This window comes from Bos mutus, chromosome 1, assembly GCF_027580195.1.
Source record: "Bos mutus isolate GX-2022 chromosome 1, NWIPB_WYAK_1.1, whole genome shotgun sequence".
NCBI classification, from domain to species: Eukaryota; Metazoa; Chordata; class Mammalia; order Artiodactyla; family Bovidae; genus Bos; species Bos mutus.
Genome location: NC_091617.1, coordinates 133,519,098 through 133,589,551, shown reverse-complemented (window position 1 = coordinate 133,589,551; position 70,454 = coordinate 133,519,098). Strand labels below are relative to the sequence as shown.

The 70,454-nt window shown below is 50.4% G+C and overlaps 1 protein-coding gene across 1 annotated transcript; it reads right to left on the bottom strand.

Annotated features, from left to right (window-relative positions):
* Window positions 1-10,118: 10,118 nt before the first annotated feature.
* Window positions 10,119-57,123, bottom strand: KY (kyphoscoliosis peptidase). The gene is made up of 11 exons (XM_070375993.1): window positions 56,309-57,123; window positions 52,974-53,036; window positions 49,205-49,267; window positions 38,040-38,114; window positions 36,026-36,088; window positions 32,499-32,581; window positions 30,869-30,977; window positions 28,820-28,937; window positions 20,069-20,257; window positions 18,352-18,542; window positions 10,119-14,495 (listed from the first exon to the last, which is right to left on the bottom strand). The coding sequence occupies exons 1-11, from the start codon at window positions 56,616-56,618 to the stop codon at window positions 13,600-13,602; spliced, it is 2,160 nt and encodes a 719-aa protein (XP_070232094.1). The 5' UTR covers window positions 56,619-57,123; the 3' UTR covers window positions 10,119-13,599.
* Between the last annotated feature and the right edge of the window lie 13,331 nt (window positions 57,124-70,454).

Here is a 70,454-nt window from a genome sequence, read left to right as displayed (position 1 = left end):
CACAGCAGCCTGTTCATATTAGGCAGTGTTGTACCAACAGCAAAGGGTGGAGAAAGTTCTAGATGGATGATGTATTCAACTGCTGCCTCCTGCAAGAGCTACCGTTTGTGAACGAAGAAGGCATCATGGAGCTCTTTATTTTATTTTATTTTATATTATTCCCAAAAGGTGTAACTCCAACACATGGTTTAACACTACCACTCAATTCCCGTGTGTTCCCAGGTTATGTCATTCCTTAAATTCTCAAACTGTTTTCTAGAGATCTGAAAGTCCTCAAAGTGTTAATAAGTGTTCCTTAGACATGTACCAAAGCAGAATGGGAAAGGCTGCATAGCATCCGCTCAGTGCCGGGATGGAGTGAGGGAGCGGCCTCTCTTCCTCCTACCGGCTCTCCCTTCCCCTGATGGTCCCCCTCTACTTCCCAGGCCACTGGGGCTGGGGCCTTAGACACTTAAGGTCCTTAGCCTTTGCGTGCCAGGGACTTATCTGGCAGAGTGATGAAGCCTATGGATCCCTCAAAACAGTGATCAAGTCCACAAAATAAAATACATAGTGTTAAAAAGAAAACCAATTACATTGACATTCAGTTCTCAAAATCTACTAAGAGGTAAATTTGTGATAAGGTATGACATGGACCTCTTTATTAACTCATTAAATAACGAGATTGAGTGTCAGGTCCACTGCCCACTAGGTTTTGAGCAATGATGCACGAACACACTATTCTGAGTGTCTGCAACAATTGCTGTCAGACGTGAAAGTATCTTAATTTCTCTTGGAATAAAGCTGCAGGTACTGTTAACACTGCTGTAGTTTGTTGCTAAGATTCCTAATAGAATGGAAACTAACTTTCAATTAGAGCTTCAGTTGAGAAGAAGGACATCAAGCTTTTCCATCCAAGTTCATAGAAACTTCAGTTCTCTCCTTGGATCCCTTGGCTGGGAGTCCATGGACTCCAGGTTAAGCATTTAGAGGCTTAGAGTTCACTCATGCTTCACCTAGTCCCTGGTCAGTCTGGTTGTCTGTGAACATTCATTTGTGTGGTGGCGGCAATATTTGTGCTTAGCGTCACCTGTGATTCTAAGAACTCAGTCTTTAAATGGATGAAATCACACACTGACTTGTGCAAGGGGTGCCCTTTTTAGGAATCTTGGAGAGCTAGTGTCATGCACTCAACAGGTCAGATCATTCCACCCGAGTTATGGGGGACCCTGGGCCCTTGGCTGCCCTCAGAATTTAGGATAGCCAGGTCAAACCTGGGAGGGTCAGAGCGCCTGACCTGGGGCTACTTGGGGGAAAACTAGGTTTGGTCAAGCAGCCCATGCTCCCTGTAGGTGACAAGCCCAATGGGAGATCAGGGAGAAGCCGGACCACTCAGGTGTCTCCTCCAACAGAGCAGCAGAGGATGCCACCGTCTGCCGTGGACAAGGAGCCATGACACACAGGGGAGCTGGGGCTCTGTGCATGCAAGGAGAATTGTGTGGCCCAAGTGCAGCCACCTGGGGACTGTGGGGCAAGGGACAAGGGGAGGGTAGTTGGTGCAGGTGAGACACCTGGGACCCTGTGCTGCAGGGCTTGCACCTGGACAAAAGTCTCCTCAAACACCAAAATACAAAGAAGCTGTAAAGGACTAAAACTAAGAGCGTGCATGCTCAGTTGGGGCAAATTACTAACAGCAAAATACAGAAAGACCAAAACCCCACACAGCACCACCAAGGGATAGGCAGACCACCTAAACCACGCATCTGGCCCTGCCCTCACCCAACATTAGGATATAAGATCCAGCTGGCCCTAACCCCCAACCTGGGCACCCATCCCCGCCCCAACAAGCAAGGGGACTTATTCTCGCTCCACTCTCCTGCAGCAGGGGCCACAGTAAAGCCTTGCCTGAATGTCTCCTCTGGCCTCTGATCAATTTCTACTGATTAATGAGGCCAAGAGCTCTGGTTGGTAACAGAGAAGCCAGTTGGTGTTCCTGTGGGTCCCACTCTAGATGGCAGGCCTGAATCTGTCTTCACAAAATAATCCAGTTGTCTCTGAATCTCAAGACATTCATTTTGGACCCCTGGCCTAAAATTAAATCCTATAGACAAAGCAAACGTTTTATCCAGCAATGGTCAGATACTTGTACCTCTCTGTTGTGTCTGCTGCCTGTCATCCCAAGCCAGCAGCAAGATGAGTGCTCCAACAAGAAACAGAAGTTCCCTAAATTAGTGTTTCTCATAATTTAACAGTTGATCTAAAAACGTTTGATTGAATTCAAAAATCTCTCCATAATATTACTAGAAACTTCAACAATAAATCTGTCAGTTAAAGAAGAGGAATTGCAATTAGTTTTTAAATACATTTTGTGGTGTTGTAATCTTAAAATTGGAGAAGGAAATGGCAACCCACTCCAGTGTTCTTGCCTGGAGAATCCCAGGGACGGGGGAGCCTGGTGGGCTGCCGTCTATGGGGTCGAACAGAGTCGGACACGATTGAAGCGACTTAGCAGCAGTAGCAGCAGCAATCTTCAAATTAATGTTGTAAAGGAAATTATCACTATTTTGTAGTGAAAATAATAAGTTTCTCATCAAAGTGGACTAGAAAGAATTTAAAGACACTGTTAGCTAAAAACATCTTAGGAATTGTTTTTAACAAATTCCAGCATAAATCCTGATATAAAAAGTTAAGGTCATTAACCAACAAAAGCTTTTGCACAGCAAAGGAAACCATCAACCAACTGAAAAGTCGACCTACGGAAAGGGAGAAAATACTTTTAACTGATGTGACCAACAAGGAGTTAACTTCCAAAATATACAAATAACTCATACAATTCAATATCAAAAAAACAAACAACCCAATCAAAAAATGGACAAAGACCAAAAGAGACATTTCTCTTAAGACATACAGATGGCCAGCAGGCATGTGAAAAGATGCTCAACATTGCTAATCATTAGAGAAATGAAAATCAAAACCACAATATCCCATTTTGGTCAGATGGCTATCATCAAAAAGAATACAAATAATAAATACTGAAGAGGGTGTGGAGAAAAGGGATCCCGCAAATACTGCTGGTGGGAATGTAAGCTGGGTTGACCACTGTGGAGAATGTCTGAAGGTTCATTAAAAACTAAAATTAGAAGTACCATATGTTCCAGCAGTCCTACTCTTGGGCACATACCTGGAAGAAACAAAAACTCTAGCTCCAAAAGACCAATGAACACCCCAGTGTTCATCGCAGCACTATTTACAATTGCCAGGACATGGAGGCAACCTAAGTGTCCATCGACAGAGGAAGGGATAAAGAAGAGGTGGTACATATACACAATGGAATACTACTCAGCCCTTAAAAAATGAAATATTGCCATTTGCAGTAACATGGATGGACCCAGAGATTATCATACTAAGTGAGGCAAGTCAGACAGAGAAAGGCAAATATCATACAATATCACTTATATGTGGCATCTGAAAAATGAATATATCTATAAAACAAACAGACTCAAAGAAATAGAAAGCAAACTTATAGGAGGGATAAATTAAGAGTATAGAATTAACAGATACAAACTATTGCATGTAAAATAGATAAGAAACAAGAACTTACTGTGTAATATAGGGACCAGTATTCAATATTTTATATTAACATAATGAAACATAATCTGTAAAATATATAACTGAATTACTTTGCTTACACCTGAAACTAATACAATATTATAAATCAACTATATTTCAATAAAAATGTTAAGATCATGAAAGAAAGCTCAGGGCTTTCATTAAAAATTTTGAAATGATCATATTAGAAGTTTTATATAAGTTCAATGTCTTTCCTAATACTTGCATTTTATTTTTATCATCTTAATTACATATTGCAGGGAAAATCTAATGAGTTTTGTCTCCAATAGACACCCTTAAATCCTTTCCAGTTTACCCCAGAGGGTTGTGCACAGATTATTGTCTATGCTTTTCCTGGAAAGTCCTCCCTTAAATGAGCAGAAAGGACCTCGGTGGTGAGGGAAGGTCTGGAGCGGGTTAGGCAACCCTCCCTCCCCTTCCTTTATGCCTGAGCTAAAATATTTCTGCAGCTAAAATGTGTTTTGATTAATGGTTAAATGTATGTGGGCTACTCAGATGACAGTTCATCCATTTATTAATTCATTCATCAAATATTTAATCAAGCAAACTTCTCATCTTTGCAGCGTGAGCTCCTGCAATTCCCTGAGGATGCTGGTGACACGGACCCCAGCTCCCTTCTTGCTCCCAGAACCTCTGACAAGTGTGCTCAGAGGGTCTAGTAACACACCTGCGCCCTTAGCAATTTGCATCGTCAATGCGTAAAGACGGCCCCAGTGCCCAGGGCAATGGGCTGAGTGAAATGAGTCTGAGTGCGGAGAGGGAAGCCTCAAAGCCAGCTCTCCACTTAGCAGCTGTACACCCTTGGGCAGTTTCTTCATATGCAGAATGTAGACTCTGATACTCACTCAGCGAGGCTGTTGTGAGTTGTCGTGAGGCCAGGTGAGATGCTGAATAGGGAAGAGAATCAAAAAGCTGTAGCTGGGACCTCACAGGTAATACCCATCACTATAGAGGGCAGCTGTAGGAAAGCGTCCATTCAGGGGCGGGTGGCCTTAGGGTCTGGGAGACAGTGAGAGGCAGAGGCGTGGGGGCACCTGGGCAGTTGGCCTGTCCAAAGGGGACGCTGCAGCTCTCTTCCTTGTGGAGGTTTTCACAGGCTTCTCGGGAAAGGTTGTCAATCAGATTTTGATGGGATTTTTCACTTTTATTCATTTATTTAAAATACTATCTTATTTTTTAGATATTTATTTATTTGGCTGTGCTGAGTCTCAGTAGTGGGAGTCAGGATCTTTGCTGTGGCATTCAAGGTTTCTAGTTGCAGCATGTGGGATCTAGTTCCCTGACCAGGAATCAAACCTGGATCCCTGCATTGGGAGCTCAGAGTCTTAGCCACGGGACCACCAGAGAAGTCCTTTAAATGCTATTTTATTTTTTAAAATTTTTAAAGATTTTTTTGATGTGGACCATTTTAAAGTCTTTACTGAATTTTGTAACAACATTGCTTCTGTTTTATGTTTTGATTTTTTTGGTCATGAGGCATGTGGGATCCTAGCTCCTTGACCAGGGATGGAACTGGCACCCCCCCAGCCCCCCCCGCCCCCCCCGCATTGGAAAGTGAAGTCTTAACCACTGGATCCCCCCAGGGAAGTCCACTGATTTTTTAAATGTTGGAATCAACTAACACTGTACAGGCTGATCAGTAAGGTTTGCAAACTCTGCCTGCACCAGTATGGGGGTGATAAGGCTGACCTGGGGCCAGGGTCCGTCACCACAGCCAAGGCCCCCAGGACAGGAGGTGGGTAGGACCACAGGAGGACAGGCCACCTTCGTTTGTTTGCAGGACTCCGAGGGACACTGACGCCACGGCAGCTGGCTGGCTGCCACATGCTCCTTCCATCCCCTGAGAGAACAGAGATCATAGAACAGAGTGACTTCCATTAAGAGATAAAACCTCTAGAAGAAAACAGGAGAAAATCTTCATGATCTGGGTTTGGCAAAGATTCTTTTTCTTAGATGGTGATATGGATGGTTCATTTCCCCCTGTATTTAACAAATGCCAGCATTTCATCATATATGCTTTAAAACTTAACATAACAGATTGCTGAAAACTTCTGTGGCCCTTCTAATTTCACAACCATATCTTTGTGTTTGTACGCATCCACAAAGAACACACTGCATGATTTCAGGTAGTGTTTCTATGCACTAGGAAAAAACAGTAGAAAATGAACTTAAAAATTGATACCATTTACTGCATCATGAAAAATACATCCATGCATATCTAGAAATACATCTGATAAAAGATGCTCAGGGGTCTACAAAAGTTTACTAAATATTACTGAGAGAAAGTAAGAATTTCCACCCTTTTGTCTGAAGCAGGAGGTGGGGAAGGGAGAGTGGGGTTGGGTGCCTCAGATGGGTCTTGCACTGGGGGCTCAGGGCTTCTGCCACACAGTGGTCCTGGAATGTAACAGATATGTTCCCCAGCCAGTGTGCAGACTGGCCGACTGTTCTCAAGGCTCCTTTCAAAGGGGTGCTAATAATGTAATAGCTGCTTAGCTGAGCTCCTGGTCTCTGGAAGATTCTAGGAGAGGCAGGGTGGCCAACACTTGGAGACAGGATTTCTTATTAGGTCAGGGGCTGGTATGATTTTATGAGGGGCCTACGACCTTCAGATTCTTCAGGAAACAAACGACCTTCAGATTCTTCAGGAAACAACACGCAACACGTCAGTATCTTCGCCCGGGCTGGGGAAATCTGGTGTGGTGGTGATGACAGCTGAGCCTCACTGAGCGCCCCCTAGTGCTGGGACTTTGTTTGCTGCTGCTGCTGCTGCTAAGTCGCTTCAGTCGCCTCCGACTCTGTGCGACCCTATAGACGGCAGCCCACCTGGGTCCACCGTCCCTGGGATTCTCCAGGCAAGAACACTGGAGTGGGTTGCCATTTCCTTCTCCAATGCATGAAAGTGAAAAGTGAAAAGTGAAAGTGAAGTCGCTCAGTTGTGTCCGACTCTTAGCGACCCCACGGACTGCAGCCTACCAGGCTCCTCCATCAATGGGATTTTCCAGGCAAGAGTACTGGAGTTAGGTGCCATTGCCTTCTCCAGGGACTTTGTTTACTGTGCCCTTGTTCATTCATTCAAACCCTGTAAGAAGCTTCCGTGGTGGGTGTTATGATTACCCCCATTTTACTGCTGAGGACACTGAGATGGGAGGCTTGCTAACTTGCCAACAGCAGCGGTAGGGGGCCGAGCAGGGATGGAATCCCGGTGGCTGACTGCAGAGTTGGTGCCTTTAACTCTTGTACCATTCAGATGTCATCCATGGGTCTGGGCTGCAGGGCTCCCCCAGCCTTGGGAGCTCTGCTGGAAGGGGTCTCTGGGGAGCCCCCAGTCAAGCCAGGGTTTACAGAGAGAAACGAAGGCTCCAATCCTGCATTTGTGGCTCTTGACCCCACATGACAGCTTACAGTCATCAGCGACCAGCGGCTAAGAGGTCACCTTTCCAGGAAGAAGCCCATTGGCTTCTTTTTAAAATGGACTTTGAACACTATTGCTGAGCTCTAAAAATGTCAAGTGAAGCTTTAACAGAGGCGATTTCCTCATGGGATCAGATTCTCTCTGTTGTTTCTCCTGGGAGGTGGGGAAGGGGTCTAGTGCAGATGAAACGGACGTGAAAAGTTCATGGTATCCACATTCACCCCAGTCTTGAGGGCGGGATGACCACACAGTATGGAGTCGGGGGCAGCCTCCAAATGCCTGCGGTATCTTGGCTACATTTAATTTTTGGTAATATGATGAAATGATCAATGTTAACTTTCAGATTCCGCTTGGTGTTCACATACACACTAATACATATATTAATACATATTGGCAGTGTTTGTTCACTGGACAATTTGTCATCCCGCAGTCATTTCTTCTACGTACACTTTCCTCCTCCATCAGCACTCTGTCCATATGGGAGCTGCCAGGGGCCCCTCACTCCTGACATCTGTTCTCCATTAATCACGTGCACCAGTTCTTCTCGGCCATTCACGGTGTGGCTGCCCCTCTGCCCTCATGGCACAAACCTCCCCACCGTCCTCCCCACCGGTCTGGAGTGGGGAGTCCCTACCTGGTCCCCGCACAGCCAGGGAGAAATGATGGCTGATTCCTTGTGTCGTGGAGGCAGTCAGCCATCCCCCTGATGGAAACAAAGCAATCCTAGCACAAGCTGAGGGCCGCAGGCCCCCCAGGAAGCAGGGCACTCCTCGGATCAATCAGTTCCCTGACTGCTTCCTGGAGGTGAACACCAGGAGTGCGCACAGCCAGGTGGCAATCTTTGTCTTCCTGTAAACCCACATTTCCCACAGAGGCAAAGGCGCTCGTTGCGCATACTTTTTAGTTGGAAAAAGAAACCTCTTGGGTCAACAATGCTGTAAGTAAAGCCAATGGTCTAGAATTTTGTTTTTGAAAGAACAACTGATGTTCACTTTGAACACACAGTGGTCGTTTAGCCTAAATGCAAGGTACCGTTTCATCATGAGATGAAAAAGCGCACAAGTTCAGGGTGCCTCATTCTTCCTGGAGCGCTATGCGTTTGGGTGCTCCATGCGGTGGGTTGGGTGGGCTCCTCTTGGAGCCCAGAGGCTGTCAGGATACATCCAGAGCATCCTTGCGCCTATGGTGGGAGTTGACTGGTTGTCAGTGGGTGAGTTTGCTGGGAAACCAGCACTCACCCACTGGTCTGAATAATCTCCTGTGTCATTTGGTCTTAGCTTGGGTTTGCCTTCCTTTTAGTCAGACTCAGCAAATGCATGGCACACCTCACCCTTCAATCCAGTGTCTAAGGATCACCAGCTAATCACAGTCCTCTTTCCTATTGAGCCCACTGTGACCTCAGAATCGTTAAGCCAGTGTGCCAGGTAGCAATGACCAAGCATCTGGAGAGCTGTTTTAAGTCCAGGTTTCCTTCTCATTCGTTCTCAAAACCTCATGTCTCAGTTTTGCCACTGGATACACAAGGATCTTGAGGGCATTTTGTCTCTTTTATGTCTCATCCTGCAGGCACTTCTCTTGAGAGGATTAGCCTTGGGGACAATGATGCTTAAAGAACCAGGAGCTCTGATGTTCACTGGACTATTGTTTTCTGAGACATCAACCCTCCTGAAGACAGCCCTGAAAATATTCAGACTTTGCCAGTACAAGTGTTTATTCTTTTTGTCATTATAGTAAGCAATCACATGTATCCCTGGGAGATGAGGAGGGCCTGAACGATGACAAAGGTTTTGGAGTGGAGTGGACATGGAGTTAGAGGAGCAGGTCAAATATGGAACACGGCGGAATGGAGCAGATTTCTCACTGAAAGGGATGCAGGAGTCGGTAGTGGCCACCATGAGTCTGACTTTGGGCTTGGGGATACATTTACTGTGTTGGCAGTCCAGGAGGAGGCAGAGGTAATCTGGGGGAGAGAAGTGACCTGGGTTAAGGGTCTTTTGACTCAGGGAGGCTGGCAGGACATCCAAGAGGGGGCATCCCAGTTGTTGCCTGACTTTTGGTTTTCTTTAGTTCTGTTCGCAGAATCAGAGAGAAGCAACATCCTGTCAGAGGCGGCGGATTCCCCTTTGGTCCCTCCGCTGGGTTTTCTCCAGCCCCTTGCCCTCGGGCAAGAAAAGAGCCAGCAGCGCAGTCTGGTGCGGGCTGCAGGGCAGGCTCTTAACACAGCAGGGCCCTTCAGATGCTCCGCCACTGACAATCTCAGGCCTACCGCCTGCCAGCATCTGTTCACGGAGACACAGCATCACAAACTCTCCGGACTGGAAGGGACTTTAGAGGTCATCCACGGCAGCCTCAGGGCTGGCACTTTCAGACTGTTCTAACAACTTGAGAGTTCTTCCTTCTATTATTCGGAGACTGTTTCTTTGGACTTCCCTTTAACATGCTGTTAAAGATATGGGTCAGTCGTGGAAGCCTTGGTAAGGAGAAGCATGTGCGGGCTCGTGTTTGTGGGTCTAGCGGTGAGGAGCTCAACAAGGCCAAATTTGGGAACATGAATTCTTTTTGTCCTTCACACGACAGCTACAAGAATGGTCTCCATGGTTACAGCAGCTTCTCAGAGGTGTCTAGATTTTCATTTGCTATATTTCCCTAAATGTCTAATTTATGAATAATCTGTTTAGGTAACTTGCTGGAAAGTTTCTACAAGTATATGAATATCAAGGAATATATATTTATATATATATTCACAGCAACAAAAAGTAGGCTGATGGGCATTTTTGGAACGTTTTTTTTTTCTCGCGTTAAAAACAGAAATTAGGATCAACTTAAAAATTTTCAAGTTAAACAAGATTCACTGCCTTCATGTTCTTCAAAGGCATGTGAGCTGGAGAGGGGCTGGAGCTAACCTAATTATGTTTCCTTTAATGTGAAATAGCTATTTGCCTGACATTCTATTTGCATCTCACCATCACATTCAAATAGCTGGGACATTGATTTTTTTCCCTAACGTTCCCTTTGAACATGAAAGTGTTTTTTGTTTTTTTTTTCTCCTGCTTGTGAGAACAGTGATAAGAATGGATCGATAATTACATTGTTGGGTAAAAATGAATATAAATTTTATTGAAAAACAACACCAGCAACAATGAGGGGAAATCATACCTAACAGCCAGTGGCCCACACAACTCAATGCACACGTTATGAAAAGTAATCACCTCTTCAAAGCTCCAGCTATGCATCCAAATGAAAAGAAATGATCAACCTCAGATAAACTGACGGGGGACGCAGATGCACACCACCTCTCACCTCGGAAAGCTTTGCCAACAGCAAAGGACACTACCATGCTATTCAGTCCCCCGTTTGCTGTGGGTGATCCAGTGAATTTCAAGAATTAAACTGGTTTGGAAAGAACTGGTTAGCATGGCAGCAAAGACCCAAGACCACTGAGAATTTTTTTTACTTTTCCAGTCCTTTGAGAAGAGGATTTCACAAACTTTCTTGGCAACTTGTCCCTCCTGCTTAACAACAGGAAATACTTCTTTATGTCTAGCCTAAATCCTTCATGCTTCAGTTAATCTATTTATTTCCTCTTAATCTCAGCAGGCTGTCAGGGGTTTGTCCTGGTGGGACAATGTAACATATGGGGAACACACAATGATCACAATCAGATTGGAGGCAGAGTCCAGCTGTGCTAGTGGCGCTTCCAAAACAAGTTGAACAGAAGTTAATTGCAGTTGTGGTTTTCGCCCATTTGCCTCTTCCCACTCTCCCACCCTCCCCGACCCTCTATGCCCTTCTGTGGCTTCAGGGCTGCCATCCTAGGGCTTGCAGCAAAAACTTTCTGAGTTCCATCAGTTCCAATTTTTCACTGATTTACGAATGAATGTGGTCAGACTGTCCCATCCACTTCTACCCGATTTCCGGGTAAAATATTCCCAAACCGTTATCACGTTCTCGTCTTCGCACCATGCCAGGCAGTTCCTTGCCTCGCTTCACAACTTGTGTGGGAACGACGTGCTCCACGGATACATGAGAAAACTCCGAGAAGCCACGAGAAGGCACTCAGTGAATTTAATATAAACATCCCAGCCGCATTTTTTCAAATGCTGCATAAAACCCCCAGCCTCACGGGAGTTTGCAGCACCTGCAGCTCCGCATTTCGGACAGCAGGGGACGCCCGTGCCATTCCACTGGCCGTTAGAACGCCTCGGTCGGGAAACAAAGATGGGGATTTGAATAAAAGACTTCAAAATGCAACCCCGAATTCTACCCTGAGCAGCATGCGTGTAAAAATTCATGAAGATTGGATTTCATTTCATGTATTTTTACTTCAGTGGAAAGAAATGCAGGTGTTGTCTGTGCCTACAGCTGTCTTTACAAGGAGCCGGGGGCGCCTGGTTAAACGAGCAGGGAGGGGTTGCTGATGCTCCCAGGCGCTTGGCGAGGCTGGGCCACCGTCTCCTGCTTGGGACAGCTCCTGTTTTGCTGGGTGGCATCCTTTGTGTGCTCCAGAATGTATAGACTAATTATACTGTTTTGTAGAGGATGCAAGTTTTTCCCAGCAGGACTAGCAGCCAGCTCTGGGTCCAGTGAGTGACATGAGTCATAGAAGGCACTTATTATTTTGATGAAACACAGCGCGTTTCTTTCAGCCCATAAAATCAAAGGGGTGAGAAAAGGCTGTTTCCAGGGTGTAAAAACTCCTCTTGTTCCCCTGTCGTGGTGCACAGCAGTTCCGCCTCTGCAGCCTTTGTGCATTTTCCAGGCGTGAGTGACACAGTGCTGAATGCCTGGGTGGCAGAGCCTGCCAGAGGACGCTGGACACAGGCCAGGGCAGCTCAGCCCACCGTGATGTACTGCCCTCGTGTTCCAGGGCCCCCGGCCTGGTGGAGGATGGGCCCCCTGAGACATTCCTCTGGACCGGGTCCATGCTGGGGCTGGTGGGGATCTTTGTGGGGTGGGACCTTAGGGAGATGATGGACTGGAGTGTTTGGGAGCCTGGAACTTGAAACAGGCTTGGACAAGGGCGGCAGCTGCCACCCTTGCTCTGGGACGGCTGGGGCAGGGCTGCAGCCCCAGCACGGAGGACTGGCTTACACAGTACTTGGTTAAGTGCTCCACGAACATTCGCTGAATACACAAATGTCAGGATGAAGGCAAGGAGGCGTGAGGATCCCCAGCAGCTTTGGCTGTAGCTAGTCCGGGGCATCCAGAGCGGCAGGTGCAGGGAGGGGAGTACTGGGCAGTGCTGGCTCTTCCAGGCCCAGGCCCTGGTAGGCGGGGCTGCAGAGCCGAAGGAGCCAGGAGGGCAGGTGAGACCACCTCCAACCTCTCCATGTGCTGGGATGGTGCTGCAGCGGCCATGCAGGGCCTCTCAGGGCCTCTCCATCCTTCCCTCCTGCTGCCCTCATTGGAGCCAGTCTTTCTGCTGTTGCCATGGCAACACTGGCCTGAGGTGCTGCTAAGGGCCGGCTGGGCAGACGAGACTTCTCAGGCCTGAGCAAACAAGGAGCTCTGGAGGGTCCCTACAGAAGGCAGACCCTGGGGGTCTCTCTTGAGAGGAAGGAAGGGACATGGGATAGAAACTGCTCCCAGGGCAGGTCGAGGTCCCCCAGGTGTGGCCTTGGTGGTAGAGATCTTGGGGCTGGTGGGACTCTGCTATTGTGGGGGCCCCCAGCACTGCACCGTTCTTACTACTTCACCTGAAGTCTTTTTGAGGGTTATTGCCAGGGGTCCCTAAGGGCCCAGAAGCCTCATGGGGTTCCCAGTGTGGGTTTCAGGCTGGGGCCTGAGGCACAGGCTCTGAGAGGGCTTGCAGGAGCTGAGTGAACTGCTGATAGACCGAGTAGATGGTATTAATCCCTCTGAGAGCAGAGTCAGGGGTCTTACATCCTGAGACCAGGGTGGCGGGACTGCCATGCATCCCTGCCTCTCTGGCCCCCACCCAGAACACGAGGAGGCACTGGCTGCCCTCGGTCCTGCAGTCTCCCATGACGTTTCTGGTGCTACATTTCAGGCACATACAGGGATTGTGGAGGCCCTCGGCCGCCGGGCTAGTTGGGGGACAGTTAGCTTCCTCTCTACGCCTTCCTTCTCAGGACCTGGAAGAATAAGAAGCAGCATCGGGAATGCAGGAGGTGGTCAGGTCTGGAAAGAAGATGACAGTCTGACCTCCCCTGGGGTCCGAGAGTTGGTGAGAAGTTCTGTGCAGCTCCTGGGAAGGAGCTTGAGAATTCAGGATGACTCAGCCTCCCGGATCACGCCCGCTTCTCTCTCCCCATCACGGAAAGGTGTTTGGCCCCGGGCGGCAGTCCTGCTTCCCCACACCAGCCCGAGAACAACAAGGACAGCGTTAGCACGAGAAGGGGGGTGTCTGGGCAGTGAATACAGTTACAATACCTTGGATTTACATAGCACCTTTGTCGTCTAAAGGGCCTTTGCCTCTGTCCCCTTGGCCACTGACATTGCAGCCTCTGGCAGAACAGGAACACGAGGCAGAGGTCCAGAAGGGATTCCATGCAGACTCAGTGGTGTCCGGGCTCTGTGCGTGGCCCGGCAGGGGTCGGGGTGGCAGGTGGCCCTCACTGGGCGTTGACCTGGTACTTGAGGATGTAGGAGTAGAAGCTGTGGTTGGCGTTCTCCAGCACCATGACGTACACCTCCCGGCAGCCTGCGGTGCTGCAGCTGCCCTCCCAGTAGCCCTCGGGGCTCAGGGTCAGCGGCCACGTGTCCTGCCCCTTCACCAGGGCTTTGGCGACGCCGTGCAGCTTCAGTTTGAACGGGACATTGCGGTTGGCGGGCAGCACGCCCGACAGCGGCTCCAGCAGCTCATTGTCCACCCCCCAGTTGCCAAAGCTCTCGGGGAACACGGGCCAGTTCACCTTGGTGTTGGTACAGCAGATGAGGTAATTGAAGACGAAGAGGTAGTTGCCCGGTTCCTGCCTCTTCTTGACGAAGATCTTGAGTGCAAACTTGCCGGCGTGGGGCAGCTGCACCTTCAGCTCCGTCTGCTTCTCCCGGTGCAGCTGGAAGATGTAGCGTCGCTGGGTCTCCTCAGTGACGGGGCCATCGTCTCCGTGCAGTGAAGCCAGGACGCTGATGCCCTCCTCCACACCGAAGCTGACGGAGCAGCGCCCGTCGCTGGTGTAGATGACGGGCTCAGGGTGGGACGGCTTGGTGATGCCCATCTGCTCTGAGAACCAGCTGGGGCCCACGGGCTGGTGCAACTCCGCTGGCAGCCGGACGTCATTGTCTGCACAGTGGCACTTAAGCGTGTACTCCAGCACGGAGCTGTAGATCTCAGAGTTGCCCTTGGCAAAGATCTGCAGCTTGTAGGTGCCCGCGGTCGGGGGGTACACATCCAGCTTCATCCCGTTCTTCCGGAGGCTCAGCAGCCCGTGCTCCTGCTTGCCGTTGAGCATGAACATGAACAGCGTCGGAGAACAGCTCTCGATGGTGACTGTGGCCTTTCCATTCACTGTGGGGAGAGCCAGGATCAGGTGAGAGGAGTCCGACCTGTGCTGGTAATCGTGTAACAATAGGATCTCTGGGCAGGGAACCCTGACTTACAGCGTCTGCCCATTTCCCTGGTGGAAACACCTTCACCCAATTATTTTAAGCCACCAGCATGACCTCATTGAACATCATATAAGCCGGTGGCAGCACACCTCTGGAAGGGTTCTCACCCCTTTGGGTGATTCTCTTCCACCAGCTGGGGGTGGTGGGTCTCAAGAAAAATCTGCCCCCAGTCATACGTGCTTGCCTTGCCCATTTGATTCACATCAGGTGAATGTTGCCAGGGGGCTTAACCTGATTCCAGGGCAGGGGAGAGGGCTGAGGGGCACGGAGGGCCAAGACCCTGGTTGGAGAGCCATCTCTGACTTTGCTTCCAAGTCTCAAGTCCTGCTTCACCCTGCTCCCTTCACAGCTGGCATGTCAACAATCACCTTAAAAACTTGTTGCTTCCCTCCTGGAGACTGTGCTCCAGGGACAGAACTGCTTCCTTGCGGGTCCTCCCCGCACACCCACCTCCACCCTCTTCTCCAGGCTGTGCTTCCTGAATGGAGTCAAGTGCACAAGAGGATCATGTGCATCCCACACACGCCTCGCCCCTTGCCCTCCAGCGCTGTCTTCCTCTGTCCTGGTCATTGCTGTGGGTGTACAGGGGGTCAGTTCTCTGTCTTTACAGCCCATGGGCACTCCCCTCCCTGGTCCCTGCTGCTTTGCAGGATCACAGGGAGGGGCAGGGCTTCTCTGAGAGCCTTGCCTCCCCCTCCCTCAGAAGCTGATCACCTGCCCCTCCTCCCAGCCACCTCCGACTAGTGTCTCATTCACACTCTCTAGTAGCCTCTCCCACATCGGGATCCAGAGTTCCTGCTCTGGAGGCAGAAAGCCATGCTCAAGAATGCTATAGGATGAATGCCCCTGAGACTTCCCATCTTATCAGCCACGAGGCCCAACTCCAGGATGCTCAGTTGCTGCATTCAGTGCTACCTCCCATCTTGGGAGTGAGAATCCCCACAAGGGGAAGGGGGCTCCACTGGCCTCCCCGCCCCCTGCCCCCACCGCCTTCTTTATGGCTCTTCGAACCAGAAGACGTTCCCTGCCTTCTCAGGCACTGCCAACGCCTCACCTGCCTCTCCTCCCATGCCCCTCCCTGCTGCAGCTCCCTCCCACTCATTCAGGTCTCTGAAACCTGGCTTCGGCCCCCATCCTCCAGGTCTTCAGTGACTTCCTTGGAGGATCTGGGTCGCCGATCATACAGCCACCTTTCTGCTCGTCTTGCATCTGCCACCCACCCCAGCCTGGCCTCCCCACCTCCTCTGATTCTTTTTCCTTTCTGTTACACGAATGGTGGTATTCTTTGTGCTTTTGTGCTGTTTTCTTCGTGTATGCTCCTTCTCCATGGCTATCAGCCACCATGAGACATGGTTACCTCCAGAGGAGAGTGACCAAGAACAGCCGATCACTATCAACTTCTCTCAGTTGAATCCCTCCTCAGGAGACAGAAGCTGCCTCAGCCTTCATGGACCCTGTCCTGCTCCAAGTCGCGCCCTAGAGGTCCCCGTGCAATTCCTTTGATGCATCGAGGGCTCCTGGCATCTCCACATGGTAGCTCAAGGGCTCCTGAAAATATCTACACAGTCACCCTGGGGCTCCCTTCCGTGTGTCACAATCAAACTGGAGGCCAGAGGAGAGGCTTGTCCCCTCCTGCCTTGCCCAAGTCAGGCCCATCCTCAGGCCCACATGGTATTCCTGTACCTGCTCCAGGGGGACACCCCTTCATGTTCCAGGGCCTTCACATATGCTCAGTGTCCCCCAAACCTGGCTAAGACTTCAAGGCAATGTTCTGACCACAAAGAAGGCTTTTCTGATGCCCTGCGGTAGGGCAGGCGGCTGAGTGACCCGGAAGCTGCCCTTTTGGCCCTCCCTCTCCTCTAGGGAACTTAGCAGTATAGTAATGTATCAGTGATGGGTAATGTGGATCCTCCCTGCTGGGTGTGGGTGCCGCAGGGAAGGGCCCGCCTGTCTCCTTTCTTGCCATGTCCTGGGCCTGGCTGGGGTGCCCACCTCAGGGGGTTCCTGGTGAAGGTGAACTGAATGGCTGGGAAGCCTGGAAATAAAGGAACGGAGACCCTTGGGACTCTGTTAGAGCCTGTGACCTCCTCCTCCTCTCACCCCTCCGTCACCCTCTCACTATCCCTTCTTGCATTTAGCCTACCTGTTTCCCTCTCTGCTTTCTTTTCATCTCCACTCTTAACAAAACTAGCTCCGGCAAAGAACTATTCTTTAAATATGCTTCATGAATATGCAATCAAATTTTAGGTTTACTGTATATTCAGAAACCCAGTGTTTACATTTCTCTATCTCTTAAAGAGGCAAGCTCCTTGGTGGCACTGTTTTGACGTCTGTGTGACCTGGCGCAGTCCTCCCCGTGGCCCCTGCTGGCTGGAGCAGCCCCTGTCTGACAGGCATCCAGGGGGCACAGGCACTCTCTGAGACAGCAGCCTCACGCTGTTATTTCAGCAGCAGGAGGCATTCGTCGTTTTAAAAATTATCCCAGAGCTTGGCAGCCTGGTTATGGAGACCGTTGTGAGGTTGAAGGGAAGAATCGGCTGGGACTAACATGGGTGCCCCGTCACCTGAGTGTGGGCATGCGTTGGCCAAGCTGGGCCGGGTTCTGCATGCCAGTGGCCTAAGGACCTAGTGGGGGAGCAGAGGGGGTCTCCCAGGAGAGTGCTGGGGGCTTTATCAGGAAGGGGGCTGCTGAGCAGCAGAGTGTTGGGAACTGGCGGAGAGCAGGCATCACAGGAGACAGGGATGGACATGTTTCAGGGAGGACCCAGCAGGTCTCCCACATGTGAGCTCAGGTGCCCCAGATGAAGGCCGGGCTCCAGGGATGCAGCCTGGCCTCTGAGGGCTCCCCTCACCACCTGGATGCCTATTCATCTGCCTCCTTCCTGCCTGCAGGCAGAGCCAGCCTTTTCCAGGCAACTTCCCCTGGGCTGGATGTACAGGACCCCTAGCTGTCCCCAAGGCTGGCCTGGACTGGCATTCGCTCCCCATCTCTCCACAGGGACCACAGGCAGCTGGATGTGGACTGGGAGGCATTTGGGCACCGGGTCCCAAGGGGGGCAGCACCACAGTTAGGGCTCAGCCCAGTGGGGTCAGTGCACCCCCACACTCCCACCAAGGGCTGCCTGTGTGCTCCAGGAGAGAAGGCCAGAGCTCACCTGGGGCTGTTGGGAGGCCTGTGGGGCCTGTTGGGAGGGGTTTGGGGCCTCCCAAATGGCATTAGTAGTAAAGAACCCGCCTGCAATGGAGGAGATACGGGTTCCATCCCTGGGTCGGGAAGATCCCCTGGAGGAGGGCATGGTAACCACTCCAATATTCTTGCCTGGAGAGCCCCATGGACAGAGAAGCCTGGAGGGCTACAGTCCATGGGGTCTCAGAGTCAGACATGACTGAAACGACTTAGCATGCACACACCAGGAGTTTAGGAGCTTCTGTCGCGCACCTGAGCTGGAAGGCGTCGGAAGCCAGGCTGAAGCAATCCTTTCCCCACTGTGTGAGCTGAGAGAGGCTTCCCCAGTGCGGGGCCACTAGCCCTGGCCCCCCAGCATGCCTGGCCAAAAGCTCAGCCCTCCGGAGCTGCATGCCCCTGTCTTGGTTTATGCTGGTGGGATGGGTTTCTGTCCTTGCAAATGTGCCCTGCGGCTGCGTCTTGCCCTGATGGCCCAATGGCCTAGGCAGCCTCAGTCGCCCCTGCACAGCCCCCACATACCGCTTCCACTGAGCTGGGCACTGGCAGGGCAGCCCATGAACCCAGTTACCTGTTTTGATGATGGAAGTCTGCGGCTGGGCGCTCAGCATTCCCTTGTTGTAGAACTCACTCTTGTGATACATGTTGTTCTCAAACTGCCTCAGGGATTGAGGGGGTTTGAGCAGTTGCCAGTTCTTGTTGTCTGGGAAATGGTCCTCGATGAACAGTGCAGGGTGGGTGAGGAAGTAGAATTCGTTGTAGCTGGAGGGGGGACGGCTGGTCAGAAGCCATGCTGGAGGCACAGGCCCTGGCCATGCAGAGGGGCAGGTGGGGCCCACAGAGGGTCTTTGGGGCCTTCTTGAAGGTAACACATGGGGGGTCCTACCCACAACCCAACGGGAAGAGGCACCATCTCCAACCCTGACGTGGGTGTGGCAGATGCCCCCTCAGCAGCTGCTTCCAGAGATAGGAGACAAAGCAGGATCTGAGGCCCCCTTTTAAGAGACGGCTACCGCCTGGCAGTGCGTGTCCAGGCAGAGAATGGGTTCCTCTGCTCTCAAAAACAAAGGGATCTAAAGGGAGCAAAGCCAGGACCCAGGGACAGGTGCCAGCGGCGTGGAGGGAGGGCAGGCAGGGAGACTGGGGAGCCAGCTCCATGCTCTCTGTGACTTGTTGTGGGCAGCTGTGCAGGGGGAGGCCCTAATGTAGTCCCCAGGGCTGGCTAGACGCAGCTCTCTAGAGGTCAGTGATGAGGATCAGGAGAAAGGGGGACTCCTCCGAGATGGGAGAGCCTTCACTCAGCCCAAGGCAGGCAGCACTCAGAGCCGACAGAGCAAAGGAGGGTGTGACTGACACCTCCTCCCAGTATGGGTTGTGTATACCCACGGTGTCTGCCACGTATGCAGGGCTGTCAGGATTTAAACTGCACAAGTGGGGCAGTACTCTCATTTTTCTGGATGAAAAGGCATTTGAGCTGCTGATAAGGCTAAGGCCAGAGCCTTGGAGGACAGACGTGCTCCAGACCTGCCCCCCAGCCACTCTGCCCTGCAGTGCCCACAGGGATGCTGGGCACCCTGACACCCCTTCCCACAAGCCAGACCCCCTCCTTCAGAGGTGGGATATGGCTGCATTTACACTGGAGAGGAGGAGGAGAAGCCCTGGTATCTGGGAGAAGCAGTAGGAGAGAATCCTGGCATCTCAAATAATAACATAGTCAATGGCCAAAGGCCCGACTATGAGTCTCTGGTGGCTCAGAAGGTAAAGAATCTGCCTGCAATGTAGGAGACCCTGGTTCGATCCCTGGGTTGGGAAGATCCCCTGGAGAAGGAAATGGCAACCTACCCCAGTATTCTTGCCTGGAGAATTCTATGGACAGAGGAGCCTGGTGGGCTACAGTCCGTGGGGCAGCAAAAAGTCGGACACGACTGAGCAACTAGGCCTTTTTAAAAGCCTGAGGGGAGCCTCCAGACAAAGGAGGTTCTCAACCCTGCCTTTCTTGGCACTTGCCCTGTGGGCAGACTCTGTGCTTTTAGCCCTTGGGTGGAAAAGTAGTGCTGGGGAGCCAGAGGGGGAACTGAGACAGGGAAGGCTGAGGTGACAGAAAGGTCACCTGTCACCAGCCTGGAGCTAGCTCACCCCGAAGCCAGAGGAAGGGGGTGAAGGTCCGCAGCACACAGAGGCCCCCAGCTCTCTTCCCCCTTCCACCGGCCTTCTCTGCTGCCGCCTCCTTCAGGCTCCTGCCTCCGCTGTCTCCATTGACCAGACCCCCGCAGAGCTGAGGTACTCACAGGAAGGTGAATTTGGACGTGGAGGAATCCACCAGGCCACTGCCCCAGGTGCTGTCCACCAGGTGCCATCTCCCCTCCAGGAACACAGCATTCCAGGCGTGGTCAAACTCCCCAGAGAAGCTCTGCCCCAGCTGGTAGCCAAAGCCCTTGGAGTAGCCAGGCACGGTTACACACTGCACTCCAGCGATCCTGGGGCGGGACACAGGCTCTGAGAGGCGGCTCCTGCTGGGGGTCCCTCCGCCCCTGCAAGTCTGTCTGTCTGTGGCCCTGCCTCAGGCCTGTCTGCTGTCAGTCCCTCCATACCTCTCCTATTCCCTGCCTTTCACACAGTCGCACACACACAGCCTGAGGGCTTTTATCTGCAGAGGTGGAGGCTGGAGGCGACATGGGCTGGCTGGCTTGTCCCCTGCCACCTCCGGCACAGACTGGCTGCAGGCTCCTCCAGCCTGTGCACAGCCCTTGGGACTGTCTCTCCCCTGAGCTGACCTGGGGGTCTGCTGGCAGCTGTAGGAGGACACCGGTGCAACAGCGAGTTCCGCCTGGTGAACATGGAAACCGGGAGCAGGACAATGTGACAGAAAAACCAGAGTGACTCTAGACACATGGCTGGGGAGCTGGGTCTAGGTGACATCTAGGTGTCAGGGAGGGGTGCTGGATATGAGGGTGCAGGAGGAAGCTGAGCCCACCTCCCCTCCACCCAAACCGGTGATACCCAGGATGCTCGCACCAGCCCGTCAGATGGGGCTCAGCATGAGCTGTCTGCCGAATCTGCCCTCCCCTCGCATGAACTGGGGCTGCGCTCCTAGTGTGGCTGGGCCTCTATCAGGGAAGTGCCTGGTGGGGGTCCCTTCAGGAGCAGGTCTGCAGCCTCAGTTGCTCTAAACAAGAGGTCATGGAGCCTCAGGGTAATGGGGTGAAATGGCCATAGGACAGGCATGGGAACAGAAATCGGACATTATCCGTATAAAAATGAATGTTTAATGAACAATTAGCATAATATTGGATTAAATATGACTTATCTGCATTTACATATCACTTGTTGAGAGAACGAGTGGGGCAAGATGTGGAGCTTGCAAATCACCCCACACGGCCTGAACTCCCCTCTTCTGCTCAGCGGCAGGCCTGCCCTGCTGAGGCTCCTTATGGGTTGGGAAGTTTTACAGCCACCCCATGCCCCCCACCTCCCTTCTGCCTGCCACTTCACAAAAGGAGATTCAGGCTCCCCAGGCTGTCAAAGAAATCCCATGAGAACAGACCAGCTGGGCCCGTGGGAAGGATTTCGGAAGCACTTGGGGGTGCGAGCAGAGAGCAAGAGAAAGTAGATCCCATGTCAGGATTCTGCGGGTGAAAGGGAACACTGACTCCAGGAGCAGAAGGGCCCCCCAGAGGCAGGAGGCCCAGCATGGGTAGGTCCAGAAGCCCGGAGCAGGGGCAGGGGGAAGAAGCAGCCACACCCAGACAGCCCCCTCCTCCTTTGGCTACAGTGGGATGCGGGGCCCAGGGGGTTTGTTTTCAGGAGGTGGGATCTGAATGAGTGCAGTCTCAGAGAAAAAAGGCCTCTAATACTTAGAGGTCTTTTAGACCCTCCCCTTAGAGAGGGGAGAAAGTGAAAGAAAGTGAAAATGCAGTGAAAATGCAGTTGCTCAGTCATGTCTGACCCTTTGAGATCCTATGGACTGTAGCCCGCCAGGCTCCTCTGTCCATGGGATTTTCCAGGCAAGGATACTGGAGTGGGGTGCATTGCAGAGCCACCAGGGAATCCCTGAGAGGGGAGGGGTGCGTGCAAGGCCAGAGGGGTGGGATGAAGATGATGGGATGGGAGGGGCCTTCCATTGGAGGTAGGGCTCCACATACTCAGAGAGTGGATAAGGAGAAGGAATGTGGTGAAAAATATTTAGCGAGATAAGAGATGCTCCTGACACATTCACTGTTAATTGACAACCTTCTACAAAACCCCATCATCAGCACAATCCCTGAGTGTGTGTATGTGTGTGTGTGTGTGTGCGTGCACAGAGAACCAGAAACACAGGGGGAGGGCAGAGTGAGAAGACAGCGCAGAAGTCATCCGGTCTCTTAGTGATGGGATTTGGGGTGATTTTAATTTTCTTCTTTAAGCGTCTCTCTATTTTTAAAATTTTCAATGATGATTATGTGTTGCTTTTCGAATTGGAAAAAAAAATCATAAGTGCTACTTGAAAATGACACTTCTAGTGAGTTATTTTCCTTTCTTGGCCAGAACATTGGTGCCCATGAATTTCTAGGACTGGAGGAGGGAGAAATGAGTGGCCGGCATGTGGAGGATGGAGAAGGGGCTGCTTCGCAGGGAGGGGAAGGGAGCTATGGTCCTCAGGAGCACGCTTGTCCTCCACTCAGAGCCACCCGACATGAGGGGAGGCAGGAGAGGCACTGAGTTCCCACGTGGCCTCCAGGAGCTATGATAAAGATGGGCTGGTGTTGATGTGGGTAGAGGGCTGGCTTGAGCTAAGTGTCCTGGGAGAAGCCGTGGCCCTGGGCAGAGGTATCCTCTCACCCAAGGCCAAACTGGAGGTCAGATTTGAGCACCAAGTCAGGGAATAAGCATGAACGCCCCACCCTGTGCCTGGGAAGGGCTCCCTGAGGGCTTGGGGCTGGAGGGGGTGAGACTGGCCTGGGTTGAGCCAGGAGAACCCGTTCATTCCATTGTGACCTTGCCAGGCTCATCACGGGCAAAACGAAAGGTTGGCGTTAAATGATCTCTAGGGGTTGATTCTCCACTGACAGGCTGAGGAGAAGCTGGGAGGGCTGTGGGGAATGCCTGGGGCAGAATAAAGATGAAAAAATCCCCTCAGCGGTAAGCTTCTGCCATGCTTGACTATGATGTGAGGATATTTTATTACCTGGCAGCAGTGTGCAAGATGAGTTGGACAAAGCAGTCGTAATGTAGAGCATTATTGTTAATAATCCATAACTCTCACGCAAAAATGTGGAACTAGTCATTCTAGCTGCTGGTTGCTGGTCAGGTGACCCACAACCACCTCAGGCCTCCAAAGATTGCTGACTGTACACACTCCGTGCAAAACACTCTACAGGGGATCATATCCCCTGTATGATATAATATCCCATGTCATATCATTTAGAAATGCAATAAATACTACAACATAATAAATTATGATGCTCTAAAAATAAAGCTCACTGGCCACCCTCGATGTTCTCATAGTAGGAAGAGAATGAATATGTGAATCATGACAAAAATGCTAGTGATCAGCACAGCTCTTGGGCTTCCCTGGAGGCTCAGATGGTAAGAACCCACCTGCAATGCAGGAGACCTGGGTTTGATCCCTGGGTTGGCAAGATCCTTGGAGTAGGGCATGGCAACCCACTCCAGTATTCTTGCCTGGAGAATCCCCATGGACAGAGGAACTTGGCGGGCTCGTAAAGAGCTGGACACAACTGAGAAACTAAGCATAGCTCTTTCAGGAAACCCAAAGGGGGAGGAATTTGCTGGAAAGATCTGAGAGAGCACTGAAGAAAAGGCAGAGGATGAGAAACACTTCCACCTCTTAAGGAACCCCGACCAGCCATCCTAGAGCCCAAAACATCAGCCAAGGAGATGTGTCTAATAACCTCAGGCTGCAGAGTCTTGGTTTTTACTTTTGAAAGTTTGGAAAACCTCAGCGCCAGGGGTAATGCTGAGGAGACGATGGATCCAGACTGTGACTGTCACTTTAAACAGCAGGGTGCTCAGGGCTGGTGCACTGGGATGACCCTGAGGGATGGGATGGGGAGGTGGCGGAGGGGGTTCAGGATGGGGAACACATGTACACCCGTGGCTGATTCATGTTAATGTACGGCAAAAACCATTACAATATTGTAAAGTAATTAGCCTCCAATTAAAAAAAAAAAAAAAACCAGCGACGATCCGGGCCCCGGCAGCAGGATGGCTGAGCGGCCTGGGGTGGACGGTACACCCCACACATCAGCCCCTGACCACAGTGGGCATCCTTAGCTCTGACCACTTCTCCCTGGATGTCGGGACCACATGGGAAAGAGGGAGGGTGGAAAGGACGAGAGCTGTGGGAGAGGTAGCGAAGCATGCACTGTTTTCCTCTCTTGAGAAAAACACTGTGATTTCTAATAGTAAAATTAGGAAGCATGGTTTCATTACCTTTAAGCCCAACGGCCAGTTTAACTGGGCAAAGACATGAATTAGAATTTTTTAGGGCCTGCAGTTCCCAAAATGGTCCCCAAGAAGGTCACAGAAAACAAATTTATGGTTCCCAAAGGGGAGGAGGGGGGAAATCAAGTAGGAATTTGGGATTAAAACATACACACTACTATACATAAAATAGATAACCAACAAGGTCCTACCGTATAGCACAGGGAATTATATTCAATATCTTAAAATAATCTATAATGGAAGAGAATGTAAAAATGAATATATATATATGTATAACTGAATCATTTTGCTGTACACCTGAAACTAACACCACATTGCAAATCAACTAGATTTCAATAAAAACGAAGTGTGTGTGTGTGTGTATATATATATATATATATATATATATATAATTCCAAAACGAGATTGAAAGCAAAAGTTGTCAGTTGTGTCCGACTCTTTGCGACCCCATGGACTATAGAGTCCATAGAATTCTCCAGGCCAGGCCAGAATACTGGAGTGGGTAGCCTTTCCCTTCTCCAGGGGATCGTCCCAACCCAGAGATTGAATCTGGGTCTCCTGCATTGCAGGCAGATTCTTTACCAACTGAGCCACCAGGGAAGCCCAGTTTGTGGTTTCTGCACTGCAGCACGACATGCATAACCATGACTTATGTTTCACAGTTTATGTAGCTGATTTGTTATAAAGTTGGCAGTGTTTATATTTCTGCTATATGGTCCTCTTCTCCTTTCCTTATGCCACTCCCCCGCTTACAGTGAGGTCAGTAACTGTAATCATGGTAATAATTCTCACTCCACAGGCCTGTTAGAGCTTTTGGAGGTTGACTTCAGGATCTCCTCTGTGACAAGTGAGGAGTCAGCAGTTCAGAGAGGGAAGCTGACTTGCCTGGGGACACACAGAGGGCTTGGGGGCATCAGTGCCAGGACTCATGGGTCCCGATGCCCAGTTCAGGAGGATCTGCATTGCACCAGCCTTTTTGTACAGCAAGATTTGTTTCAATCCATAAACTTCCAGGTGGTATACAGAGTAAAATTAAAGATTGGTTTGCCATAGTGATGCAATTCGTCTTCATGAGCACTGTCCTTTGATGTATCTAAAAGGGTGGTGGGGTTTAGATGTTCCTTTCAGAGGCCATATAGGATGGAGATAATTTAAGGTTATCCTGTATATCCAGCCTTCGGGGCCTCTGGAACCAAGCAATGTTCTGGGATTGTCTGGGACATGATGCGGAGCAGCAGCACACCGCTGTGACAGCTGGAAGATGCATGGGAAACAGACTGACATCTGATTGGTGACAGCCAGTCTCCTCCGCATCAAAGCCTGAAACTGGTAATAAGCTCTTGGCTTTCTCAAAAGTCCCTGGAAAATCTGCTAGCTGGTGGTGTTAGAGCCGTGGTAACAGGGGAAGAAATTGAACTGGAGGCTGACTTGCTGGCAGAACTCTGGGGAATTAAGCATGACCCTTGCAAAGAAATGAAGCGGAATTCGTGAAGGCTGTCGGGGAACTGAGGCAAGAGCAGAGACATGAATGCTGGACGAGAGAAAGTCAGAAAGAAGTTGGACCAGCAGTTACAAGCGACAGTACTAGCAAAAAAGGCACACTGGTTACTTGAGAAAGACGATGAGGAAATGAATGATGTTGCAAAAATATCTGAATTCCCCACCAAATTACTTTATTAAATCAGTCTTGAATGAGGCCATTGCAAGGAGGCAGACTGGACTGGTAGAAGTAATGCCAGCTATGTGGACACAACTCTTGCTGAGAGGCCACTCTGACAACCAAGCAGGGATAAATCAGCAAGTGTGGATTGCACGTCCTTGGTTATTAAGGGATCTGCTAATGAATTTACCAAACCCTCAGCAGTTATTTTAAAGAGAAGAGGACTTAGGAAAGACTCATGGCTGAGGTTACTGATCTTTAAAGCCAAAGTTAAAGGAATTCAGAGAACTGTGAGCTATTGTTAAATATCCCAGGCTATGTGGAGAGTATTTCACAGGGTAACTGCCAGGTGGGAACATAACTTTAAATGATGCAAAACGTTGGTCTTTTAATGATCAGCTTCAGGCCAGAAAATGGCCCTTGTTAAGCCTCTGGACTAGGCCAAAGAGTTGACAGTTCCACTCAAGGCCAATGTCAATTTTCTGAGCCTATGTGAGTCTATGTGGTCTGTAGAAAAGTTCTACAGAGCAAAGACACTCCAATACTGAGAGGACAGGGAGGGTTAAAAATAATAGCCCCCAAGTTCTCCTTTACTCCTGCCAGTAGTCAGTGGAGTCCCCAGTGTACAGATGAGAAAACCGAGGCTCCCAGAAGCTTCAGTTCAGTTCAGTTCAGTTCAGTCGCTCAGTCGTGTACGACTCTTTGTGACCCCATGAACCTCAGCACGCCAGGCCTCCCTGTCCATCACCAACTCCCGGAGTTCACTCAAACTCACGTCCATCGAGTCGGTGATGCCATCCAGCCATCTCATCCTCTGTCGTCCCTCTCTCCTCCTGCCCCCGATCCCTCCCAGCACCCAGAAGCTTAGTGCCTTCCAAAGGGAGCAAAACGAATGAGTGGGACGTTAAGGACTGGAGATCAAGGACTGGTAAACTAACTGAGGCCTAGAAGAGTCTTTCTGGCTGTGAATCTGGCACTCCTTCCATACCATGCTAAGAAGACTTCTACTGGATAAGAAATATATACTCTGTGACTTAAAACCCCAAGTGTTTTCAAATTTGCAAATTAAGATGAAAATAATTACACTCTGAAAGATGCTAGGTTCCAATAGAGCTGAGCGTAGATGGAGGGTTATTCCCTTATTTAAAAAAAGAAGGTCCAACTCATACAAGTCCTGTCATTTCCTGTCACTGAGGGCCTACTGTGTGTAGGATTCTGAGATGGATGTTCAAAGGGAAAGAAGAAGGTGGGGGGAGACAGGAAGACATGTAAAACCTATAAGAAGAAATGAGCATAGGCAAAGCCTATATGAGAGAACAAAGTCCAGAAAGCAATAGGACAAAATGTTAAGTGTTCTCTAACTGGTAGGATTCAGGGTAGCTTAATTTTCTTCTGTTTTCTTCTATGCACTTTATAAATCACCTATAGTTAAGTTTTATTTTTAATTTAGAAAAGTGATTAAATAAAAGCCTAAGCAAGATCTGAGCTGGTGTATAGGTTTGTTGATGGCATCTGGGGAGGGAGAGGTGGAGCCTAAAGAACATTGAGAGGCAAGGCGAGCAGATGGAGCAGGATTAGCCGGAAGTGAGTGCAGTGGCAGAGGGGGCAGAGCTGGAAGGGAGGAGAGGCTGCAGTTTGGAGGACATTATGAGGATAGTGTGAGCTTTTAGTCTTGTTCAGAACCTAGGGCCCGGGAGCCAGGGCAGGGGGCTGGTGAGGACCCGGGTTCCTAGAAGCCCTGAATGTATGTGGGGTGCCTGGGTCTGGGGTAGCGTGGGAATGTAGGGGGGGTGGGTTGCAGAGGGCTTGGCATCCTCTGCCTGCTGACCCTCGGGTCCCCTCGGGGGCTGTGGTCTCAGGGGTGGGCTTGGAGGTAGGGGACGGAAGAGCAGAGAGAGAACAGAAGGGATGGAACAGCGTGTCTGTGATGGGTGGTGGTGATGAGGGTGGGAGCCTGGAGGGCTGGGGGTCAGGCCCGGAGTGGGTGGCGGGTCCCCCTGGGAGCAGGACATCGTATGGCCATGGTACAACACTGTCACACCACTACCTGCCCGTGGACACTTTAGTTATCGTCTCTACTCTTGGTTTGATGAATTGCCCCCTGCAGTTCTGGTTGGCTGAGGCTTGGGAGCCTGAGGAGACTCATTCCCAGAGGCCAGCACAGGCAGTGGGTGCAGTCTGTCTACCCCCCTGGGGAGGGGCTTTGCAGTGGCCCCCAAGGCTGGCTGATTGTTACTGGAGGAACACGGCAGAGCTTAGACAGTAGGCACAAGAAACTGTAGGGTCAGCAGGGTTCCCCCAGCCTGGAGTCCATCTCCAGGTCACACAGAACTGGCAGTGAGGTCTCCAAACAGCAATGCCTTCCCTACCAGCCACTCGCCTGCTCTCACCACCTCTGCGTCGCCCCCCGCTCCTCCCCCACCCCGCCCCAGGCATCCTGGCCAGGTGCTTGCTCCCAGAGCATCGGAAACAGAGCCCAGAGGAGCTGCTGCCCAGTGATTCAGCTTTTCCAACGGACACATTTTTTTCAGGTGGGGGGACTTTGTTCCCCCAAGAGGCCCCTGTGCCAGCCCCGAGGACAGCCTTTCATAGTCCTCCTGGCGCCTGCAGCCATGGTCCTGGCATTCCCACATCTGCCATTCTTCTAACCTTCAGCTGCACAGAGATGGGAGAAGGTGGAAAAAGGGCCTTTTATAACCAAATTATCTCCGTGCATTCATCTGCCATTATGTTAATGTATCGCGAAGCCCGGCAGATGGTACAAAGTCAATTATGCTGGTGTTAAAAAGGGAGAAATTGACCTTTTCAAGACTCACTTGGATTCAGAGTAGAGTTTGCAAACTCCCATTTCAGGCCCAGTGCGTGGGTGAAGGCACAGGGCAGTTGGCAGGGGGAGGCGCTGGGTCAGGGTGGTCAGCCTGGGAGCCCTTTGTACCTGCACATTCTCTCAAAGAGCCCAGCGTAGCCGTCACAGTTGGTCTTCTGGGTCTGCAGGATGACAGTGGGTTTGAAGGCCTGGCGGTCCTTCTCCTGGGCAGCCTCGATGTCGTATTCTGGAGAGCAGAGAAGGAGGCTGTGAGGAACCAGGTCCTTGGAGATGAGCAGGCTGGTGCAGAGGAGAGAGGGGTCCACCCCTCTGCCCCTGCCCTCTGCTCTGCTTCCAGCATCATGTGGGCTGGCCTCCCTTGGGCCCAGGAGAGGCTGCTGTGGACTGAAGGGAACAGGGCCCCAGGCTGGGTGATATCTGGGAAATGTACCCTTGGGTGGTGGGAGGAAGCGCAAGGCATTGGCAGAAGGGGCCACCTGGCTCTTTAGGTCTCTGAGCAGGGGCTGGAGGGGAGGGACCAACACGTCACTTGGGCGGTTGGGGGCTCTGCACGCAGCTCTGTGAGCAGAGCCGGTGAGGCTGCCCCCACCCCTGCTGCAGCCCCAAGGCCAAGGCCTCACGCTATGCACATGCAGCTGAGTTACTGTTAACGCTCGTCCCAAAAAGAGAAGACAGGCCACTTTACTTGGCTAACGAGAGAGCCTAAGACCTGTGTGAGGCCTTGAGGCAGAAATCATTGTGGCCTTTGAGGCAACAAAGGGTGTGTGTGTGCCCACGTGTGCCCACGGGATGTGTGTGTGTGACGGTGTGTGTGAGGGTGTGTGTGTGAGGGTGTGTGTATGTGTGTGAGGATGTGTGTGTGTGCGTGAGTGAGGGTATGTGTGTGTGTGAGGGTGTGTTTATGTGTGTGAGGGTGTGTGTGGGTATGTGTGAGGGTGTGTGAGGGTGTGTGTGAGGGTGTGTGTAAGGGTATGTGTGAGGGTGTGTGAGGGTATGTGTGAGGGTGTGTGTGTGTGTGTGGGTATGTGTGAGGGTGTGTGGGTATGTGTGAGGGTATGTGTGAGGGTGTGTGTGGGTATGTGTGAGGGTGTGTGTGTGTGTGTGAGAGTATGTGTGAGGGTGTGTGTGGATATGTGTGAGGGTGTGTGTGTGTGTAGGTGTGTGTGTGTGTGTGTGTGTGTGTGTGAGGGTGTGTGTGTGTGTGTGTGTGTGTGTGTGTGTGTGTGTGTGTGTGTGTGTGAGAGTGGGGGCCGCACACAAAGTCATATCAGATGTTCTGATTCCCATCCTGCTCCCTTATTAGGCCCAGGCTGAACTGCTGAGGTTGACGTGGCAGAAGGTGGCCCTTCAGGTCCTGTGGCCAGATGGCCTACCTGTGTCAGGTGAGTTCATCCTCTAAGCTGTGTCCCTAACTGCCGCTCTGGGAGGACAAAAGGAAAGCCCAGTGACAGCAGGTAGGGGATCTTCGCTGGTCACTATGTCGCAGGGAAGTCTCTGGAAGTCCATCCTGCCACTTGGCTTCTCCATGGTCTGTAGGAGGCAGCAGGCCAGCTTCCCCTTAGCAACCTCCTGGGGCTTTGCCTGAGCTGGTCAGACAGCTGAGGGGGTCCTGTGCAGAGCTGGGGGCAGCTGCGTGGCCCCTGGCTCTCAGAACTTGGAGACCAGGCTGAGAGTGGCAGCGAGGTCACTGGTGTGGCAGTAATGAACAAGCAGAGGGGTGCCCACCCTTCCTGGCATGGATGCTTTGAGAAACCTCTGGTGCTGCAGTAACTTTTCAAACAACTTTGACTCATCCCCAGCCACCTCCTTCCTGGAGATGACCTACTGCTCTGGGTTCTCATCTCTGTGGAGCAGGTCGACCAGGAAGGCAGGACTGAGGGAAGGCTGTAGCTGGGTGATGGGACTCAGCTCTGGCTGTGGGCAAAGGGCCAGGTGGGATCTCTACCCCTGGCCCTTCACAGAGCACACAGACTCGGGGGCGTAAACACGGACAGCTGGTGCGTATGAGTTAACCTTCCTTAGTCTGGTTAATGAACCCTGGGAGCCCTTCTCCTCCACCTTCCATCTTATTGCACACACACTGGTGATGGAATTAAGCCCAGAGATGCTCCTCTGGGAACGGTGTCCCAGAGCCAGCAGCTCCACAGGTGGGCCTACCTATGTGGTGGCAGATCCAGATCCAGATGGCACGGACAATCTCCAGGTCACTGTGGGCCTCCTGGAGCAGGTCGCTCACCAGCTCCTCAAGGCCACTCTTGACTGTCACCTGGGGAGTGGGAGGGGTGTGCTACATCAGGGCCTGAACATTGGGTATCCATAGGCAAAAGAATGAAGTTGGACCCCTTACGTCATACTGTATAAAAAATTAACTCAAAAATAATCAGTGACCTAAATATAAGAACTTAAACCATAAAACTCCTAGAAGAAAACACAGGGGTAAATCACCATGACTTTGGGTTTGGCAATGGATTCTTAGATATGATGCTAAAAGCATGGGATACAAAAGAAAAAATGGATTAATTGAGCTTCATAAAAATAAAAACTTCTGTGCATCAAAGGACAATATTAAGACAGTGAAAAGATAACTTACAGATGGAAGAAAATATTTGCAAATAATGTATCTGATAAAGGTTTAATATCCAGAATATACAAAGAACTCCTGTATTTCAACAACAAAAGCAAATCCAATTTTAAAATGGACCAAGGACATGAATACACAGTTCTCCAAAAATTTAGATGGCCAATAAAAATATAAAAAGATGTTTATCATTAGACGCTTTAACCTCTGAGCCACCAGGGAAGCCTATCATTAGTCAGTAGAGAAGTGCAAATCAAACCTACAGTGAGATACAACCTCACACCCACTAGGATGACTGTAGTTTAAAAAAAGGTAGGCAATCACACACACACACACACAAAGGCGAAAATGTGAAGAAATTAGAATCCCTGTACATTGCTGGTGGGAATGTAAAGCGATGCAGCTGCTGTGGGAAAGTTTGGTAGTTCCTCAAAAATTTCAACGTGGAATTACCATGCAACTCAGCAATTCCACTCCTAGGTATACACACCCAAAAAACAAAGACAGATCCTCAGATACTTGTTCACCAATCCTCCTAGGGGCAATATTCACAATAGCCAGAAGGTAGAAACAATGTAAGTGGCCAGAGATGAATGGATAGCCAAGTATGGTATATCCATGCAATGAAATATTACTCATCCATGGGAGTTGGTGATGGACAAGGGAGGCCTGGCGTGCTGCGGTTCATGGGGTCACAAAGAGTCGGACACGACTGAGTGACTGAACTGAACTGAACTGATGAAAAGGAATGAAGTTCTCCTACATGTTGCAACTTGGATGAACCTTGGAAACATGATGCTAAGTGAAACAAGTCAGACACAAAAAGACACAGTGTATGATTCCACTTACATGAAATACTAGATAAATTCATGGAGATAGTAAATTGGTTATCCATTCATCTCTGATGGCCACTTACATTGTTTCTACCTTTTGGCTATTGTGAATATTGCCCCTACGAGGATTGGTGAACAAGTATCTGAGGATCTGTCTTTGTGTTTTGGGCCTATGTACCTAGGAGCAGAATTAGAGGTTGCCAGGGGCCTTCTGTCCCCCGTCCACACGCTGTGGAAAGGCACTCAGGACCACCCACCCAAGGGACTCAGGATGCACTCACGAGGGTCGGGCAGAGGCTTTGCCACCCTGGGTTAGGACACTCCAAGCTGTCTTGAGGGGTGGGGGGCACACAGGCAGAGGGGCCAGCTCTCCTACCTGTGAGGCATAGGTGTCCAGCTTCTCAAACTGCCGCAGGTCCAGGGCCATGGACTTCAGGCTGGAGCGATCCCAGGGGTAGGCTGGAAACACAGGGAGGCTGGTCAGTGGCTGTGACTGGCCAACAGGACTGCCTAGCGCAGGCCTCCCTGTCTTTGTGAGGAGCCGTGACTGCCTGACCTTCAGCATGACTCCTAGACTGAAACACTGCTCTCAAGAGCTAGATCTCCTAGAACGCTTCCTCTTTGGGAACTGTCGCAACTCCTCTAGTCCTCTGGGAGATTCACAGGGACCCTAAGGAGACCTGGAAAGTCAGCAGTAAAGAGACTGCACCTCAGTGAACTCAGCAGCCCCAGGCAGACTGCGATAGAATCCCTTCTCCTACCAGGTAGGTTTCTGCAGATTCTCTGCTAGCTTTTCCAGAAACAGTGCTCTGTGGGAAGCATCCAGGCAATGCTGCTGGCCCCTGATGCCCTGGCTTTGGTGCCCCGGGTGGCTGTGCTGCAGGGCACTCTGGGTGTTGGAGGAGGGCATGGTGGTTCTTGGCCACTTGGGCCTCCATGTGGTGAGGTGCGTCTGGCACCCAGACAGGCTTCTTCCCTTGCCCGTGATCAGCTGGAGACTGACTGCATGCACCATGAGAAAGTTAAGAGTTCTGGCAACAGGTGCCTAAGGTAAGGTGGGGGGCCCCCAAGGGAGGCTGAGTCTCAGAATCCCTCACCCATGTCCTGCCTTTCTCAGAGGGAGTCCAGACCCAGGGCAGACTCAGATAGCTACTGCGGAGCTAACTGATCAATGGTCAGAGCAACCCAAGGATGGACAGGCAGCAAACCCCTGCCCCAGCCCAGAGAAGAGCCTGGGTTTTGGCTGGGTCTTTCTTATTCAAGGCCCAGGCTGACCAAAGTCAGGCAACCTGGGTGGGAGGTCAGGGAGGGAGTGGGAAGAGGATGGAGCCAAAGGGGCACTGATCCCCCAACTCCAGGGGGTCAACTCTCATTCTGCCATGTCATGATGGAGGGGGCGGTGAGTGAGGGGTGCTTTGGGGGCCACAGGACATGACAGCAAGCCTGGGAGGAGCAGAGCGATGGGGAAAGTGCCTGGTGGGACTACACATGGCCTGGAATGGCTGGCCGACATCTCCCTCACTGGGAGTTGCTGAATCCAGTAGCCTGGTCTCAAGCATGTATCTGTGGGGTACCTGGGGGAATGAATGAGATAGTGGATCACGTGGTAAGGTTAGAGGTGCTCTGCTCCCTGGAAGGGTGCAAAGAGGGGGTCCTTTGCAGGCAAGCACAGAACAGGGATATAAAACCTCTGTGCCCAGTGCGGAGCTGTTCCTGCATGTAACCCATACATCCTTTGAGGACAGCCCCCTCTATTTTTAATTTAAGCAGAAGAATAATTTATTAAATGTTTTTAAGTAGGTACACAAGCTACAGGAGGAGCAGAGCAGCAAGCACGGAGGCTGCGCAGTCAGAACCGGGGCTGTAAGTCAGAGTGTAAAGGAGTTGGAGACAGTGTTTTGGAGGCGGAACTGCTGTTCCCACTGAGATGGATGCAGTGGCTTCCTTGGTGGGGACAAGGTGTCACCACCAGCTCTCGCCTAAGCTGCTCTGCAACACTCCCTGGGCTGGCACTGCATGTGAGGCACTGCCAGCTGGTTAGGGAGCTGGCCATTGTCCAGCCACAGAGGAGATCCCAGGCTCCAGTCAAGTTCAGCATCAGGAGCAGGCCACATGGATTGTTTTGCGTGTCCCCACTGATGCGGGCCCCTTCCTGTTAGGACCGAAGCCTTTTACTTCCTTCTCAAGCTCAGATTGGCTTTGGCCACCTCTGTCTGCTCCCTCAGTCCCTGCTAACCCGCTGCAGTAGTCCTCACATGGGGCAGGGTGGGGAGCCTCTGACACACCAGGATCTGAGGCTATTCCTGTCCTAAGAGAAGGCAGGGTGTGTGGTGGGTGGGCAGGCAGTGCAAACTCCACTTGAGGCTGCGGCCTTGCTCAGCAACCCAGCGTCTTCTTTCTTCATTTTCTGCTCCTCTACAAGGACCAAGACCTTCCCTGGCTCCCCTCCCCCGATTGCCTCCAGCCTTCTGTCTTGCACAGTTTTACCCAGAGGCTCCCTGGAAACCCAGTGCCATCATGGCTCACCTGTCTCATGCCAGAGCTGGGATTTCTCCCCTCTGATCACTCAGATCACCTCAGAGCCTATCCTGGGTGGTCCACCACGGGGCCCTCACCCAGTTGGGCCCTCAGAAGGGATGGGGATGCAGCAGTAGGCCCTGCTGAGCTCCCCCCATCTCAGTGTCCTCTCCCCCCATGGACTGTGGCTCCTGCACCTCTGACAAGGGCCGTCACGGTGACCTAAGTGGATATGAAATGGACTTACACGTTTAACAAGCTTCAGCTCTGCAAATGAGGTCTCCCCTGCCCCCATTTCGAAGAAGGATGGCATTTCTAAAATGGGACTGAAAACCCTATTATTAGTTTTACCCTTTCTTGGTTCCATTTTACAATATCTGAACATTAAAAATACCCATAATGATTTATGCCTCATTAAATTTACTTTTTGAGCAGATTATGTAAGATTTGAATATGATTTTGCATAAATACATTTAAAATACCAGTGGCATTAACTAAATTATTCTCATTTTAAAGCAAAACATTAGGAAGAAGTAACAAAATGTACTAAGCCTTAGATGCCATCTGGTCTACTGAGGGGGAAACTGAGGCACAGGGAAGGTGTTGTTGCTATTGCTCAGTTGTGTCTGACTCTTTGTGACCCCATGGACTGAAGCACTCTGTCCTCTGTCCTCCACTATCTCCCAGAGCTTGCTCAAATTCAAATGTCCATTGAGTCGGTGATGCCATCCAACTATCTCATCTTTGGTCACGCCCTGCCCTCAATCTTTCCTTGCATCAGAGTCTTTTCCAGTATTGGAGCTTCAGCTTTAGTATCAGTCCTTCCAATAAATAGTCAGGGTTGATTTCCTTTAGGAATGACTGGTTTGATCTCTTCATTGTCCAAGGGACTCTCAAGAGTCTTCTCCAACATCACAGTTTGAAAGCATCAGTTCTTTGGTGCTCAGCCTTCTTTATGGGAAGGTGAGTGAGGAACAAAATTAGGATTTGAGCCCAGGCTGTCCATCACCCTTTCAGGATTTCTTCCCCTGTCTCACTCTGTTGATTCACATGCCTCCTACCTTACAGACACTTGCTTTAAAACTTAATTCAATTCTGAATTCTGTTCTAATGTTTCCCATAATGGGCTGCCTTGTTATTGGTGGGGTTTGTGCTTTAGCTTTGGGATCACATCTGGTGTGTGAGCTTTTCACTTCTCCACCTGTGTCCATAGCAGATATTGCCAGTCAATCATGATAGTCTTGTCCTCTGAGCCCCAACATGGCCCCAGATACCCAGCTCTAAGGAGCTGGACTGCTCCAGGGAGCCATTTCCAACTGACTGCAGATTGGCTCATGAGGCTAACCCAACCTCAGAAAACAATCCCAAGAAGGCTTTGCAACTTACCATGGGTATCTTTCCCTCCAGGCTGCCGGGGTCTTGTGTTTCCATTTTTATCAACTTGTAAACCTACAATATCCCAAAGGTCAGGAGTAGAGACACTTCAGAAGAAATAGAAAGGCAAGCACAGATGATTCTGTGTGGTGGTTCTGACCCCTCATCTTCACTCTCCCTCTCACAGTATTCCTGCTCTCATTCCCACCCACCACCAAACTACTGCTAGGATTGCCCTGGGCTTTCTGGTGAGATATGGAGGACTCAGAGCCAATGGGGGATGACAAGAAAGAGGAGTTCAGTCTGTGAGCAGAGAAAGAATGTTCTAGGACATCGAGGCTTAGGATTACTCAGCAGGCCTGGAGTCCCTGTTCCTGCCTCCACACTGGATGCTCCTGCTGTCTTGGACCACAGCTGGAGATCCTGAGGGTGTCAGTCAATTCACACTGCCAGATGATCTCAGGAGAACTGACCATGAGCAGACATGAGAGGGGAAAGAGGGGAAATATTCCTCAGGAAGGTTCAAGGGCAATCAAATCTATAAATGCAAGACTATTAAGGCAGTGTGTGTGTGTGTGTGTGAGAGTGTGTTAGTCGCTTAGTCATGTCCGACTCTTTGCGACCCCACAGACTGTAGCCCACCAGGCTCCTCTGTCCATGGAATTCTCCAGGCAAGAATACTGGAGTAGGTGGTGATACATTCCCTCCTCCAGGGGATCTTCATGACCCAGGGATTGAACCCGGGTCCCCTGCATTATAGGCAGATTGTTTACCATCTGAGCCACCAGGGAAGCCCAGTAAGGCAGAATGCTCACTAATTGTCATTAGACTCCATAAACAACAGGAGATAATTTCTTGCTGATTTGAAACCAGGTCAGGAAGATGTGGGTCCTGGATGGAACCAGGAGGAGCTGGGGATAGGGCTGCCAAGGGAAGTTATTCTTTGCTCTTGAAGGTCATTGTTGGCTGTAAATAAAAAAAAATAGAAGGTTGCAAATGTACGTAGGTCATTCTGAGAAACAGTGGGCCTTGTCTTTCTTCCGTTCATATTTTGTTTCCATCTACATTCTTCGGTAGAGTGATAGGGGTTCAAAATAGTAGCCAGATTTTTTGTGTACTTAACTATTGCCTGGCTTGTGCTTTATTGACTGTCTCACGTAACCTCACAGCAATCTTTTGAGGGACCTTGAATCATTTTCCTCCTTTTGTACATAAGGAAGTTGAGTACAAAAGAGAGGTTAAGCTACTTACCTGAGGTCCCACAGCTGAGATCTGACCCAGCTAGCTGACTCCCAGGGCCTGCCCTCCCGATCTCCTGGCTGCTGAGGTCTGTAGGACCAGGCAGCCGTAGGGGACCTGCCCTGCGGCTCCCCACCCCGCAAGTGGACGTGCAGTGCACGTCAGCCTGGGCTGTTCTGCAGCTTCTGTTCCTTGGCTGGAGTTTCCCCAGGCCCCTGTGTAGCCCCAAGATGGACAGATATAGGGTAAGGACCATGAAGGGAGCAGTGGAGATGTTGCAGGCCTGGGTCTGGGCCCGTGCGCAGAGCACGGAAGGCAGCCAAGCACAGTGGCTAAGGGCATGGGCTTCATTTGGACCTGGGTTCTGATCTGCTTCCTAATCAGGAGACAGGCAGTTATCTCACATTTCTGAGCCTTTGCTGATCTAAAAAGTAGGGCTAATACTGGTGAATAACAAAGAGTTAAAAACCTATTGAGTGTACAGTGCTTATGGACAGTGCATACCACTTTTTAAGCAGTCAATACACGGCGTCTAAGAACAACAAAATTCTTGTGATGAAATTCGCATTTAGCTAAATGCCTTGTGTGACCCAAGAACAGGGGTTATTGAGTGTGGAGAAGAGAGTGTCCCAGGGTGAAGCTGCCATGGTTCTGCTGGTTCCCTGTGTGTAGGCTCAGGTCACTCCTCCTTCCCCCAGAAGGTTCCCCGGGTTGGGCTCTGGCCCTTCCAGCTGCCCCAGCCCTCCGTGCCACCCCTCCAAACACGAGCAGCCCTGTACGCACGTACGTTTAGCTAAGGAAAACTTCTTGAAGAGTTGGGGCATGGCATCCCGAGGGTGGACCTCCACAGTCAGCTGTGTTCCTGCAAAGGAATAGATAATATTCTCAGCCAGACGCTGCCAGAAAAGGGAGCAATGTCTCATGACGGATGTTTGAATAACAGCACACAATTGGTTGTAGACCTTTCTTTTCAATATGCAGATAATTTTTGTTTACAAAACCCCAAAGCAAGAAATAAGCAGACAGTTTCCAGATCTGGGCAGGATGGAGTGAACAACTTCCACCGTGTCTCTCGCACTCAGTGCACTGGAAAGAATGAATAGACCGACTGTTTGAGGACGCTTCAAAGCAAATGCTAGAAGGCAAACTGGGGAAGAAGATTAGAATTTAAAGCATCATCAAATTGGCAGAGTTGACCATTCCCTTCCCCTATGGCATTACCTAGACTGGACTCAAAGGCAGACCCAAATGCATAAGGGCACGGTAGATGCAGAGAAAAAGTGCTCCAAGAGAAGCTCTTTCTTTTGGCTTGTGGAGTGAGGAAGGAGAACTCGAAGAGTCATAGTGGAGGAAACCCTCTCTTGTTTTTTCCCTTTTTTCTTTCATCTCCTGACTCAGCCCCCAGGGAAATTCTGCTGGCATCAGTACAGCAGTGAGTTTGGTGGCCCAACAGACACCTAAGTCTTTGTAAGGGAGGTGGTTACCAGTGAAGCTGTGATTCCCAATAGTGTAGGGGATTTCTTTCCCTCTCTCTGTTCTCTACTGGTTGTTTCCAGATGCAGACACAGAGATGCACCCAGAAGAGTAGGAAAGCTAAAGTCCCAAGATTTAGGGCTGGAGGACTGGCAAGTGGGTTGTAAAGAGGAGGGAATCAAGAGAGCAATTCCATAAAGTTATGGATGAACTCCTGAGGTCACCTCTACATGAATGGATCTCATTCACATTGTGCACGTGCTCATCCTAAACATGATATCACAGTTTTTGAGAACTAAACTACGGTATAAAACAATGGCTTGATTGGCTGCTGTGAGGTGCATGTGTGGTGCAGACCTGGCAAAGGCTAAAATCCTGTTACTCAGTATAGAGGGATCCTGGAAAACATCAACTTAAAAAGGAAAAGAAAATAAATAGATGCTAACCCGACGGTGACACAGATTTTGGAATTATCAGCCAGAGATTTTAAAACAGCCATGATGACCATGCTCTAAAAAGTGAGGTAAATAGTCTTGAAATAAATGAAAAGGCACAAAGTACTAGCAAAACTTGGAAGATAAAAAGAAGAAACAAATAAGAATTTTAGAACTGAAAAATACAATTATTTAAAAAAGACCTGCATAGACTCAATAGCAAAGTAGAGATGACCAGAAAAAGAGTCAGTGAACTTGAACAGAGAGCAATAGAATTACTCAACAAGAACAACAGAGGGAAACAGTGAACAGAACCTATGGGATGGTACCTGAAGATTTGACACTCCTGTTACTGAGATCCCAGAAATAGAGAAGAAACAGTGTGATGCAGAAAAATATTCAAAGAAATAATGACAGAATAATCCACACAACCAAGAGCTGGTTCATTGAAAAAATCAGTAAAATTGATAAACCTCTAACTAGAGTGGCCAAATAAAAAGAGACAAGACACAAATCAGGATCAAGACGCCAATACAGGAATTAAATGAGGGCTATCACTCTAGATCCCATGTATACTAAAAGAATAATGAGGAATAGTAAAATAACTCTATACAGGTAATTTCTGCCACTGAAATGGACCATTTCCTTGAAAGCTATAAACTATCAAAACTCACTGAAGGAGTAATAACCTGAAATTTCCCATATGTATTTTTAAAACTAAGCTTGTAGTTCAAAATTTTTCAAAAACAAACAAAAAGCAAACCCAAACCAGGTCCAGAAGGTTTCACTGGCAAATTCTAACAAAACTGTCATAGTAGTTTAATTTTCAATTTTGCACAAGATCCTTCAGAAAATAGAAGAGCAGCAAATACTTCATATGTATTTTATGAGGCCATCATCAATCTGATTCCCAAACCAGACAAAGACAGTATAAGAAAAGAATACTATAGATTCAATATCCCTTGTAAACATAAACATAAAAATTCTCAACAAAATATTAGAAAATTAAATCCAGCAGTATAGTAAAAGAATAATATACCACTTTGGGAATGCAAGGTTAGCTCAATATTTGAAAAAATCAGTGACTGTAATTCATCATATTAGCAGGCTAAAGAAGACTCACATGATCATATCAATTGATACAGAAAAAGCATTTGACAAAATTTAATATCCACTCAACAAACCTCTCAAGAAACTAGGAACAGAAGGAAGCTTCTTAATCTGGAAAAGGGCACCTACCAAAAACCTAGAGCTAACCGGATATTTAATGGTGAAAAGTGTAAATCTTTCCCCCCAGGGATTTGGAATAAGGCATGGATAGCCACTCTCACTGTTCCTAATGAACACTGTACTGAAGTTCTGCCCAGTGAAATAATAGAAATAAAAGAGAAAGAAAGAAAAGTCATATAGATTACAAAGAAAGAAGTGAAACTCTCCTATTCACAGGTGACATGTCTGTCTACATGGAAAAATCCCAAATAACCTACACAAGAATTTCCTAGAACTAAAAAGTAAGTTTAAGAATGGTCACAGGATACAAGGTCAGCACCTCAAAATCAATTATATTTATGTTGACAATAAATGATTAGAAATTGAATTTTAAAATTACTATTTCCCAAGGCTCCAAAAAATGAAATAGTTAAGTGTAAATCTTAAAAAAAATGCAGGAATTTTATGCTGAAAACTAAAAAATATGATCAAACAAATTAAAGCAGACTTAAATTCATTGGAAAAGACCTTGGTGCTGGAAAAGATTGAAGGCAGGAGGAGAAGGGGACGACAGAGGATGAGATGGTTGGATGGCATCACTGACCTGATGGATATGAGTTTGAGCAAGCTCCGGGAGTCGGTGATGGACAGGGAAGCCTGGCATGCTGCAGTCCACGGGGTCACAAAGAGTCAGACCTTACTGAGGGACTGAACCGACTGACTAAATACACAGGGAAATATGTTATGTTCATGAACTGGAAGACTCAGTATTGTCAAGTTGGCAATTCATCTATAGATTTCATGCAATTTCAATTAAACTCCTTGGAGGAATTTTGTAGACTGTAAATATAGGCCAGATGATTCTAAAATTTAGATAGAAAGATATTGCAACTAGAAAAATCAAGTTAATTTTGAGAAAAAGATAGGAGAACACCAATGGATTTTAAGATGTTCTATAAAGCTACAGTAATCACACAGTGTGATATTGACAAAGTGATAGATATATAGCTCAATGGAACATAATAGAATTAAGAAATAGACCCACACAAATACGGCAAATTGATTTTTTACAAAAGTGCAAAGACAATCCAATTAGAAAACGGGTAAAATAATGGATATCTCACCAAATAAGAGTTCAACATGATTAACCATTAGGAAAATGCAAACTGAAAACAGAATGAGATACTACATCTATTAGAAGAGCAATAATAAAAAATAATGATAATGCTATATGCTGATAAGGTTGAAGAGAAACTAGATCCCTCACAGATGCTGGTGATATTGTAAAATGATGCAGCCATTCTGGAAAATTGTTTAGCAGTTTCTTAAAAAAACAAAACATGTACTTAACATATGACTCAACAAGTATACTTTTGTGCTTTTATCCCAGAGAAATGAGACTCTTTACATTCACACAAAAACATGTACACAAATGCTTATAGAAGCTTTATTCATAATTACCCCAAACTGGAAACGTCTAAATGTCCTTCAGTGGGTGAATGGATAAACACCTTTTGGTACAGCCATGTCAAGCGATACTTCTCAACAATACTCTTAGGAGTGACGGGAGGATGTGAATCTATACAACGAGTCTGTACAAGGGAATTTTGGGGGTGACAGAACTGCTTTGTATTCTGATTGTGGTGGTGGTATCATGAATCTGAGCATGTGTTAAAACACATAGAACTGCACACCAGAAAATCCAATACTGTATGCTAATTGAAATTAAAATAAAAATTTAAAAATACCAATCAAATGCAAAAGTAAAAGTAGAATTAAAACAGAACTTATGTGATACAGAACAATGTAAAATAGGTGACAATGCAAAGCAGGATAATGATAAACATGTTTTTGTACCCTGCTTTCTTCACTTGTCTTTACATTACATGTTACTGAATATCATCACAAGTCATTTTAAATGGCTGCATAGTACTCTGTTCTACAGATGGTTTATAATCATAAGAAGAAATTTCTGTTTGTTGGATATTTAAGAGTTCCCAAATGTTCTGGTATTTAAACAATGATGTGATGAACATTCTGATGTTGTCTAGTTGCTAAGTTGTGTCTGATTCTTCTGTGGCTCCACGGACTGTAGCCCACCAGGCTCCTCTGTCCATGGGATTATCTTGGCAAGAATACTGGAGTGGGTTGCCATCTCCTCCTCCAGGGGATCTTCCTGACCCAGGAAATGAACCTGCATCTTCTGTGTTGGCAGGCAGATTCTTTACCACTGAGCCACCAGGGAAACCCAAACATTCTGACACACTGCTTTACACACTCTTCAAATTGGTCTCTTCAAATAAATTCTTAAACATGTATTGAAGAGTATGGAGATTTTTAAGGCTTTTGTTAGATATTGGCAAAATCTCCTGAATGATTTTATGATTCTCTCAACAGTGTAAGAGAGTGTCTACTTTGCTCACTCTTTCTGTGTTTAGTGGCAAAATTGGTTACAATACTTTGTATTTCCTTCCAAAAAGAGGTCTTTCATTCCTTCCCACATTTGGGCTGGCCTGATGATGCAGTCTGGCCAATTAGCATGAAATGATGCTGTGCAGGCTTGGAACCTATGTCAAGAGACTCTGCTGCTTCCACTCCATTCTTGGGATTCCAGCCACAACTGCCATGTAACTGTGCCTAACCTAGCCTGCGGAGGGCAAGAGACCACAGGGAGCAGAGCAGAGCCATCGCAGGTGAGGCCACCCTGGACCAGCTGATCTTCAGCCAGCCCTCCCACTGACCACACACAGGGGTGAGGCTAGCCAAGACCTGCAGGCAGCCAGGTGTGGCTCAGACAAGAACATCCAGACAACCCGTTAACTTGTGAGCTGTTAAATGTTTTAAGGAACTGAATTTTGGGGTGGTTTGTATTGCAAAAATTTGACATTTGATTGTCATTAATCCTTTAAGTTTTTTAAAAAATCAATGAATAGTGACATCTCACTGTTTTTGTGTATTTATTAAGTTTTCAGTATTGTATTTTTTTTCAGTATAGTATTTTATTTGCCGTTTTAAACTTATTTTGTGAATTGCTTATTTACCTACTGATGTGGTATTTTTTTCCTTATTGATTTCATAAGAACTCCATTTACTAATCCTTTGCCTGCTAAATGTGTTTTCACAGAATAACAATACTGACTTTCTTGTGTAGCTCATAACCTTGCTCTGCGTGTTAAGGAAAGTAATTCTTAAACAAGTTTAAAAGGTACAAAGTGGCCTCCAAGGGATTACTTTGAAGGGGTTAACATTCATTTTGACTGTAGTTTCTAGCACATTCACTGGCAGAGAAAATCAGCCTGTGACTTGACAATTAGGATGTTAAGTGTTTCAGAGTTCAAAGCATCATTCAGCTCTGGTCAGAGGATCTGCTACCATCGCCATGGGCAGCAAATGACGGCTGTGTGTCTTCCCACAATGCCCGGGGCAGGGGTCTACTCACCACTGCCTTTCCGCTTTCTCCCCCGAACACTCAGAGCTGGTCTTCAAAGTGGGTGCCAAGCTATACTTGCCCACTAGATGTTTTATAACAAAAAGGATTTGAGAAAAATGGCCACTTCCTCCCCTTTTGTAGGTCGCATCACACAATGAGCTGAGAAGTTCTGCAGAAGTCTACTTGACCCAGCATTATTTCGTCAAACAAAATTTGGAAAACGCTGGGCTGCAACAGTCTCTAGAAGTACAGAGAAGCTGCAAAGCTGACCTGACTATTGGTTTGAAAGTGAAAATTGCTCAGTCGTGTTTGACTCTTTGTGACCCCATGGACTATACAGTCCATGGAATTCTCCAGCCCAGAATCCTGAGTGAGTAGCTGTTCCCTTATCCAGGAGAATCTTCCAAACCCAAGGATCGAACTCAGGTCTCCTGCATTGCAGGAGGATTCTTTACTAGCTGAGCCACCAGGGAAGCCCAAGAATACTGGAAAGGTAGCCTATCCCTTCTCCAGGGGATCTTCCGGACCCAGGAATATGAACTGGGGTCTCCTGCATTGTAGGTGGATTCTTTACCAGCTGAACTACCAGGGCTCAACAACAAACCTCTTTCCCAAACTTCTCCTAATGTCCAGGTACTTCCAACCACTCCTATCCAGCCATGTTGCTATGTCAGAGAATGAGTGAGCTGAAAATCAAAACTCTATAAGCCCTTTCCGAGGTGGGTGCTGAGGTGGTCTCCCACTGGGCACTCGCCTGGCTGGAAGCTCACTAGCCAGTCACCCCTTCATGCATCAGTCACCCCTTCTCACCTCTCCCTTCCTGAACTGCCTCGCCTCTCCCTGGCCCCCCCTCCCGGGATCTGACGTTTTCCTGAGGCCCCCTCCTGGCTCTGCCCCAAGTGGTGCTATTAATCGTCACTCCCTTGAAGAGAACAGCAAAGCTCCCGGCCTCCCTGATGGGTGTGATTCTTGCTCTCATTCACAGGTGTGCAAGGGCACTTCTGGGAGGCTTCTCTGCTCCAAACGGTCCTGGACCTGGGCACACTATCCCCAGTGAGCATGGTTGCAGTATCACCCCGTGCTTCCTAAAGGTGTGAAGTGCTAAGAGTTTGCCAAGTACAACATTCCTTACCAAACAAAACTCTTACTTTAAAGAAAACATTAATTTGCCAATGATAAAAAGTGGAATATCATTTGGACAAACTTTAAAGTGAGATCTAAGCCCTAGGCACAGTCAGATACCATGATGCTAATCTTAGTCACAAGTATACCCAAAGGAGGCCTTCCTGGGATTTCGGATCACCTGCCCCAGACTTTCTCATGTTACCGCTTCCCAGTTCCACCAGCTATCACTGAAACAGCATTTTGTGAAGCTGAAACTTTGGCTGTCTTAGTAAAAGCATATTAGGGGTTATTTTCTGCTACACCTGAGAAGTGATTGCCAGACCCTGTTCCCACCCCCAGAGATGTGGCAATGCAGCAGGCAGGCCTAGCCTTCTACCCCATCAGGAGAGTCCTCTCACCCAACAGCTTCTCTCCAGGTCTCTGCGGGTTTGAATCAGGCTTTGTCTGAAGACCTAATTTGCTCTGAACATCTAATACAGAGATGGCAAACAGATTTTGTGTTGTTCATTAACTCTGACTGATTGGAAGTGGCTGCCTGGAGCGCTTATCAATTAGCAAAGACTGTCAGGTGTGTGCGTGTGTATATGAATGTGAGTGTGTGTATGCATACATGTGTGGGTGTATTTGTGTGTGTGCTGGGGCAGGGGGTGGTGGTACGGCATTCATGTCAGATATTTGTCATCATTGACTTAAGACGCTCCTTAACTCTGTCCATAACTGGCTGTCACCTTTACAACCTGGATTCTCTGCCTTCGAATTTTTCCTGCAGTAGCTGAGTTAGAAAATCTCAGCTAAAGTGTTTCTAAAAAAACCCAACTCTTAAACAGCCCTGGGCTGGGTGTTCAGAGGTTTCTGCCCAGAGTGTGGTAGTCAGCATTAGTGCAGGAAGTGTAAGCTCTGACACCCTGGGAACAGCAAGCTGACTGATGACGGCGACAGTCCAGCTCTGCAGATGCTGCACCAGGTACAGTCTGACTCAGGGTGGAAGCCCTGAGCAGCAGCTCTAGCTGTGCGGTGACTGCGAGTGTGCCAGAGCTCAGGGCCAAGGCCACAGGGCACCAGCCAAGGGGTGTGATCAAGGCTGTCTCCTGCAGTCTGACTGACCCTGGCTTCCACGGGGCTCTTGAAAACCCAGGGCCATTCATGATTCTTTCTGCAGAATGGAGCTCACCAGGGATGTCCCAGGTCTGGAAACACGGCAGTTGGAGCCTAGTGCAGCCCTGATCAAAGAAGGCACAGGCAGTCTGCCTGGGGATGAGGGTAGGTGACCAGGAAGGAGGCCTCAACAGAAATCTGATTTGCAAAGAGTAACTTTTGGGGCCTGAGGTTACTGGGGCTTCTATAATCACTCCCCTCTCATCAGGCCTGTCACAGATGAATCTTGCAAAGACCTCTTCCGTGTGAAGATCCAAGATTCCCATGATCATTCTGTCACCTGTTGCATAAAGTTACCACCCCTTCTGCTGGGAGCTCATCCCCAGAGGCCGCGTGACCTGCTCCTTCATCACCTCCCTTACTCAAATGTCACCTCAGGGATGCCTTTCTCAACCACTCTATTTTAAATTGTTCCCTGTGGTAGCTGCATGATGGCCCTCAAAGATATCCATGTCCTAATTTGGGAACCTGTGAATGTTACCTTCTACGGCAAAGGGGAGTCTGCAAATGTGGTTCAGTTAAGGATCTCGTGATAGAAAGGTGATCCTGATTATCTGGGTGGGCCCAGTGCCACCACCAGGATTATTATAAAACAGAGCGGGATAGAACTACTTTACAGAGAGAATGCAATGTGACGATGGAAGCAGAGACTGGCGTGATGCAGCCACAAATCCACAAGTGCCAGCAGCCTCTAGAAGCCAGCAGAGTCAAGGAAAAGATTATCGCCCAGAACCTCCAAAAGGAACCTGATGCTGACCAAGAGACTGATTGGCCCAGTGAGACTGTTATGGGATTTGTAGTCTCAGAACTGTTGAAGAGAATATCGTTGTAGTTGCTAAGTCATGTCCGACTCTTTGTGACCCCATGGACTGTGGCCTGCCAGGCTCCTCTGTCCGTGGGATTTCCCAGGCAAGAATACTGGAATGGATTGCCATTTCCTTCTCCAGGGGATCTTCCAGAACCAGGAATTGAACCCAGATCTCCTGCATTACATGTGGATTCTTTACCACTGAGCCACCTGAGAAGCCCATTGAAGAGAATAAGTACATTTGTGTTAAGCCACCGAGTTTGAGATTATGTGTCACAGCAGCCACCAGAAATGAATACTCAGCTGTGTGACTTCCCCCTACATGCCCCTTCCTGCTTTATTTTCTCCCCCAACCTTATCTGACACCTTGCATTTTTCTAGTCAGGTTCATCAGTTTCTCTCACCAGTTGTCAGCTTCACAGGGAGGGAACCTTGTCTGTTGTGTTCTCTGATGGATCCCCAGTGCCATCATCCAGAGGTGCTTTTTGTGAAATGAATGGATCAGCATGAGTGGGGACTTTGCCGCAGCCCCAGAGCAGGGCAGCCTCTCCCTCACTGTGGTCCAGGCTTCCATAAGACCTGGAGGGCCCATTCCATCCCGATCTTCAGTGGACCTTGTCCAAGGCCACCTCTGAAAGCCTCAGATCCTGGGAGGAGGCATGTGAGTGGCCCACAAGAGCCAGGGTATGGGGTACAGGCAAGGTAACTGGAAGGCCCCATTTCACTAGTCCTATCCTACAGGTCTGGCAGGAGCACCCTGCTTGGGGACCACAGCATCCTCAGCCTCAGTTTCCTCCTCTGTAAACAGGGATAATATCATGACCCCACAAGGGGGTATGGCCAGAACTAAGTAAGATAAATAGTTGCTAATTCACACTCAGTGCTGCAGTCCATCGGGTGGCAAAGAGTCGGACATGACTGAGCGACTGAACTGAACTGAATCCACACTCATTTCAGTGGGGTGTCACTTACTCTTATTTGGGGTGAGCTGCTTGCTGCTAGTCCATTTCAGAGAAGTGGGGGCCCAGGATTGTCTCTGTAGTGCTCAGAGGGGTAACAGGTTGAGGTGGGCCCACTGAGTGACCTTGGGTTTGTCCTGGAGCCATTGTCCCAGGAATCCTGCCCTAAATGGATGCTGACCTAGCCTGCAAGAAGAACTAGCCACTTCCTGCTGGAACTCGAGCTGGCAGGCCTTTCTTCACTGTCTGCCAGCATCTATCCTTGGGGATGCTGAGGTAGCTGGTGTTACAGAGCAATTCCCCGAGGACCTCTGAGTCCTCCAGGGTTTCCTCCTCACCGCCTTCTGGACATAGCCTTACGAGTTAGAACATGAGCACTGAGGGCACCGGCAGTGACGTCTTAGGTCCAAGTCTATGAGAGCTGTCAGGCCCCAGGCCCTTCAATCCAGAGCAGAAAGCCACGGCTGCAGGGAGGGGAGGTGAGTGAGTGGGGGAGTGGACGTTGGGTGGGGCTCTAACCTGGCTTCTCCTCCAGTTGTAGCTGTGAGCCACCCTGCCTCCACCCTGAGGTGCTCTCAGATCTAGTCTCCTGCAGAGTTAGCAGCGGACGCCCTCACCTGCCCTCCCCTCTGGGAGGATCCGTCCAGCAAAGTGAGGATTCCTAAGGAAGGGCCCTCTGAATCCCCACTGCTGAGTTAAACTTGTCCCAGGGTGGAGGGCCCTGTCCGGGAGGGCTCCATCTCTGGGGGAGAGGCCAGGGAACCGCCGTGACTCGGAAGGAGGGAGGCCTGGCGGGGGGAGCCGGGTCCCAGGGTGGCTGTAGAAGCAGTGCTGTGAGAGGAGCGACAGCTGAGGTCTTGATGGTGGTTGGGGTGGTGGGGGGCAGGGATGGTGCTGGGAACGGAGTACTCCAGCTCTGACTCTTGCTGGCCTTGCAATCTTGGACAGAAGACCACCTTTCTAAGCCTTGGTTTACTCATCTGTAAAATGAGGACAGTAAGAGTACCGATCAAATATGACTGTTGTGAGGCATAACCCACGTGAGAATGACCATGTACGTGGCCTGGCAGGGTGCCTGACGTGAGGTTAGCACTCAGCGAAAGTGATGACAACCAGGGTGATGATGATGACAGCAGCGGATTCTGTGGCCCAAGGACTTCATTGCTCTATCCCAGGACACGGCCAGCCTCTCACTGTTTACCATGGGATGTGGGGAGGGAAGGTTGCTCCAGCATCCCCGGGGCAGAGAGGGCCCTGCTCTCCACAGTCTGTGCTCTGACCCCACTCTCTCTGGCCAGGACAGCAGATCTGGGCACACAGGAGCTGGGGGAGAGGGGACAGGTAGTGGCGGAACCTTACCTTGGTTGTCGTAGGAAGTGATGACCTGGGTCTGCTGGGCATGCTGCTTTTCCACCAGGTTTCCTGTTGAGGGAAGACAAGAGGGGCATGCAGTGACCATGGGGCCCAGAGTAGGATGGAATTTTCCCTGGGCAGAGCAGAGAGTTGCCAGGCTGGGTATCAACACGTGTGAATCAGTAGAATCTTATATCTGAACACAGAGGCAAGCGCCTAGGAGCCCGTGTACACAGCCTCTCACTCCCAGCGGGGGCCAGCAGAGGTTAGTTTCTCTTCTAAAAGCTGGGCACGTCTCCCATGGGCTAAGTGACCACCGCTCCTGACTTTGGTGCAGCCAGGCCAGTTTCCATAGCACAGTGTGAGGCCTCCCTGATCTCCACACCTTTCTACGGAGCAGCCTGGAAGGCTCTTACCTCAATCATGGGCCCGTGGCTTTGACTAACTTTGGTTAACGTTTTGCCAAAGACCCCATGGCCAGGTGAGACCCCGGGCTTGAACCCAAGTCTCCTGAGTCCGAGCTCAGCCTCCTGCCTCTCTCTGAGAGGAATGGAGGGTACCCTGCTCCTACTATAGCCTCAGAGTTGGGGTGCTTGCAGTTTGGTTCAGGTTCACCAACATTTGCAGGGCACCTGCCATGCATTAGTGATATTCGTGTCCCTGGGACACAGAGCCATGCTCAGAGCCTAGTGGAGTCAGGCTGCTATGGAGACATGCCCAGCTCCTGCCATAGACCATGGCAGGGTGCCCCCTGCCCCTCCTGTGGGAAGCACCGCCTCCCCTCCATCTCTGCTGCACATGTATGGCAGCTGTGGTGGTCTGGTCTTGCCCTTGAACCTCTGCTTCAGAGGGGCAGGGATGAGGCTAGGGAAGGGCCACTACCACCCCGGCCTGCCATCTTCTCCCCTGGCCTCCTGCTGAGCTGCAAAAAGGCTGTTGGGCCTGTCCCTGGAAGTGACCACTGGCACAGTTGCAAGTATGCCTCGGGAGCACTGGCGCGATTTGGCTCTGTTCGTATGTCATCGCTTGTATACCTAACCAGAGCTGCCACTCAGCATTTCCACGCCTTGGGTCAGGCAGAAGCCGGTCACGGTGGGTGGGTGGCTCACTGAGCTGAACTGGATTGCTATCCTCCTTGTGGGGGGTGGGTCTTGCCCGGGGAAGCTCACTCTCTCTAGGCTTCTCTGTAGCAGGCCCAACCAGGTCAGTTAGCCCCATGAAGGCTGAGGTTGGTCAGTTGGGCAAGGGTCAGGGTGCCTGTGTGTGCCAACTCAGGGTGAAGCAGTATGTGCTAGGCTGGAGCTCCAGGCCAGACCCAGGCGAGGACAAAGAGGCCACCTCCTGTGGGCACAGCTGGCTGTAATCTTCGCTAGGCTGGAGGGTGGAGGAAACAGGATCTGGGAAGGGAATCCTCAAGGAGGATGATTGGCTGGCATAGCTGCTGTAAGGGTATTTATAGTCATGGCTGCACAACTGGTTTCCCTGTGGCTGTGGGGCATTAGTCCCTGTGCTGCTAGGCAGACTTCAGCCAGGACCAAGGAAAGCAGCCAATCACAGCAGGGGAAGCCCGTTGCTGGGCAAGCTGATGGGTCAGCCCAAACACCTGCTGCTCAGAAAAGTGTGGAGCACTTGGGCTCCCCCCATCCTGCCAGCACCCCAGCCAGAAGAGTGCATGAGTAGCAAGAGGGGGGACCAACAGCATGTTCATCCACATTTGTGCACCCTCCACCCAGTACAAGCCAGCAGCTGCTTCCTTCGCAGGTGGAAGCCGTGCAGTTTCCAAGGCTGGGCACCATTCTGGTCACCAGGGCTGGTGACCTGAGCACCAGCCAGGCAAGTATGTACCCAGGACCTCACCATCAGAAAACGCAGAAAGAAGCTGTAGATTTAACTTCTGCTTGCATACAAGCATGCCACTTGAAAAAATGAATAAAATTTTACTTCAAGTGAATTTTAAATTACATATGTTGGCAGAGTGGTGGAATCCCCTTTCCCGGGCTCAAGGCCTCTGTGCAGTCTCTCCCCAGCCCTGCATTTACCTAAAACTCTTTTAAAATTCTTGGGTGATTTTGCAAGAACTACTTTAAGCATTCTCTTTCTTAACTAGCACCTAGTACCCACTTCACATCTTTAAGAAGAGTCTTGTAATAGTTACCATATCTTTTTGTGTTTTGTTATGTTTTTCCACTAATCTTCCCCCAAACCAGGAACCCTGAAGATGGTAAAAAGGGGATGAATTCAGTATACTTCAAACCTCTTCTAATGTAACAACATGCCCAAGAAGCCATAAGATGGATTTCCAACAACTCAGGTGAAGTAGGAGCTGTAACAAACCAAGACGGGGTGTGTTTTTCCTCCTACACGACCCACTTGCCCTCCATCCACCCGCACACTGGTGGGGCATGCCCACTTGCATGGGCTGCTATGTGCTTCTGAGGCTGTCAGGTCTCTTGGAGGTCTGATTCTTTTTCTGCTTCTCATGAACCCACAGCACAGTTTTGCTAACTTAGCTGTCCGTTTAGGTAGAGCTAGAACTGGTGTGTCTCCCATCTGATGGTCCCACCCCAAGGATAAGGAAGACATCCTATGCATGCAAGCCCATCAGCCAGGACTCCGAAGATGGTCCCTGGTTGGGGGAGGGTGTCTTGAGGATAAGTTATCTCCATGCATAGCACAGGGGACACAGGCAAGCTCTTCACCTCCAGGGTGCTGAGACTTGGCTGTGGTGAACGGCATTATGATGCAGTCATTCTAACATGGCCCCAGGAGGGTAGGCATTCCTGACTATTCCATTCAGTTTCATCTCCAACAACTGGAACACTTCCCAGAACCAAGCAATCACTGTACACCTTTACTGAGGGAATGAATGAATGAATTCACTTTTAGAAGTTCGTCCTCTCCCTCTGTTACTGTCAGAAGGATGGCAGAGCATAGGTGCTCAGTCCTGTTCATTTGGGGTCTTGTTTCTCCATTTGTGGAGGGTCGTGGGGCATGGGTCCTTCCCACTGGCATTTGATGAGTCAGTCATCTGATCCTGGGCTCAGATAGTCAGGGTCTGGCTGAGTCCCCTACTGGGGCTCTGGGAGTGGAGGTCTTATTCTTGCTAGAATTCTCACAGGCCCACAGTGCAGTTCCACAGTATTTGTCCATGGAGGCTGGGCTTATGAGTCAAGGAGGGCCAGAATAAGGCCCAGTATAATGGTCCATGCACGGCACTGCCAGAGAAATCCTGGGCTTGCAGGGTGACTGACGCCTGGCACTGTAAAGAGGTAGCTTTGGAAGCTGGGATTTCTCTCAGATCTTATTGTATTCTGGGTTCCAGGCCAGGAGCCACAGAACCCTGGACTGGCATCTTCCCAGGCCTTGAGTAACACCACCCAAGGCAGGCCACTGTTTTCCCTGTTTAGAAATATTTTTAAAAGATAGATGCCCTGCATAACCTGGGAAGCCCCTCCCCTGGGGACACACCCAAATCCACTATCCCAAACAATGCCAAGGTTTTCTTTATAGCTCAGCCAGTGAACAAGTGGGTGCTCAAGTTGATAGCATTGCCCCCCACAACAGCCTCCAGGAAACTGGGGGACCTGATGCCAAGGGAAATCTTCCAGGGTCACAGTGGCCCCAGAGGCCTGGCTGAGTCACAAACAGCCACTGTTGAGTGGTTAGACATCTAGGCCAGTCATCAAACAAGTGAAACCCAACATTCATAGACATTTTTCAATGTATTGAATTCAAGAGATTGGAAAGAAAATAAAATGAAGATGAGAGAATTTACCATGTAGGTCATTTCCTTCTAGTTTCTGCCATCTCCGGATTCCATTCCCGACGCCTTGAAGTCCTGTGAAGTGACAAAGACCAGCATGAGGCCTTCTGTGGAAGGAGAGTCAGACCAAGTGCACCAGTTGTGAATGGATCTGAGCTAAAGGTGGAATGTGGCTCTCTAGGGGTCTGAGAGAGGCTGCCCACACATGAGAAGAGCTCAGAGGAATGAATGCAACCCTCTACATTTAAAACATTAAAAAAATATTACCATGGTAATTTTCAGGGGTGGTGGTTGGTTATCAGGATCATTCAGGGAGAATTTTCACAATGGAGATGCCTCTTTGTCACGCCCATGTTTCCACTGCATAAGTATGGAAGCGTTATTGTGAAGACATCTGCTAGATTCTTCATCTGCTAGAAGACATTCATTTTGCCTGCCTATTTCTGTGTGTGGTGAACCTTCTTCCACTTTGAGAGTCCTAAGGTAGGGTGGGGAGTGGGCAAAGATGGAAAGTGATAGATCTCTGTGGGAACTGAGAGTGACGGTGGTCTGCTCTCTCAGCCTCCCTTGCAGCTAGAGCAAGGAGCCTGAGTGGCCGAGGCATCCGCTGAGATGCACCTGTGTCTCACTGCATCTTGGGACCTGTGAGGCAACAGGGAAGGGAATGGAAGTGGTTCTTTCTCTCTCTCTCTCTCTTTCTGGCGGTGGCTGGAAGTGGTGGCTGCAAGGTCGAGTTCCTGGCACAGAACTGGCATATATTCTGGCAGTGCAAGCAGCTGCGATAAAATCAAGTTGCTGGCATGGAAGGAGCATCGAGGGCTCCTTGGTGGCAGCAGAGGCCTCCTCACCAGGCCAGTCCTGCTCTGCAGCCTATGGCCATGTTCCTGGAAGCTCAGCTTCCAATATGAATCTCCAGCCCTTTCCACCACTCTGAGTGCCCCCAATCCTTTCTTGACATCCTTCTCTTCTGCAGAGCCCTCCATAGTCAGCATCTGGGACCTACCACTTGGAACCCTCACTGACACCCAGGGAGTGGAAAGCACATGTCCCATCGACTTTGGGGAGAAATCCTGAGGTATTGAAGCTTTTTCAGACCTAGTGCAGGTAGCTTTAGGCTACCTCCTCTATGGCGAATATGCAACAGGAGTTGAGGGTTTCCAGGAGTGTTTTGGAGAAGCACGGCTCTAAGGAAATGGCTGGGGAAGTGCTAGGGCCCTGCAGAAAAGGAAAAGGCATCTCTGCCACCTTGCAGCCCAATACCCGGCACACACACTCCGTGCCTCCTGGTTCCTCTTAATCTTTTCTGCCACAAGGACACAGCAGAAAGCCACCTGCTCACACCCTCAGTCGGTTCTCTGCCCATGAAAGTAACCAAGCTTCGCTCTCCTGACACAGAGTTCAGACCCTCCTTTGTAGAGCCAGGAGGATTCCCTGCCTGGCAGGCCCTGGAGCGGGAGCAGACCAGAGGACAAGACACACCTGGAAGAGGGGGAGGGGTGTGTTTTAGATTTTTGTGCACCAGCAGGAGGCCTTGGAACAAGCTGGTCTTGTTCAGCGTTTCTCCTCCTTGGTTTGTCCTGAGAAGCGGGCCCATGTGCTGGCTTAGCTAGGGGTCTCCTGGACATCACTGCTGTCCAGTGGGTCTTGGAGACCGTGTGCTCTCCCTCTGCTCCAGCTCACAACTGTCTGATTGTCAATAAATGACATGGTCTCTGTGCTTCTATAACGTCTGGAAGAAACTTTCGTCAGGAAAATACTTGGAGCGACATATCAGCAGAGAGGGCTCAAGAAACAGGGGTCTTCTTTCTCTGAGTCATGATCATGAGTGTGAAGTGCATTGATCTAGCGTCATGGAGGGTTTGTGCCCGGTGTTGGACACTTCACTGAGCAGTCCACACCGCTGGCGTCTCAGGGCCTTCTCTGTGTTCTCCACCCTCTTTCTAGTGTCAGAACCATTTGGAGAAATGTGATCAGAGCAGGAGAGGGAGGTGGGGACTCATGGGCTGACATGGAGCTGTGCCTTGTGGGGGGCCTCTGGCCCTCTGGACCACAGTCCATGCAGTAGTGGGCAGCCACATTTCTGTCAAGGAAGGCCCAGCGGCCTCTGTCAATTTCCTCAATACAAATACCCTAGACAGGCCATGTCCCCTTCTCCCAGGGGCAGCTCTGAGAACACCAGAACCAACAAACCCAAACAACTGCTAGGCCTCAAATCCTCTGGAGACTGGGTGCCTGTCAACATTCTCAGCTCTCCACCATCTCTTTTCTCTCCCCTGCCTGCCTCCCCTGGACATCACTAGGAGCTAAGGGGCAGCTGCAGCCTGCGTGGCCCGGGGTGGGGGTGGGGGGCAGAGCCATCCATGGCCCCGCTGCTACCGCAGGGTGGGTGGAAGGCACGTATTCAATGTGCACAGGGGCTGTGGGGACAGAAGAGTTGGGGACAGACTTCGAGGAGCACTGGAGCTGGAAGGGAGACGGGAGGCAGAAGTTTTACCTTGAGGGCTGTGAAACTTCACTCCCAAAGAGCCAGGGCACAGTCCGTCTAGTGCACCGCACACCAGGCTCCTCAAGCGCTCCTGAGGGCTTCTTCAGAGACAGGGACGGGGGGCTCCCAGATGCCTGAGGGGCCAATTTAACCTCTAACAATATCCTTCTCTACTCTTCTCACATTGTTTCCTGTTCTAGGAGAGTACAGGGGCCAGGGTCCTGCTTTCCACAACCACTCTGGGAACAGTCGCTTTGTTTTACCAGTATCACCTTCCCCGGAAAGTCTGCAGGACAATTAGAATCATAGGTAAGCCAAAGCGGGGAGAGCAGCCTAACGCCACCCCAGCTTGTGTGCCTTTCACACCTTGCACGCCTTCTACTGTTGGAAGCTGGGAGAGGGCTCAGGAAGTGAGGCCATGATTTGTGCGAGGACACCAAGGGGGGCCCCATCTCAAAGTCTGACTCAGTACACGAATTCCCCGGGGTCCCCTGTGCCCTGCAATGTGGCCCGTGGGGAGCAGGCCTCGGGCACGCAGTATTCAGGCCTGAAGCTCTGGTCCTTTTCCTCCAGGGCATCTTCCAACCTGATCTGCACCCTTCAAAGAGTGACCAAGAGGAAACTGGCTCCCGGGGTGACGGAAGCATCGCAGGCATGCACGGGGAGTCAACCCGGGGCAATCACGGGGCTACGCGTTGCCACAGGACGCCAGAGCCGCAGAGCTGAGGCGCAGCCAGCTTTGGGGAGCAGTTCGGCCTCGCTGACCTCGTTCCGGGGGCGCCTGGGGCGCCCCTCGGCGGGCAGGCCCTGGGGCAAGGAGGTCGAGGGGCCGGGGGCCGGGGCCGGCCCGAGCGCGGGTTACCTCCTCTGCGCTGCGGCGGCGCGCCCGGGTCCGCCGGCCGGTCCGAGTGCGCGCCCTGAGCGGCGCGCCGCTTCTCCGAGTGCACGATCAGCAGCATGTCGATGGACACGGCGTTGCTGTCCTTCTTCAGCTCCATGGTGCCCCCCGCTCCGGCCGGTGCGCGGCGGCCGCTCGCGAGCCTGCCTGCGCTGCAAATGGCCCGTGCGCGCCGCTGCCCGGCGCGGGAGACCGACCGCGAGGGCGCGGGAGAGGGCGCTCCCCGCCGCCCGGCCGCGGCGCTGCGTTTCGCTGACTCTGCCAAACTCGCCATTAGGGCCCTCCCGGGAGGGCGCTACCCTTATGAAGCGACTCTAAGTCACCTTTGAAAGGAAATCCCTGGCTGTCCGCGCTCCGGAGCCTCCCTCCCCGCGCCCCTTGCCTCCCGGCCCGGCCGGCCGGCCGGCCACTGCCCCATCCCGCGATCCCGGGGGCCTCCCCGAGACAGTCCGCAGAAGACCTCAGAAAGCCGCGACAAATACAGAAACCGCACAGTGCTGTCAACGGGGAGAGTCAGTGCAGTAAAAGAGAAGCGGCAAGGGGGCTTCAGATTCCATTGCAAGATGTGGCGAAATTGGCCGAGTTTTGCCCTTGGCACCACTCTTTCCCCGAGTGAGCTTGGAGGTTGACAGCTCCCTCCGTTAGAGGGAGATGTGTAGGATGTTGAGGTCAGGACCCCTGCCCCATTATGGCCCCACAAGAACTTGGAACTTGCCCACTGGACATCAGCCTAACCGTCCTCTCTGGCCTGAAGTGAAAGTCTTAACATCTCTGTACCTTCTAGAAGCCTGGCTCTAGCCCTGTTGGCAGAGGGGAGGGGGAGAGGAGGAGGCTGGGTGCAGGGAGCAGCCTGCTTGGGCCACGGTCAGGGAGCTGGACCTGAAGGCCCGTCTATTTTTAGCGAGGCCGGGCCTGCCCAGCCAGTAGCACCGCCGGCCTTTGGCTCTGGGACTCAGGAGTGTTTACAGCGCATCTGCTTGGTAGCCTTTGGCACTGTGGGCCTACCTGGCTGGGGCCAGACCCTAACTTGACTTTCCACCATTAAGAAATCCCATGCCGCTGGAGGCCTTTGCTCTGGGACCCTCTTTGCTGTGGAGCTGAGTGACCCCACCTTGCACCATGGCCCCTGGAAGCTCCCCCACCTCTTGGAGGCAGACCCTATGGCCCAGGCCTGGGTTCTACACTTGCTGCCCCTGTTCCCTTGGAAAAGCCACTTCCCCTGCATTTGGTCACCTGTGCCATGGGCATAATTCAGACCCTCACTAGGCTGCTGTGACAGTGATGTGTGGGTGAAGTGCCTGACGCATCATAAGTGGTCTTCAAGTGGTAGCTGTCATTCTTTGCTCATTCTAAGGATGAGGAAAGGGACAGGTGAAGTGGCAAGTCAATAATAGAGCTGGGGTCACACAGCTGAACCTCAGACTCAGAAACTCTTTCCCTGTTGACTGTGGCTCACAATGCCGTCACCTCGTTGCATCACTGCTGCCCCCTTGCCCACTGAGCAGCCAATGAAAGGAGCAGTCACTGGCTTCCAGCAGTACTGACTGGAGGCTGGAGAGGGCTCAGCATGGAGCCAGTAAAGGTGGTAATTCCCAAGGCAGTTTCCTTATGCAGGGAACCCTGTCCTTCCCTGTCCCGTCTGTATGTGTGCATGTTCACACACACACATGTGCGCACGCACACACACACACGCACACACACGGCTGGGAGGCTGGCTGAGCCAGATGACCGGGGAAGTAAGAACTATGGTTTATTCAGCGTCACCCCATCCTTGGGGCTAAGGCCTTTGAGGGTGCAGATCCCAGCAAAAGCTCTTGGACAGCACCTGAATGGGGGTGGCTGGGGAGGGCAGGGAGCTGAAGCCCCTCACCAGACATTGCATTCTCATTCCCACACTCACTTGCCTGCTGGGAGTGTCATCTTTAGGAACTCACTCACCGTGACTTGCCTTCCACCATAACTTGCCTTTATAGAAGGGGGTGATGACCTGGAGGTGGGTGGGGGTTGGCCAGTCAGCTCCAGGAAGATGGTCTGGGGCCCCCTGCCTCTCTAGGTTACCTGAGAATAGATTCTTTGGGGAGGGCTTCTCCCACATGGTTCGATGCACATTTGGGGCAAGAGAACTCTTTGTTGTAGGGGGATGTCCTGTGCATTGTAGGGTATTTGGCAGCATCCCTGAGATTTACCTACCAGAGGCCAGGAGCACCCACATCCCACTTGTGACACCCAGAACATTTCCAGACATTGACGTATGTTTCTTGGGAAACAAAAATGCAGTGAAAACACTGGCGGAAACCCGTAAAAATAGAGGCTGCGTTGCCTTGACTGCTTTGAGAGATGTTGCTGCTTCTGGATCTTGACGCTGCCCAAACCCTGGACCCATTCTGCAGAGGCTCCCACCCACAGCCCCCAGTCCAGCAGCTGGCTTTCTGAAGCCCGCAGAACTACTTCCTTCCAGGAGCAGGAGCAGAAAGAAGAGATGCCTTCATCACCCCACCCTTCCCCTATCCCTGGTCTCTGGTGACCCATACCTCCATCTAGAGCCTCATCAGTTTTGGGCCGAGAGGGAGACACCACAGGGAAGATGGTGTGGATGAGGGCATTTGGATGTATCTGGAAAGGGGAAGGGAAAGCAAGAGTGAAGACTGAGGCCATGAGTTATCAGTCAGAGGGTCTATCTCTATGCTCAAAATCCCCCTCCAGTTGTTCCCACAACCAGAGGAACAAAGAACAGACACAGCCTGTGATTGACACCCTGGTCCAACCTCCTTCTGCAGACCCATGCCTTCCTCTTCTCCTGCCAACCCATACATGCTGCAGCCACGACCATGTAACTGCTCCCCAAGCACATCTGTCTTGTCTGCTTCCTGGCTTTGCTCCACATTCTAGCTCCTCCATCCTGCCACCATCTTCAACAACATGGATTCAAGGACCTCTGTATTTTGACCCAACTAATTAGTCTACACCCTTGTCTTAGGATCTGACAAGCCAGGGGATATCTCCATTCTAGGTCAGAACTTTAATTATTTGAATCACAATGAGTTGGAAATTTTAGGATTCCAAAAGTCAAAAAGCAGTCAGATGACTGTATTTCGCCTTTATCCTTGTCATGTTTAATACCCAGACAAGTCCAGCTGTCACCCACACTGTGTTCACCCCTTTCTTGAAGGGGAAATTCATCAGCCGAATGGTTCTGAGCCCTCTGCTGATTTTGCAAGATGGTGGGGGATGGTGGACGGGAGGAGGCTTGCTCTTGCCAGAAGAGAATATGCTCCAACTCATAATATTGTTTTTCCTCAGAAATAGTAGTTCCCCAGGGACCACCTAACTCTTACCTCTCTAGGTATTCCAGGAGACAAGTTCCCCCCTTTTCTATAGAGACCTAATAGGGAAGCCAACCCTTGAAAGGCTCTTAGCAGGCAATCTGTAGACACAGCATGCTTTTCTCCATTGGTACAGTAGGGAAGGGGCACACAGAGCGTGGGATGACTCAGTGAAGAGCAGAGACCAGGTCCCCACCTCTTAACACTCTCTCTTCCCTGGAGATGGGCAAACCATTACATGGGGGATTAGACATCTTTCCCAGAGACTTTTTCTACAGCAGGTGTGGGCTTCTCCAGGAGTCTTGACCAACCTGGCTTGGTTCGTTTCTGCTTCTAAATGTTTATTTTTGCTTTCACTTCTTCCTGGAAGACCTCTTTGGACCTTCCTGGCAAGTACAGTTTCGCCATCCTTCAAGGCCTGACACCAGCCCTCACCTCCACCAGGAAGCCTTCCTGGTCACCCTAGCTCCTGGAGCTCCTAAAGGATGCCAGCTCTCTGATGCTTCTCTGTGTCCATTCCAATGGTTAACATTGGAAGATTTCCCCAGCTCTGGTCCCATGCTCATCAAATTTAGAAAAGCTGTCAATTCCCACGGGAGCAGTTATGTCAGGAAAATGTATGTTTCCATACTACCTCCTAGCCAGGTGACCTTGGGCAACATACTTAACCTCTCTGATCTTCAGTTTTCCTCATCTGTCAAATGGGTGAGGGTGTTGCTAGCATTAAGTGAAATAAAATGCTCAGCAATAGCTTAATTAAACCTATAGCAGCTGCCTGCATTCCGGTCAGACTCCAGTCTGGTTCCTGGTCTGAGGAGGCTCTTGTGGACGTGTTTCCACAGTTGGGAAGGGGAGGAACAGAAGAAACCGGAGGGTCAAAGACCCTCTTGTGGAGCAGAAAGTTGCCTTCCCTCCTGTGTCACTGTTCTTTGTTGCTATTCTGCCATTGCAGAGAAACTCAGTGAGCTCCAGAATCCATTTTTTGCAGAACTGACATCAGATCTGTGCAGCAGAGTGTGGTTCAACACAACTCTCCTTCCTTCCCACCCCCTGTACTCTATGAACACTGAGTGAATCCAGTGGGAAGTGCCTCTGTATCATGTCCATTTTATGAGTCAGTTCTTTGCATCAGATGGCCAAAGTATTGGAGTTTCAGCTTCAGCATCAGTCCTTCCAATGAATATTCAGGACTGATTTCCTTTCGGATGGACTGGTTGGATCTCCTTGCAGTCCAAGGGACTCTCTAAACTCTTGCTCATTATTAAAAATTTAGGAAATGCCAGCACTATATAAAAAAGAAAATAAAACCACCCAATCCTATCATCTAGGGATAATCACTTTTAAACATTTTGTTATTTAGCTTTTCTTTTGACTACAACATATAATTATTATAACATATACAATAAATGTGTGTGTATACCCATATATACACATACACATATAATGTGTGTGTGTGCATGTGTGTGTGCTAAGTTGCTTCAGTCATGCCCGACTCTTTGCAACCCCATGGACTGTAGCCCGCCAGGCTCCTCTGTTCATGGGATTCTCCAGGCAAGAATACTAGAATGGATTGCCATGCCCTCCTCCTCCAGAATATATGTGTATACGTATTTAAAAAATAAAACTGGGATCACATCACATAAAGTTTGGTCTCATGATTTTTTTGGTATCAACATCAAAAAATACATATTATTCACATGTAATGAATAATTGACTAAAAAGTATTCAAAAACCCAATTTAAAAGGCTGCTTCATTACCCACTATGCCTATGTGCCATAATCTACTTTTCTATTTTCTTGTTGTTGAATTTCTAGTTTGTTTTGCATCTTCGACTTTTATAAATAATATGTTGATAAATATCTTTGTGCTTATACCTTACACCTTTGACCACATTTCTGGTTAGTTCTTTAGAGTAGATTCTAGGTAGTGGAATTACTGAGTCAAAGGTTATGACTATTTTAAGGCTTGAGATAGATATATTGTCCAATCACTTTGCAGAGCAATCGTGCCTGTTTACAATGTCACTGGCTGTGTGCGTTCACCTTGCTGTAGACTGCCGCAAGAGGTGAATGCTGTCACTGAGCGAACCTTTGCCATAATATAATCTATGCGTGGTAATTAATTTTCATCTTTAAATTACCACTGGGATAGAACAATATTTTTTATGTAAATGTATGTGTGTGTGTGAGTGTTAAATCATTAAACCTCATGTGGTTTGTATTCTTAGTTCCTTTTTCCTACTGAAATGGCACAAGCATTTAAATATTAGTTTGGAAAAAAGAATACTCTTCCAAACTACCCAGGTCTTTCCTATTTGATAGCAAAGTCTGGTGAAGTCATGGCCTTTGAGGGCTGGGTCATAGTCTTCCTCGTTCCTGAGTCCCTCCTATGTGTCTTGCACACAGAAGGTGCTCAATAAATGTTTGTATCAGATGGGGCAGAATGAGTGCTCCCAGCCGGCAAGACTTCTCCCTTTAGCCTGGAGGGTACCAGCCGTCCAGAGACGGTAGTTTGACGTTCTGTGCTTTCCTCAGACCTTCAGGGGCTGGAGGAGGAGGTTAAACGGGGACGAGCAACACTAAAGACCCCTCCCCCGCTGCTGACCGAACCATCTGGAGCGCGGATCTGGGGAGAGTTTGGTTCCCACAGCGCTGCTCAGCCCCACGCAGCCGCCCCCACCCCACCCCACTCGGGAGCCAGAACTGTGACATTTCTGTTCAACACAGTTTCCATCCTCAAGCCTTCCCGTCTGTCTCTCCCCAGTGGCCCGTCAGCCATTCCCTGGGCCAGTATTTCTGTCCAAGGCACCCTCATCGCCTGTCCCTATTTTTCTGTGTATGGCTCATTCCAACCCCCTCTTCTTGCATATAATGATGTGCGCCTGTGGGAAGAACCACATCCAAGTTCCAGGTAGTTTAAATTTTATAGTCTTTATACTCGCTGGCGTTCTTGGCCTTTTCCTGTGGATGGATATGATGAAAATCAATTTGTCTCTCACCACCACTTCCAAAATATCTCAGGCCATGCCAAGAGAGGTATCCAGTGGCACATGAAAGCCCATGGAGAGATTACCTCTTCAGCTTCACCAAGTGTTTATTGCCGAGCTATTGAAATGCCCCCTGCGTGTTCCTCGAGCCGCTTCTCTCTCTGATGGAAGCAAGGCGACCTCACACCTACTTCCGGCTTCAAAGTTCGTCCACCCGTGTCGCCTTCTTCTGTGCAGAATTCTGCATTTTACTTCTATGAACTCATGTCATCCTCGCTCTAACCCAAGGCTGGGCTGACTCCTTTTTGCCATTTTACTGACAAAGAAACAGAGGAGAAAGAAATCTGTTCATGTGACTTCCCCAGTGCACCACTGCTGGCTTCTAGATGAGCCAGTGCTCACACCAAGCCTCCCACACTTCCCATTCTGTGCGTTTTAGCGGAAAAGGCACAGGTGTCTTTCCCAGCAGCAGGTTGGAACTTCGGCCCACCACTATTGGGGCCCAGACTCTGTTCCCAGTGATACATGTCCCTGGGGAAGAGCCGGCACAGCTGGTGGTGGGAGGCTGTCTAATGGGGTGGCAGGGAGGCACCCAGAAAACGGCTTTGGAGTATCCGAACAAAAACACATGTAAAGTCAGAACAGCCTTTTGATTATTACTGGAGACCCCTGGGGACTGTTGGGAGGAGGCTGTTGGCCATTTGCCCCAAGCAGGACAGGCCCAGTGGCCTGGATCTCAGGGGGCACAAGGGAGCCAGTTTCCAGTCTCAATGCAGACTCCAGCCTTGCCTTTCTCTGGGGGCAGAGCCTCTAATAGGAGCCATGGGTATTTTTAGTCTCGCATGTGTGGGCACAGAACAAGGCGAGCTAGAGGAGAAGAGCTAATAAGCCATGGTCCTTATTAAGTTGGGAAGGATGAAGTAAGGGGAGGGTGGGGAGCCTGGTGGAACTTTTGCACATGCCTCATTTTCAGAGCGCTGTCTTTCCATAATTCATGGAGAAAGATTGAGGTCAGGTTGATTATGCACACCCCTGGTTACAGAGGTCTGAAAGTGGGGCAGGCTCACCTCCTGCAGCATGCTGGTTGCCTCCCCACTGGCCTGGTCTGCCCTCTGGGGAGCAGGTGGGATGCATATTCAACTTTGGGTCTTGGCTATTGAGGCTGTCATGGTGAGGGGCTTTCTAAAGGACCAGCTTAGAAGCCGATTCCCAGTATGATCGTCGCAACCTCAGGAAATGGTTGAATGGTATCAGCTATTATCCTGATTTCTCAGGATGTGGAAATGAGGTTCAGAGAAGTACAGGCACTTGGGCAAGGCCACACAGTTGGGAAGTGACAGAGTTGGGATTCAAACTCAGTGTCCTAGATCAAGGTTTATTGTGATTTTCTGATATATTCCACTTTTCCCCAAAGGACAGTCAGGTGTAAGACTCATGATCCATCTGATTTAACCACGAACCTTTTTTTTTTTTTCTATGCCAACTCTGTGTCAGGAATTCTCTCATTGGTATGAGACAGTGAGGAGGATACAGCGCCTGCTCTTGAGAACTGTGGACTTGGTGAGGATAACATAACGTGACTCTCAACCGGGTCTCAGGGAGCCAGTATGCAAGCCTGCTCTGGAGAGGGGCAGCCTGGGAATTGAGGTCAGCACGTTTCCAGACTCTGGTGTCCAGCACAAGGACAGTCAAAGCTTTGCTGATACAGTCAGTCCTTTCTCTAAAGCATCTTCTGAGGGCGAGACTCAGGACAACAGCTAGGGAGAGTAAAGTGTCTCCAGTCTTGTGTTGCTTGGAGTCTAGGACTTACAAAATGAGGGCTTGGCGTAACTGGAATGAAGGCCTACCTGTCTGCTGCTCCTCTCAGCCAGGTCCTTCCTCCCATTCCCCACATCTGTATGGTTTAAGAGCAGAAGGATATGGTGAAAACATGGATTTGGGAGGAGAACTTTGCAAACACCTCCCTGCCTTGATCCAAAGGCAACCGTGGCACGTGCCACTGTCCATCTGTTTACCCATCCACCAATCTTTCTTTTCACGTACTCTTTTGTATCTAGTCATCACTCCATCTATCCACCCATCTGCTCGCACGCTCACCCACCCGTCTCACTTAGCCATTTGTTCCCCCATCTTTCTGTCTCTACCCAGACATCACTTCTCAATCCATCTGTTAACCCCATCCCTCCATCCATCCTATGTAATGTGTTCCACCCACCCCCTCATTCACCTACCCTTCCATCCCCATCCCATCACCACTTCCTTCATTCCGTTTGGAACCAGACACTGCATTCCAGGCTGTGATTCTGTTGTGGTGGGGACACAGAGATCAATGGGTCTCTCTCTGATAGTCAACGACCTAGTGTGCAGAACCACTTATGAAGGACCCAGTGGAATTTAAGAGGATCCTGAGAAAAGCAACCAAAAAAATATAGCTGCAGAATAAGGAGAAGAGAAGGGTCTGGAGGAGGATCAACTAAGGTTTTTAGATTCTGCTTTAGGGGGAAGAAAGAAAGAAAAAGAAAGAAAGGAAGGAAGAAAGAGGAGGGAATGTGTATTGAATATCCACTGCATTTGAGCCCCTGTGCTAAGTGTTTCCTCAGTCTTAATTATCCCAACAACCTATGGAGTAGTTCTGTGTGCTTTGGAGATGAGAACTGGGACTCAGACAGGGCATCTGTTCAATGTGAATCAAACCCGAAGAGCAGGACTGGCTCGAATATGCTTGCTAACGCAGAGCATGAGAGTGAGAGCTCAGTCCAGGACAATTTGACAGCTGACTTTGGGACTGTCTTGCCTGAAGCTGTGCATGTGGACAAGAACCACAAAGTCAACTGACTCCTCCTGTGATGCTCAGAAGGCGGTCACGGGGGCATGCACAGCTGTTGGAGTTTGATTCCAGGTGGTACCACTCTGTTTGACGTGGAATTGGAGTCTCCCCTGGTGGCTGCACCAGATTTAGGGTCCTCCTGGGAGATTCTTGGCTCTGGACTCTCTCTGCCAGGATATAGGCTCTGGCCAGACCTGCCAGGCCTTTGTGCACCTCGGCTGCTTCAGTGTTCAGCTTTGCTTTACTTTTCTGGTCTAAGACTTCCTCCTGGGGGTGAAGACCCAGTAGAGGCCCAGGGGGGAGAGTTCCCCTTTACTTCCCACATATTAGGGTTTCAGCCAGCTCCAGCCCCAGGCCCCTCTGTCACTCAGCATGTGCAGTTTTCTGCTGACACTTCACTACTGGCCCTTTCTGGATCCACAGCCAGTCCTCACTGTTTGATGTCACCCACGGTTTCCTGACTGTTGTGATGAATCTCTAAGGACCACTGGTGGGCAATCTCTGTCCCCAGGCTGGAGTGTTCCCAAATAGTTCATTCGGTAGGTGGTCCTAGCAACTGAGGGCTCTAGTGGCAAGTCAGGGTGAGGGGGCCCCGAGGTTTCCCAGGCAGATACCTTCCAACAGCTGCAGAGCTGGAGGGTAGGGAACATCGTGGAGGCTGGGTGGGGATGGCAGTGCTAATTAGAGATTCTAGAATTACAGAGGTCTCATTCGGCTGGGCCCTGCTGCTTCCTCAAACCAATAGGTCTTCTCCCTGGAGTCTGTCTGTCTGTCTATTGAGAAACTACTTGTTGGGCCTTTACCTACTTGCCCTGGCGAGCAGGTCTGTGTACAGGATGCAAGTGCCCAGGTATCAGTCCCGGGCCCAGTGGCTCGGCCCCAGCATGCAGGGCTGGGAAGGGGCGTGTGTAGGCAGAGTGGCTACTCAGAGCCCTTCCCCCACTAGCTCTCCCCTCTGCACCTGCCAGCTCAGCTGTCCTTGCTCACCATGAATCCCAGCCAGGAAGAGGGGGAAACATGAGCCGGGCCTGCTCCTACTGCATCCTGCCATCCTGTCCTCCCCCCACCCCCAGCCAAAAGGGACAGGAGGGGTGCTGGGGGCAGGAAGGGCAGGGCGCAGGCTCAGCTGCTTCTGGGCTGCAGCAGTGGGGGCTCCTGGATGCAGGAGAACCACAAAACCAAGGGCTTCCCTCTGGAGCCGCCCATGGCAGGGCCTGCACTGGTCTCTGGTTCCTGAACATCTGCTGGGCCCATTCAGTGCAGAAGAGTCTCTCCTGCCTCCCCTTCACCTCCCTGAGTCTGGGGTGGGGGGCCCTGCCAGGTGCTTTCATTTTCATCCTAAAAAGGCCACTTGGGAGCACAAGTCCCAGCATGGCCAGGCAAGTGGGAGCCTCTGTCTCCACATCTGTACGTGGGCAGTGGTCACGTCTGCTGCCCCAGATAGAAGACAAGGTGACATGGTGCCGTCTGGGGCCCATCACATACTGGCACGAGGGGTGTCTGTGCACAAGCCGTGCAGCCTGGCCCTGAACCTGGCCGTGACCACTTCCCTCATAGTCAGGGGCATCTGTGTACCTGGCACAGGGGAGCTCTTGCTATGGGGGCCTCAGGATAGCAGGGTGGAGGCAGGTGTACTGCATTCGTGGAGGTCTCTGCTGCAAGGACAGGTCTTTGGTTCATGTTTTCCAAGAGCAGCTGCTTCCTGCACAGAGCAGGGACCCCTTTTAGGCAGTTCTGAGCATGTGCACGTGTGTAACGAGGCCATCTGGGTCCCCGCTGGTGCTGTGGGACCTTGGAGGGGTCCTGCCCCTTCTCTGGGTGGCCCCCCACCTGCCCTGCCACCACGGCACACTGGGTGAGGGGGCTGCAACACCACCCCCCTCCCTCATCCAGGGCACAGGTTTTCCTCAGTTGTCTCGGGGTCTGCTCCAGAGAAAAAGAGGGACTGGAGAGGAGACACTGGGTGGGCAACAGGGATGTGGGGGCCCTGGCTTCTCACCAGACTCTGACGCTCCCTGGGATCAGCAGCATAGGACTGCTTCCGGCCCCCCTGCAGGTCTGGGAGAGATGGGATAGGGGGCTTTGGTGCCCCACTCAGTCTGGCTTCTCCTTGTCTCCTGCTAAGGGAGGAGCCGGGGTACAGGTCTGGACCACGCCTCTCAGTGAGAGGTCAGCTGGCTGGCATCCATGGAGGACCCCAATCTCCCCGTGCTGCCCCTGGGAAGAGCTGGGAAAAGCCTCCTGGGTGCAAGCCCCTGCCCCTGCTCCCCTCCTTGAGGCTGGGCCTCTGGCCCCAGAGTGGCTGTTGCGCAAGCAGAGGCGGGAACTTGGCCTCGTGCAGGGTTAACCAAGGCAGGCTGAGCCTGGGCTGGGCCAGGCCTTGGATCTCAGTGGTGACAGAGACCTGTTTGTGGCAGGACACTTTGCACTCCCCAGGTGGTTGCTGAAAAGCCGCCACGGAGGGAGGAGCCTGCGTGATGACACGGGCCTCAAGCCAACGCCTGACAACCATCTGCTCCACCACCAGCCTGCAGGCCTCCAGGGAGGGACAGGGCAGGGGACAGGGAGGGACAGATACCAGACATGGAGAGATAAAGAGGCAGACAGAGACACAGAGTCAGAGACAAGAGACTCTTAGAGAAGAAGGGACAGAAGGAGGAAGAAAGAGCCACAGGACAGAGAGATACTTAGAGGAAAGGTATTCAGAGAGAGAGAGACTCAGAGAGTTAGAGAAACAGAAGGACAGAGACAGAGATGAGGGGAGAGAACTCGGACAGACAGAGGGACGGACAGACACAGAAAGGGAACAATAGAAACAGAGGAGCCAAGAGGGCAATCGAGAGAGAGAGGAGGGAGAGAAGACAGACAGAGACATGGAGGAACTAGAGAGGCACAGAGAATCGGAGAGATGAGGGAAGATGAACACGAAGAAAGACAAAGAGAAAGGCAGAGAAATGCCCGGAGAAAGGCCTGGAGACGGATCAGGAGAGGGTGCGAGCTGGGGCAGCAGGGCTGGAGTTGGGGGACAGACAGATGCCTCTGGTCAGGCTCTGGTAGAAGGAGCACCTTCAGGGAGAAGAAGTCACACTTGGCCAGGCTCCCCAGGTCCAGGGGCCTGACGATGGTTCTCAGATGTCAGTAGGCAGCAGGATCACTGGGAGTGCATTCAGGTTCAGGTGCTGGGCCCATCCCCAGTCTGATCCACTGCTCTTGGGGGACCTGGAATCTACCTCTGCAGCAGGCTCCCCAGGAGAGTCTGTTGTGGGGTCACACCAAGGAGTCCGGAGAAGCCAGGGGTGGGCACCTCTCCCCCTCCTCCCTCCTCTCTCCTCTCCTCTCTCTCTCCTCCTCCCTTGTCTCCCCACACCGAGGGGGTGGCCTGGGTGGGCTGACCCAGGGCTGGGAGGACTCTGAGGGAACTGTCTGCTCAGAGCTGGGGGCTTCCTATATCTTTTGTTTCATCAACCAGTGATCCCAGGAAGGGCTAGGAGCCTGTCTAGTCTTGGACGGCAGACTGGGAGGCACCTTAGAGGTCATGAATCAGCCCCGGCCAGTCTGCTGTTGAGGAAGTTTCATGACTAGGCCAAGGCAATGGAGATAAGACGGACTGTTAATTTATCAAGATCCTGCCCAGGCTGTATGCTGAAAATTATTTTATTTCATCTTCTTAAATAGAGTAGGGGTCATCACTGACTTCACCTTAGAGGTAAAGAAATGAGGCCCAGAGATGACAAGCAACATGCCCAAGGTCACACAGCTAGTAAACAGCAGAGCTGGAGGAGAGCCCTTGTCTGTCTTACCCTAAAGCACATGCTCACTCCCAACTATTCTCCTGTTTCCATTAATAGCTCTACTGCCTCTCAGGATGAGATTCCAAGCTCAGCTACCTTGGTTCCTTCCACCTTGCTCCCAGTGTCCAAGGTCTGCTGGCTCCAGCCCCACAATAGTCCTCTCATCATCACTGTCTTTTCCCACTAGAATGTCTCTTCCACATTCAGCCTTCGTTTCTCTTGCATATCTACCTGGGCAGTACACTTCCAACTGTTTTCCCCCTGAACTTGTTCCTATACCCCTGGAGGGGAGGGAGACGCTTTTAGGCAGCTGTCTTTCTAGGTACCCTGTGAAATAGAGCTGGATGCAGATTCCTCTGCTGACACTTCCTGAGAGGAGAAGGGATGCACGGGCAGCGCTGGTGAGGGGGAAGGGCCGTGAGGTAATGAGCAGTGCAGGATGGTCAGGATGGCGTGTGAGTGAGCAGCTCGCAGCCTCGGGAAGGAGAACGTGTTTCCTCAGGCAAAGGGGTTCTTTCCAGAGAAGATTCATGGAACATTTTCCCTTTAAACAGTGTGTGTGTGTGTGTGTGTGTGTGTGTGTGTGTGGTTGAAAGGGCAGAGAATTCACCTATCTGCTCCTTCTCGCCTTTTGCTCCTCACTGGTGAGAGCTCACCTCAGAAGGCACTAATTAACTTCCCTGAACTTCCAGGCTGTTACCTGGCTCCTCCTGGGCAACTTGGGACACCCTGACTGAGCTTTGGAACTGGGTGTTGCAGCCCTCAGGATGGAGATGTGGCAGACTGTGCCTAGCTTGGCCCTGCCCTTGCCCCCTGCCCCCAGGGAGGTGCCAGTGTTAGGAGATGGCATGAAGGCACCAGGGCCTGGGCTCTCCTCTGAACAGCTGTGGAGTAAGTTAAACAACAAAACATACACTAGTATGGTTAAGGTCATGTTTTATTTAGAAATAGGTAGATGATGGGGAGGGAGGTGGGAGCGGGGTTCAAGATGGGGAACAGATGTACACCCATGGCTGAGTCATGTCAATGTATGACAAAAACCACTACAATATTGTAAAGTAATTAGCCTCTGATGAAAATAAATTAATTAAAAAAAAAAAGAAATAGGTAGATGTGTGTCTAGAAGCAGCTCACTGAGTTTTATTCCTCTCACACTATACCACACTCACAACACTCAAACCA

Excerpts from the sequence above, each read along its gene's own strand:
- KY (XM_070375993.1), bottom strand. The coding sequence starts at position 56,618 with ATGGCGAGTTTGGCAGAGTCAGCGAAACGCAGCGCCGCGGCCGGGCGG. Across the intron at positions 38,115-49,204 it reads CACTTCCTACGACAACCAAG|GAACACAGCTGACTGTGGAG; the intron begins GTAAGGTTCCGC and ends ATTCCTTTGCAG. Across the intron at positions 36,089-38,039 it reads GAAGTTTTCCTTAGCTAAAC|GTTTACAAGTTGATAAAAAT; the intron begins GTACGTGCGTAC and ends GGGATATTGTAG.